Genomic DNA, 72,089 nt, shown 5'->3' on the forward strand with positions numbered 1-72,089 from the left:
ACAAAGCCCTTAATGGGCTAGGACCAAGTTACATTGCAAACTCCCTAGTCAAATACTTCAATTTGCCCTCAAGAACACTGCGATCATCGAATGCTGGTTTATTGGAGGTTCCCAGCAAAAGCCGTAAGAAAATCGGGGACGCAGCATTTGTCAATTACGCCCCAGTGCTATTGAACATACTGCCTATAGACATCAGGGAAGCCAGCTCGCTTAACATCTTTAAAAGAAAACTAAAAACGTACCTCTTCACATTAGCCTTTAACTAGCTACCACTTCGCACTATATATATATATATAAATACTTTTAATTTAATTTAAATCTCTACTGGTGATATTAAGGGGTTGGATTAAATATATCTCTATAATTTTAATTATAATTTTATTTTTTTTGCACTATATCTGAGTTATGTTTCTTTGATGTCTATTTTTATGTGCATGTAATTTCTTTGTGCATATTATGTATTTGCTGTAAAGCACTTTGAGCTGCATTCTTTTGCATGAAAGGTGCTATATAAATAAAGTTTTGTTATTATTATTATTATTATTATTCATTGTTTACCATCCTTGGGTAGGGGAGACCAAGAAAGGCCGGCCCTGACAGCGTTGGAGCCCCACATTAGATTTGCCTTGGCATTGTGACCCAACAGTGATTAGATTTGACTTTGCATTGTGACCCAACAGTGACTCCTGCTGCCACAACAGCAGATGCTCTCACCAAGCAAGACTGTTGTGTCATTCAAAATACAACAAACTAAAGAACACAAACAACTTGAAGCACTGAAAGGTGCATTAGGCTACATGTTGCCGTATTCTCTAGTTTTTTCCTAGAATTGCATCACAAAAAAAAATAGTATGACACCTCTTTATATTACATATTGTAATACCAAATAAATAAATACATCGTAAATGCTGAATTCTGCTTCTTGACAGCTCTTGCTCCAATTTCTGCGGTATAGTAGTACAACACAAAGTGTGCTTGTTCAGTTGTTCAGACATTCCCGTTTTGTTTCATAAGCCATCAGTAAATGCCTATGTCTCTCTTACAAACCACACCAGAAACTGGCCATCAACATGCATTTCATTTTAAAGTGAACCACTTTCAATTTCTGCTGATGGTAGTTGTTAACGCTCATATATATGAAATCACTGCGTCAACTGCATAGTTAAGGCCAATATTTATTCATTAACCAACAGTCCTGAATACCACGACTTGTGACAAGATGATTAAGACAGACCATTTCAAATCCATCCATACAAAGCATAATTTGTCACAATAGGTATTCAGAAGTTGAACGGGGAGATATGTGTGTGTTGTTATTCTGCTGTGTGTTGTTTTATTGCATGCTATGCCATGGAGGTGTAGAGCTATCTCAAGTCATCTCCACTTCAAGTGTTGCAATGTGACTTATATTGGCTGTTCAATTACAAACCAAAACGACAGTCACATACAAATGAAATTTCATTTCTGGCTTGTGCTGTAACTCTAAATATAATCAACTGACTAGCTTAGTTTAGCAGTTAGTTTGTTACCCTGTACCTCCTTTACGTTTATAGAGAGACGGCCATCTTCCACCAAGCTGTGGCACTCCAAGACCATTGAATTAACCAAAAAGAAAGTTGCTCAGCATACTAGTACAAACATACAGTATAACATCCCCCAATTCATTCTCAATGGGAAAATAAGGAATTACAAATGGCAATAAAAAAATAACGAGAGGTCCTATCGAAAAGCTCCGTACAAACCAAGTACACAACATAAGAGCAAACATGTAAATTCTAGAATGGTGTCGACATGGTGAAAACTGTGGGTTGAGATAAGTGAAGAAAAACTGGTGGAAGAATAGAAAATAATAAAACTAGAAAAAAATAACTGTTATAATTAAAAGGGACCCTCCCTTCAGCCGTATGTACTGAAAATCTGGAGAAATTTGTCCATGATAAATAAATACAACCATCTAAGCACATTATGTGACTACCGGTAGACATCTAAAAGGTCGTAATCGTTCAGGTAGGTTATCATTTTATGATTTATCAGGCTTTAACATATGACATATGCATATGACATCCAGCAGAAAGCCTTGTAGTGGCATTGTATGACATTATAAGTATTCCATTTACATAATTATAGATTCATTAATTTGTTGAATTTATGACTAAAAACATGAGGAACGTCATTGCCCAAACAAAGTACACTGCTTAACATCTTGTCATCATGCAACTCCATCTTAAAAATCCCCCTGCAGAATACTGACTTTGAGCTAAATGATATATACATGAACAACAAACACAATGAGAGTAACAGAACATTCTCCCATTAATTTCTCTTGCTCACTTTGGGGCCCTTTTCCATGTGTGTGAAAAGACTGTGGCAAGGCCAGGTCTGGTTCTAGACACATTTTGGAGAGAAGAAATGTAAATACTCAGGAGATGTAAATGTAGATGAGTTGCTTTCCCAACATTCTCACCACACACTAAGTGTAATCGGTCATGTGAAAACCCTACATTAACATTTACCTCCATGTTTAATTGATTTTCTGATGTCAAAGATTTAACATCTAACATTTTACATTTAACAATATCTATCTGCTTTTATCCAGGAGAGCATTAGGGACTGCCACTCCACCACACCAATGAAGAGCAGGGAGGACTGAGGCAGGCATCTACAGCTTCTCCAAGGCAACTGGAAATACACAAATTTACTTAGCTCAATTTGTATTTTCTCATCTACACATCTACAGTTTATCACATCTAAAGTATAGATGATTTAGCCATACTAAATGGACGCATACTAGATTCAGAAGGTTAGGTGGGTAGACTTTTTGGATGGAATTTCTGGATTTAGAATTTGAGATCTGTCAGGTAGGCAGAATTATAAGGGTCCACTTAGATGCCGTTTCTCTCCGTACACAAAACCCAATCTTCTAACAATAATAACGCTTGCATACAAACACTGCCAGGATTCTTCATTTTAAGTACAATTTAAGTAAACTCTGAGCATGCAAAAGGTATGGCACAAACTGAGCTAAACTAAGGTCAACATCCACTGAGCATATGCTGATTAATGCTGTAATTATAAGCATGCCACTTGACATAAAACTCTTTGATAAAAAAGATGGATGTAAATCCAATGCTTGTGGCCACTAGATAGAGCTCCATGCACATTTAGTTGGATTCTGTTGCCATGACAAATGGTTTACCACTTTTTTTTCATGTCATTTTTCTTGACCTGAGGAGGAAAACAAGCAGGAGGTCATAATTAGTTTTATGTGGTAGCACAATTTATTTGAAAAAATGGATGCCAATCACTTGTGAACAAAAAGAATGCACACCATCAATGACATGAAGATAATCATTTCATACAATAATCCCTCAATCTCTTTTTTATGTTTTAAAATACAAAATATGTAACCTGACAATGCACTCCTCCTTATAGTATAACAGGATTATTTCACTAACTATGTCAAAATATTTGGGCAGCTAGATGAGAAGGGTGGAAAACCTACGAGGTATGAAACACTCAGAACTGAGTTTTGTAAAATTTACTTTTGCTACTTCCAATCCAAGATGAAATGAATCTTGCACACTGAGACATTAAGAGATTAGCATCTAAACAGTCTCCATTGACCTTGTCAGCACACGAGGCACGGCATAGTTGGGTCATTTTGACACAACATTCTGACTTTGGTACATTCAGAACATCTTTTAGACGGTACATCCATTATGCATTTTTCTAGTGCCACACTGCAGTGATAATATCCTGCTTCTTTTGTTCTCATGAGAGGCTATAATACTGCTTGTGTTGTTTTGAGTCCACACAGTGAATGAATTAGGAATGCATTATAATATAGTCTATAATCTTTACTATGGGTCAGTTTCACTGCAGTATGCATTTTTGTCTTCAACCACTGAGACATCAATTGCAATTTTGAAGCCATGTGGGTGAATTAGAAGTTTAATGCTCGCTTGTTAAAACTGTGCCAGTGATTTAGTTCCAGTAAAGAACACGTCTGGTCACTACAGTCTTTCTCTTTCCTTAAACATGGTAGCTATTCCCTTAGTCGTCACTTAAAAAGTGAAGGAACTCTGTTGTGTGGGGACTGTACAGTAAAATTGTGGTAAATTTCCTCATTGTCACTCAATGTGACCACAACTGTTTATGTCTCTGAAATGAAGTCCTTGAAGTGGATCAAGACAGTAAGAACACTGTGAGCCATCATCTGCCACAGAGTACCAAATTCCTTTTACTTAATAAATATTTGCTATTGTCATAAATGTCCTACATGTATCAGCTGTACAAAAAGCAAACTACCAAAAAAGAATACAAAAAATGAATACTATGTGTACTACGAGTTCTAATCCTTAAAGTGTTACTTTAAATGTCAAACATCATACAGTTAAACCCAATGCCATGCAAACTCCATTTCTGGATATGTGTATGTGTAATATGAATACATTGTTTGAAGGATAAGGTTCAATGTATTTTATCATGGTGACGTTTCAGTGCCCAGAAAGGACTTTTGCACAGCCCTGTAACTTCACTTGTTTTATAACACAGGCTACCAGATAACACCCTTACACAATCCTGAAATAAGTAATGTTGTTAACATGCACATGTGAGGAGGCTCGTGCCCTGCACTAAACTCGTTTTTAAGCCGGTAACATCCACCAAATCTGCATAGACGACACACTATTTCTCAGTGCCTGTTATCATATGTTATATGACTCCTAACGTGGGCAGAAGTGAGTGCACATGGGGCGACATTTTCTACTTCAAGAGATTTCTGTCAAATTCAGCAAATATCTCCTAAGTCTGTAAGCTGTTTTGTTCTGTGTGTGGGCTGATCTGGTACTACTACACATGGAACACAACCAACCATTTATCTGATTTTATGAAGACTGTCTGACACTGTCTTGCAGTGTCTGGAAACACAGTCACTGTTGTGGAGCCACCAGGCCTGGGGTTAGGTGATGATACAGTGAGTATTACTCAGTAGTCTGGGTTAAGCACTTTTATGAAAAGGCGAGTCTGTGCGCTTTTCCATTTGCTGTGTAATGCGAATAAAAAATGGACACTCTCCTAGTAAAGGGAGGAGCTGTGGGGTCAAAATGTAAGGTTGAAACACTATTATTAAACGTAATGCCCTGTGAGTCACCAAAGCCAAATCAAATACACATGGAAGAGTAACATACATGAGCCTTTATTGTTCAGGAGGCTACATCAACAAGCAATAAATCAATGAACATAAAGGTCTCCTACCACTCTGCCATTGAATATGGCAGCATTGTCCCGGCCCACCTCCAGAGCCACTCTGGGACAGGCAATATTGTGGAGGACAGTGGAGGCAACGGTGATGTCACAGGCCCTTTCTGGTGTGACCCTCAGGTGGTGAAGCACTGGAAACAGGACTTTAAGAGGCCGAATGCCATTTTTATCCAGGAGCGTGTTTTTGCATGGGCAAGGTTGTGCGTGTGCTGTGCTGCTGTCTGGGGATCTGCAAAGGGAGTAAGTAGAAAATGGCTGACAGGCATAACCCATGTCTCCCAGCAACACACCAGCAAATTCCCCTCACAGGTATATAGCTATATAGTTAAAACTTACTTTAAACTATCATGATGTTCAAGGTACTCAAAGTTTGTGTGGCTTACCTTGTGATAGTCGCTGTTGAATTGCAGAGGCCCGAAAGATTTGACTCATGGACTGTGCCAGGCCACTTTGCCTCTACATTACTGAACACGTTGTCAGCATAAGAAATCATCTGAAAGGTGCGTCACGGCCATGCGCAGAGGTAAACTATGTAGTTGACTATAAGTCGTTCTTTGCCGACCTGAACATTAATACTGTGGAAGAATTTTCTGTTCACAAATTCATATGGGCTTGAAGCAGCTGCAACTTGTTGTGACTGTTCCCTCTTGGGGATTCCCCAGCCCGGCTGCGAGCAGCCTCTGAGTGGAGGGGGCAGGAGATGGGTGAGGCCCCAGGCCTCTGAGTGGAGGGGGCAGGAGATGGGTGAGGCCCCCGGCCTCTGAGTGGAGGGGGCAGGAGATGGGTGAGGCCCCCGGCCTCTGAGTGGAGGGGGCAGGAGATGGGTCAGGCCCCCGGCCTCTGAGTGGAGGGGGCAGATGGGTGAGGCCCCCGGTGATGCTCACGAGGCAGCATTGGGCTTCCCCCTGTTTAACTTGAGCCTCAAAAGCCACCTGCATGTCATCGTTGGACCAAAGAGTCCTGATCCAGAAAACGCATTCTGTCCCTCTCGTCCATGTCTGAAAGGTTGAGCCACATGTGCCTATGCGCAACCAAGCCAGGCCCACTGTCCAGCCCGATTATAGCAGACTGATTATAGCAGCGGGTGGTGCACATAATGCCGAGATAGTGCACATTTCAGCCCATATCTCCATCCTATCCAACTTGCCTGACATGTCCTCCTCCAGCTTGGTCACATGGACACCATATTTTGGGCTCTTGCTGACTGGGCGGCAGATCTATAGATTTTATCCAGTGTAGCAGGAATTAACCATCCATCTGATTCCCTTTTGGCTATAGGCCAATCAACCCCCAGCAAAGGAGAACCGCCCTAATCTAATGGCCTTTCCTTGCCTCTCACCTCCAACCTGCTTAGCTTACACACCAATGACTCTGTAACTGTGACGTCATTCAGCATGATACCAGTGGAGGTGAGGCCTGTCCACATGCAAACACACAGTTGCATGTATGTACGCCTACACACATCACAACACATCACTTTAATGTCCACTATCCAAAACCTCCCTTAACTTAGTGAAAGACTCCTGTTGTTAACTTTTGTTGTTAAGTTTTCAACATCTTTAATCTTTTACATGCACCTACATGCACTCATCCTTTCAAAGTGTGATTTAAGTAGGCCAATCTTGACATTCCTGGCACTCTCTAGTCTCTTATTTAACAAAACAGGGGACAAGGTTTAAACAAGGAAAACATCTGCAAAAATAGGATGCATGTATATCTGACCAGTTCAAGTTGTAAAGGGTGCTCAAAGGTCAGACCGGTCACATTACACTCCTTGAGGTCAAATTTTGAACAAACTAATTAGGCACTCAGTCACATGGTTCTGCGCATCCTCTTCAATCCAGTTTTAGAGGACAGTAATCTATTACAGAATTGAAATGTCATCATCTCCTAAGCATAAAATATCTCAGGCCAATCAGGGCATGTTCTGTCAGTAGTTTTCTGATCGTTGTGTATGTGTATGTCTGTATGTGAAACTTCAGATTTGTGTGTGTGTGTGTATTGAAATGAAATGAAACAGCACCTTGAATAGGCGTGGGAATACGCCTTGAATTCAGTTGTCGAAGACTGGTGTCCAGGTTCTCCAAAAGATTCTAATAAAAATCTATGGTGTCGAATAACAATCTGATTTGACTATACTGTTAAAAAGATAATAAACTGGATAATATGCAAATTAACCAGCAGGTTTAGTTTCATTGGATAGTAACCTCTGTTAATAACTTTCACATGTAACAAGCATAAAGTTTAAAAGATGCCAGTGTAGTGTGTACAGTGTGTAAATTGTCACCTATTTGTCATTATTCGGAAAGAGACAAGATAACTACATTTGGATGCAAGCCGTATGCTCATGCGCAGTCCTAGTAGCATGCACTTTTATATGCTCACGTGCAAACTGACTACCGGTTGTTGAGCGCCAGCAAATAAGCGCAATGAAGGCTTTGTGGCTATAAAAGACTATGATTTACAGAAAACCCTCATCCACCACTATACTGATTTGATCTTTTACGTTACCTCTTTAAACTGGCATGTTACAATTGTCCTCGGTCACTGTTACAATTGTCCCCTACACCAGTGGTTCTCAAACTAGGGGTCGGGACCCCAAGTGGGGTCGCCAAACGTTTTTTGGGGGTCGCGAAATGATCTTGCTGCCCTGTGCATCAACATATTAGGCTTTGACATGCTGTATAGTCTATCAGAAATGGTGTTTCTACATCAGGGTGGATAATGAAAACTGATATTGTCCCAGCAAGCAGTCTCATCATTCCCCCCCCCAGCAGCTTAGTTTGACGATGACCATGCTGAGTAGTCCTTTACGGTGCCAGTGCGGTTAGTACGTTTATTTTATTTTATTCATTTATCTCTTGAAAATCTGTGTGTTTTATACAAGTGTAACCCCCCCCCCTTTCTTTCCTACTGTGAGGCGCATTGTGTTACTTCCTTGTATGAAATGCGCCGTACAAATAAAGTTTGATTTGATTTGATTTGAAGATGAAACTGAATTTAGACCTATAATATCCTGTCAAAATGTGTGGGGGGTCGCGAGACTTGGAAAATGGATTTCATGGGGTCCCCGGACAAAAAGTTTGAGAACCACTGCCCTACACTATACAAATGTCCCCAAGGAACTCACTGCATTTAGATGAAAGTGAGAGAAAAAGTAAGGCACCTGTGCTTGAATAAGTAAAGTGAGTATAGAGGCAAGAGACAAGAGTGTCTGCACTTTACCTTGCATTCTGCAAATAAATCAATTCTTGCTGTAGAGATTTGACAGACATTTGCATTATGCAACTGTGAAAATGAATATAAATTATTAGTATTTTAGACTAAGCATCAAGCATCCGACTTTGTAAGCCATTGATCGACCCACTTCTTCTAAAATGTATTTTGTGCCCAGTCGTAGGCACATTGATATATCAGTACTCACATTAATCTGAGTAACCCAGAACCAATCATCAATCACTTTTAAAGGTTAATCTTCTGTCAAATAGCCTATGACTGTAGGCCACTTAGACTGATTCAGTAGGTCTGTAAAATACATTTTAGGGTTTACCATACTGCTAAGACTAAGATCATTAAGCCAAATTGTAAGGTAAATAAATAAGTAATGTCTTTGGTTGAGATGGACATTTTGAAATTGCAAGTAGGCTAGAGTTTTATAAACAGTTGGTGTGGTACAGGTGTGTAACATCTTCCTACATCCAACTAAAATAAGTGAACTCACTTGCAACAATAATTGATTTGTCCTTTGTTACAACAAGGTCATTAAGATATTGTGTTGATTGCATACCTTGTAAAGAGAGTATATAAAGGATTAGTAGATGGCCTTTATTAAAAGTTAAATATATTTGGAGCTGAGTAAGATGCTAACTGTTGTATGTTTCCTTGTATAGCCACAGTGCTATTTAGCCTGTGTAATCTTTGCTGTTCAGATATCCTCTAGGTCTGGAGCTGGTAACAGGTACACTGAACCAAATGCATTTGACACCAGCACCCACTCACTTAGAAAGAGCAGCTGTGGTGACAGCACCTCTCCATCTGATTCCCAGTGATGCCTGTATTTGGCAAACATGGCTGCCTCCAACCCTACACCTCTCAGTGCCATTTTATGGCAGGTGATTCGACTGTGGTCTTGGCAATTCAGTCAACTGCACTGTAGTTAGAAAAATGTGAGATGTATTATCAGTATTCCCTTCTGTTCATGACTGTTGCCTTCCAATATCCTGAGTCTCCATTCGTCTCTGATCCCAAAATAGGTTTCTTCTGTCAACATTTAAAAATTTGCCTGAATAGACCACTTTAACCAGTGTTATGAAACCTATTATAGTGCAGTTATTATCAGAATCAGATCAGAATCAGGTTTTATTGGCCAAGTAAGTTTGCACAAACAAGGAATTTGACTTGGTAAAGTGGCTCTCAGTGTGCTTACACAGAATATACATCACAACACAAAACAATACAAACAGTGCAACGGTCTAAGGCCATAAGTAAAGGGGAAACTGCATGTCCTAGCATTTTGGATTTGTCATTCTATCATTTATGGGTACTTAACTGATGAATAAGACAAACCCAGATCAATGCACTAAAATGTAGATATTGCATCAGTAAATTACTGAAAAAGGTACAAAAGCAAAAGTTCTTGAAGTATAGATGTGCTTACAAAAGCCATGAAGTCATGTGCATTGCAAAGGTAAATTACTAGATTTAAGATATTGACCAATCAAACATAATTTGTGGATATGCATTTCAGACTGAACCAATTTTCTCTAAAGGAGCCTATGCTTGTGGTAAAAGACAGAATGCATAAAAGGACACAAGGCTTTAGAGGACATTTTATTGCGGAGGAAAATATTTCACACTTTAACAAATTAAGTAAAAATGAAAAAAAATTATTATACATTATTACAAAATAAGTAGCTCAGGCACAATGCAGTTAAGCATCTAGTTGACTTCATACAAAATAAACAAATCTGATCCAACAACAGATTCTGTTGAATCCATTATGTTGATTGATTCAGTACCTCTCAGGTTATAATGTGATTATATGAGAACCACAAATATTTAAAAGACTTGCATATTTGTCGCAGCACAATTCCATTTTCTGCATTAAAAGAAAAAAATAAATATAGAGGCAGAGGCCATAAACCCTTTTGCTTGACCAACAATGGAGTCTCTCAATTCTCCTGTTACCTCACATCTCGAACGAAGGGCACAGTTTTATTATACTATGCTGGCACTGAATATGCCAAGCTATACCAGATAAAATATTGATAGCAATCCAATACCTTACAGGTAGACATGTTAAGATCTCATGCTGGTGCAAGAACGTAGAGATAAATATTTATACACTGTGCCTGAGGCCTCAACCTCACATACGCTGGAATACAAAACCAAAACATGAAATGATTTACCTTTAAATATTTACTATTTACAGACATATTTAAGACTATGATCTATCTTTATAGAGCACACTCTAGGAGTACCAAAACAAAGCTCTTTAACACACATATTTGAGCTAATGACATACAAACACGTCTCACACACACACACACACACACACACACACACACACACACACACACACACACACACTCAAACACTGAATGAAATGATGTGCTGACATTACTTCACAGTCAATAGTCCAAAGCTGCCACTCAAATGAAAACCAAAGCTGACGCCAAATGGAATACAAGCCACACGAGAGGCCTCAGAAATGTTTCTGGGAAGGGCTACTGTAGCACACTCTAGCTCAATGCCATGTGCTACGCAAATTAACTCCCAAATATGCATTGCCATCCATGCTAACAGGGAGCATCAAAGTCAAAGCAATGCAGTTCATCAGCCTCTTTGGCTTCTAGATTTGGAGAGCTAATTCACAGTTTCCTGTCTCCTCTGTTGTGTTAATCTTCATTAATTGTTCATCTGTTGTGCTGTGTTAATCTTCCCTAATTGTCTGCCTAAGAGAACTATTTCATTTGAGCAAATGCACAAACATGTAAGGCTTTTACTGTGGAGACATTTATAAACTGAGCCTAAAGAATACTTTTCTTAGCATTACTTGAACATGAATCTGTTGCTTACACATGCATTGACCTAAATTAGCTTATGTCCAAACAATGTAGCTGCACCTGAGGGCCATACTACGAAGGGAGTTTAATCGACTCAGAATTAACTCAGGGGAAGTAAGGGTTGACAAACCCTGATTGCCTAAATTAGTGTTAAACGGTACTACGATGGTAATTAAGATGTTGGTTAGTTGACTCTGTTAACTGACCTAACTGAAGTTTGTGCATGTTCGCCAACGGAGGCTGACTTTATGTCCAATTTTTTTGGTGGCTATAAAAAGTTTAAATAAACCCGTGGCACCAAAATCAGGGAGGCTTGTTGGCAGTGCATTGCCATCAGAGTACATTTGTAAGTTGATAAGGTTTTCTTGTCATAGGCTAGGATATGTTCTAGCCTATTTCGTCCATGTTTAATATTTTTGAGATGTAAGGACACGAACAGTAGTCTAGCTAAATACTTTAAAAACAATTAGGATAATTTCATTATAGCCTACACATGGGCTACAGTTCTGAAATTGACCTGTTACTCACTGTTAATGAATTAAGGGTTACTCGCTAAGCTGTTAGAAAATATTATTTATATCAAGTTGCCGGCTTTGCATTCTCTCATTAATGCTAAGAATAGATTAGGTGTGTAGCATACACCAGCCTATTTGTGTGTTCATACCAAGCTGAAAAAAGGCTGGGCTTGTGTAACAGGAGGGCCACCTCCTGCTACTTTTGCACAGGCAAAGGAATTAGCCATGGCAAACACCACAGGAAAGCCCATAATAAAGAGGGTCCAGTTCTGATCCTCATGGCAACTCAGTGTCCACCTAGATCACATGCCCGTCTTATGTACAGTTGATGGGGATACTATTGATCCAGCCAACAGCTTGCCCCTCATACCCTCTAAGTGTGAACTGGAGCTGGGCTGCGAGAAGATAAAAAATAAATATTTAAAAAATAAAAAAATAAAACTGGAACATGACAGGGGTATTGCTGTTCATTGTTGACCATTCCTATGCCTAGGTTTCTACAATCTAACCCTTTTTCTTTAAATGTTTTGAAAATGGAGAACATGAATGAATAAATCCATGGATCAAAAATTGACAAACAAATTGATTTGTGATTGCCTCTTCTGATGGCGTTCTAATAGGCATATATGTGTATCAGCCATCCTATGAAGATGTGTTCTGTATATTGGCCTAGCCTATGCATATTAAAATGAGTCTAAGTATTTCTATTTTGGTCCAAGTATTGTTAACTGGTCGATTGCCAATGAAGCTACACCTGTTACTTTGGAAGTTACCTGGATAAGCCAGTTACCTCGCTTCGTAGTACAGCCCTCTGAGCAAATACAATAATATATACACACTTCATACGAGATGCAGTATGACAATATTTCACAAATTAAAAGGGACCCTGCCTTCAACCTTTAATACATGAGTTAAACATATGGAGTGTTCTTGGGAGATAAATATAATCTAAGCACATACTAAACACTTTTGAGATATTGACACTGATAGCAACACAGGGGACTAATGTTTACAGCTTAAACAGCTTACAGTTCCGCTAATGTTTACTTCTGAAACATTACATTTTAAATGACACGGTAATGTATGCGATAACAAACCACTCATCAGTAGCCTACTCAGTGCCAACCAACAGCTAACGTTAGCTAACTTAGTCGATAACAAATTATAAGGCACTAACGTTAGTTTGTGTCTCCGTTACTGCTCATACGTTGCCTTTTACACGCTACAGCACAGGTCAGTTATGAATAATATGCCTGTCACTATTGTTTTGATTGGTAATTAACAGACAGCCCATAAATGGTCACATAGCAAGTGATATAGCTGGCATGCTCTTAGCTTAATGCTAACTGATGTTGGATGTTGCCTGAAATTTACTCTGTGTATTGGCCCAGAGTAAACTACCAGCGAAAACTACCCAACTATGGGTAGTGTTAGTGCTGCGTAATCCGTCATTTGCTGGGCAAGGGTTAATGATCATCTGCTGCTGTGTACACTTTACATTTTCATGCGGAAATGCATCTCTAGGTAACAGTATGATCTCAAAAAAGCCATTTACAGAATTAGTCATTCATATGTTGAATTTATACAACTAAAATACATGAGAAACGTCATAGCCAAAACAAAGTAAACTGCATAACAACATGCAACTCCATCTAAAACATCCCCATGTAGAACACTCACTTTGAGCTAAATGATACACAGGTACACCATTAAATATACAACAAACAATTGACAATGACAGAAACAGAACATTCTCTCTCCCCTTTATCTCTCCTGCTTGCTTTGGGGCCATTTTCTATGAGTGTGAAAAGACTGTTGCAAGGCACAAGGTCTGGTTTTTGAACACATTTTGGAATATGCAGGAAATACGTAGGAAATGTGAATTTAAATCATTCTCACCACATACTTAGTGTAATCTGTCATGTAAAACCCTTCATTAACATTTACCTCCATTCGAAGATTTAACTGTAACTCTGAGACACATCAATCTACATCCGTGAAGTACGGCATTTAGTGTTTTATCTGCCATTACAACAGATTGAAACGTTAATTTTTTGTCATTGTTCTCAGTGCAGATGATTACTAGATATAAACCAAACCCTCTGCCCTACCCTTTTACATTCAGAGTGAAAATGGCATAACTACCTTTCTCAACACCATCAGAAGTGGTGATAAAATATAGGGAATGTGCTTGTGTTCAACACACTGTCTAGCTGAAATAGGACCCTCTGTTTGCCTTTCTTTACATCTACCTCTCTTACTCTCCGATTTAGAAAGGGAATTGACAAGATGATCATGACACTCTAAACAGTGGCTAACACAACAAAGTGATCCTAATGACCAGCAGCAACCCATTGGATTGCAAAGTGTTACAATGGTGCAGATACCACACAATAAGTTAAGAGAAATAATGGAAGGCTGCATTTTGACAGATAAGGTGCATCTTAACAGATCTATCTGCTTTTATCCAGGAGAGCATTAGGGACTGCCACTCCACCACACCAATGAAGAGCAGGGAGGACTGAGGCAGGCATCTACAGCTTCTCCAAGGCAACTGGAAATACACAAATTTACTTAGCTCAATTTGTATTTTCTCACATCTACAGTATTGATGATTTAGCTAAATACTGTCTGTCAGGTAGGCAGACTTGTTAGGCAATGTGGTAGGAATACCTGTTACTGTTGCAGAGATCTGTGGGGGTCTTTGTTCAAACCACTGCACTGCAGCTTGGGCTGGATGCAACTCTGGGAACACTGCAGTTCAGCGGGACGTTCCCTCTTCCTGTGGGACAAAGCCGAGCAGATGGAGGATGCCATGGCATCTGCAAAACATAATGGTCCACTTAGATGCCGTCTCTCTCCGTACACACAACCCAATCTTCTAACAATAATAACGCTTGCATACAAACACTGCCAGGATTCTTCATTTTAAGTCCATTTAAGTCAACTCTGAGCATGCAAAAGGTACAAACTGAGCTAAACTAAGGTCAACGTCCACTGAGCAAATGCTGATTAATGCTGTAATTAAAAGCATGCCACTTGGCATACAACTTTGATAAGTGTAATGCTTGTGGCCACTAGATGGAGCTCCAAACACATTTAGCTGGATTCTGTTGCCATAAAAAACACTGTGCTGAGTAGTCGCTGCCCAAAAATGATCTAACCGGTAAATCTGGTTAGCTGCTGGCCCGAAGGCCAGTACAGCAGAAACACATAACTTCTTGTGTCTGAACAATGAACACACCATTAGAGCGGGTTTGGTTTCTAGAGACTGCAGGCACTGATGTGTCAGTCTCAGCTTCCTCTTGTATGACAGGGACTGTTGCCAGCAAACCTAAGGGAGATAGATAGATGGATAGATAGATAGATAGATAGATAGATAGATATATGGAGAGATAGATAGATAGATAGATAGATAGATAGAGAGAGAGAGAGAGAGAGATTAGCAAACACACAAAAGAGACTCCCTTTTAAATTGCTATGATGAGAGATGTGTGAGCATATGCATTCCAGACTGTAGCATGCTGTGCTAACTCAGCACAAACACGAAAACAAATATATGTTTATTCATATTATTTCCAGAGTAATTTAGTTCAAAGTCTGCCAGTGAAATCACATATGGAAAAATTACAACTGCAAACCGGAAAGCTCTTTGAATGTGCAGAAGTGCAGCAGTCCAGAAGACATAAGAAATCTGCAAAAGGCTTATCCCTTGCTAAGTCTTGGGCTCCTTGTTCAAAGATAGAGCCTGCAGCTGCTGTCTCTCCTATTTTTTGTTCACTCATTCTGGCCTCCATCCTGAGGGGAATGAGAACGGCTTGTCATGATGCACAGCAGCATCTAGAGAGGCTCAGGTGGGAACAGAAAGGGACTCTTAAAGGGGGGTAACCCTGGCATATGGGAGTATTAGATAAGGAGGGTTTCATAACCGCTCTGTGTGAAAGCACAGGTTGCTTAACTGGGACTGTAATAATGTGTCTGTGTACTCACTCAAACCCTTGTACTGGGAGAACTGCTGGTAGACCTGCTTCATCCTCTCTATGTTGAGCCGGCTGGTCTCAGCATGCCTGACCATGGGTTTGGGGTAGTCCACCCCCACCACGCAGTTACAGGCCCTCTGCACGCTCTCTGGGGCGTTCCACGGCTCATGGATGTAGCGGTTTGGATAGTCCTTCAGTTTGGGGAGGTACCTCCTTTTTTGCGTACACAAAAGAAAAATACAGTACAGTCAAATAGAGTTGAGTCCAAGAATTTTTTTACCATTTACAAGATGGTGCATTAAAAATGCAGACATTGAGTTACATTGAGTGATTGTGTGTTTGTACATATCTGAATGACATACAGAGCAAAATAAAGAAAGAAAGAAAATATTTCAAATAATTGTATAGCCTGTTATTTTCTTGTCTTGTTTTTTTTCCCCTTTGGGTTATAGGGAACACTATACTTACTGACTGCCTGACTGCTTGAAATGGGTTTATGGTTTTTCACTTTTTTTCTTTATTTTAGCTTGATCAAAAAATATGCAGGAGGTCAAAATATGTTTAATGTGGTAGCACAATAGATGAGCACAATATATGGATGCACATCACTTGTGAACAAAAAGAACGCACACCATCACTGACATGAAGATGGTAAGCCTCATAACTACTGTCATCATTCTGTTTTTGTGTTTTAAAGTTTTTGTCTGTGTGTGTGAGTTTGCAGGGCAATCTTTATCTACCTTATGTAATTTCCGGAGGGGTCTATTCTTCTGGCAAAGCCCACGGGGCAGTAGCAGTGAAAGAACTGCTGGAAGAAGGAACTGCAGGAGAGCCACATCCAGCTGCCTGCATTCACACTCCAGTCAGCATCCAGCAGCATCTCCTCAAACACCTGTGGTACAGAGGCAAGCAGAGGACAATAAGTAAATACACAAACAAATAAATATACGACAGAAGAAAATACAAGACCAAAAGACACTTAAGGGCAGCCAGATGACAAGGGTGGGGACTGACTTTACTTGTGCTACTTTATGGTAATCCAAGATGAAATTAATTCAGCAGGCTCACTGCTCTGGTGCCAATGTCTCAATGTCTTTGTCTCCATTGACCTTGTCCGCACACGAGGCACGGCAAATTTAGGTCATTTTGACTCTGGTACATTGAGAACATCTGCCTTTTTTAATGCCACACTGCAGTGATAATATCCTGCTTCCTTTGTTCTCATGAGAGGCTATAATACTGCTTGTGCTGTTTTGAGCCCGCACAGGGAATGCATTTGGAATGCATTATAAATCAAAACTCGGGTTTACTACAGGTCAGTTTCACTGCAGGAGGCATTTTTGTCTTCAACCACTGACCGTGGTTACATGGATTCGAATAACTGCCTTAGTCGGACTGAAATCGCATTATCCGTTTCATGTAAGCACCTTAGTCGGATCGTAGTCGGACCGCACATAGTCGGACTAACACCCCTGGATAACTCGATCCGATCCAGTTGATAGTTCGACTATTGCGGCATGTAACGGTGAATTGGATAATGAACTGGACTTTGCGTCTTTGCGCATGCTTGAGATCCCGCCGCCCTCCTCCCTCCCTCCCTCCCTCCCATGTCGTGACCCGGAAGTCGAAAGAGACGATAAATTGTCACTGCTGGGAGCCTGGCCGGCAGAAAACAAACAAACAACGCTATGGACAACACTAGAGCAACCACATATTTCTTGACCGAAGAACAGACCGAATTCATGCTAAACGTTTTAAAAGAGTTGAACATATTAAAGTTCATGGATGGGAGGAAGACCAGAAATGGTGAACTGTTCAAAAAGGTGGCACTGAAGATGGTGGAAGCCGGCTTTCCCAGGACTCCTGAACAGATCAGGATTCGCTGGAAGAACGTGAAGAAGGCGTTCTTCCAGGCCAAACGGGACAATGGTGTAAGTGGCCGTGGTCGCACTACGTGCCCCTTCTACGATGTCCTAGATGACCTTCTTGGGAGCAGGCCTCTGTCCCTAGTAGAGAACAACGGCGTAGATTCGGGTGTTCCGTTGCCAACTACCATGGGTAAGTTAATTTCAGTTGCATCACACTAAAACAAGTGCTAGATACCAGATGCTAGCTGATGCTGTTTGTGAGATGTGTTAGCAGTGCTAAATATGTGTTGAAACATGTGTACCTTCCCATAACTTGCGAGGAATTAAATTGACGATGAAAACAATGTACAATCATAAAACGTAAGGCTAACCTGGGTCCCACTTGATAACCGTAACTTTCGAAGCTAACATGGGTGCCACTTGCTAGCCCTTTGTCTTTGAGAAACGTGTAGACCTTCCCACTAACTTGCAAGGAATTCAATTTAGGATGAAAGCTAGTTACAAACGTAATAAAGTGTACATTACATAAAGTGTACTTTCTACATTTGTTTTTGCACTATAGTTGAGTTTTTATGTTTCTTTGATGTTGTTTTTATGTGCATGTCATTTCTTTGTGCACGTAATTGCGCACGTAATTACGCACGCAATTACGCACGTATTTGCTGTAAAGCACTTTGAGCTGCATTCTTTTGCATGAAAGGTGCTATATAAATAACGTTTTATTATTATTTGTGCTGTACCATCTTATAGATACAACAATGGACCCAGAAGAGCCGCTGCTCGGAGGCTCATCTGGATCCTCCTCACCTAGGTCAACTCCACCACCTTCAGCCACTACTCCACTGCGTGCTACCTCCTCGGTTAGGTCGACCCTAGCTTGCACTCCACCACCTTCAATTACTCCACTGCGTGCTACAACTACAGATGTACTACCTGGTAAGTTCTGCAATATTATAACTGCATCAACATATGGGCATCACAAAGAATCTTCATGCCATGCTTCCACTCATCCTGTTTAGTCTAACAAACAGCTGATGTCAAGATGGTTACTACCACATGCCTAATCGGTAGGGATACAACTGACTTTATACCTGCCATTTCTTAAAGGAACAAGGACCCAAGGCTCAAGGCGAATGAGAGACGTCGATGTGCTTAACCAGATGCAAATAATGACGCAAGAATGGAAGGTGGACATGGCAAGAAGTGAGGCCCGGGAGGAACGTTTGATCGCCAGCATCCTCCGCACTGACAGTATGTTTGAGAAGCTGATGCAGAGAATGGAAAACATTCAACCTCAACCAAACACATCCTCACCACCACCTCAACCTCACCACCACCACATCATCAACAACCACCGCAAGATGGGTATTATGATTATGGATTCCCATCCACCTCCCACTACCATCAGCTGAACTAGGCTCATTCAGCACGTCATTTTGCACCTTGGACTCAACCTGCACAGACCTTACTTACTTATTTGCACTACCGCCTGAAAAGCACCTTACCGTTCATACAGCACAATTCCTAGATTCTACCTCAGTATGTGTGTATATGTATATATATACATACACAATCTGAATTTATATATATATATATATATATATATAGTTTTTTTGTGACATTCAAGGTTTTACCTTTTATACTTGTGTGCTTTTATACCTTGTTTTTCTTGTGTGCGCTTATACCTTGTTTTTCTTGTGTGCTCTTATACCTTGTTTTACTTTTCTTAATATTTCTTATAAATAAAACACTTAACTAAAACTTCTGTGAGTTTCTTTATTTGTGGAATGAAACACACATGAACTGTACAAGAATTGTATTTACAAACCTATGAAAAACTGGCAATTATGTAATGAATACCAAGACGTCTAAAGGTATGGTCTGCGCAGGGGGAAGTTTGCACTCAGGTAATCTGTGAGGGCGGCTCTGATCCTCTGTCCATTTGTATTGTCTGCGTGATTGTTGGCACGGCCGCCTGGCTGTGGCTGGTTAGATGCGAGTGTAGCCGCTTCCGCTGACCAGTTGGGATTCACAACTTCCTTCTCATTCTCACAGAAATTGTGCAATGCGCAACAGGTAGCGATCACTTTAGGGGTGAATGAAAAGTGGAAGTCACTGCGCTTCATCAAAACTCTCCAGCGTGACTTCAGTCTCCCAAACGCAATCTCCACCGTGGTCCTTGCAGAGCTTAAGTAGACATTGAAGGACTCTTGCTCAGGGGTGATGTTTGGGGAATGGGTGTAGCCTTTCATGATCCAGTCCATGAGAGGATACGCTGGATCTCCCAACAGGAAGTGGCCGATTGAGACGCCATCGATTTCTCTTGGTTCCTGGGAGGAGAAACAAAAATGGTTATCAGTGTTGGACTTGTTTACTAAATGGCCCATTCACATTGCTTACTAAATGGCCCAGCATAAATAAAACATAATATACATAAAAACATAATAAAGCCTCATACTATAAAACATCATACTACTTTAAGCTTGTAACATACCTAGAAATCTCAATAGCTTGGTGGTAGCTCCACTAGTTTCTGCATGAATAACTTTCAGTAGCTTAACTCATTTATATGATCTTATTGATTTTATCCATACACTAATATGTCTTGAGAGTACAGTTGGACTTACTTTTGGTAACAGGTGTGCCTGGCTGAACAACGTCGATTGCCTCAGCACGTTAGCGTCATGAGCACACCCAGGCATCTTACAGCTGATGCTCCAGAAGCTTAAAGAGAACAATTTGTCAGGTTTTAATGGCACACACGACACACTGTAACACACACGTGAGTATATGTAGGCGACACAGGACACACACGCAGGGCTGAGGTCGCGGTGAATTGAACATATCAGTTAGTAAGCATTCACGTTGCACAGTGCAGACAACTAAATGTATTTGGCCCAAACTTACCGATACATGTCGTCCACTACGCCTTGGAGGACATACGAGGGCCATCCTTTGCGATTCACAAAGTCTTTGTAGCCATCACTTGGAGGTAGAACTGGAATGTGGGTTCCATCGATGCACCCGATGATTTGGGGGATGTTAAACTTCTGTTCGAATCTTGTGGCTATTCCGATGGCTTCTTCTGTCGTGGGCACCTTGATGAAGTGTCCCAAGGCCGACGTAACCATTCCATTACAGAACTGGTACACCATTTTCTTCACCGTCGATCTGTGGACGCCGAACTGGTTGGCAACAACTCTGTACTCGGCACAACTGGCCAGCTTGTAGAGAACAATGGCGACCCTCATTTCGAGCGGTATTGGTGCTCGAACAGTCACCTCCGCGGGCTTCATGACTCCTTCCATAATTCCACACAACTTGTGGAAAGATCCTCGAGTCATGCGAAAGTTCGCTTTCCAGTCCTCGTCATCAAATACGGTCAAAACGTCTCTCTCCCAGAAGACTTTGTTTCTGCTCTTCATCCAGAGTGCTCTTCGAGACCTTTGCGGTACAATGGCAGAGTTCAACAACATATTGTTGGTCAGAATTAAAATCTCCATGTACCTTCGGCGACGTTGTCTTCTCTCCGTTGTCAAATCAGCCAATAGCGCCATTCGCATTCGCTGTACTCCTATTAACATCATGCAAAAATAGTAGAGGGATGTAGCTTCACTATGCTCTCCGTTCGCCATCTTTCTCGTAATGTTGATGTTGTTGTTGTTAGTTGTTGTTGGTAGTGGTGAAGAGGTCAAGCGGAAATGGCTGTATCACAACTAGTTGTAATGAAAACAGCGCCACCTATCGTATCGGATATGACATGCTTTCGGCCAATGATTCGATTTATTCACTGCCATGTATATTGGGATAATAGCACCTACCCTCGAAAGAAAGCATAGTCCGACTAAGCAAAGATTCGAATTATACCATCATGTAAACACACTGACTGAGACATCAATTGTTTCCTTCAAAGCAAGTCTCACACAATCTCACAGCCATCTGAGTGAATTAGAAGTTCAATGCTTGCTTGTTAAAAATGTGCCAGTGATTTAGTTCCAGTAAAGTACACATCTGGTCACTGCAGTCTCCCTCTTTCCTTAAACATGGTAGTTATTCCCTTAGTCATCACTTAAAAAGTTAAGGAACTCTGTTGTGTGGGGACGGTACAGTAAAGATGTAGTAAGTTCCCTCATTGTCACTCAATGTGACCACAACTGTTTATGTCTCTGAAATGAAGTCCTTGAAGTGGATCAAGACAGTAAGAACATTGTGAGTCATCATCTGCCACAGAGTACCAAATTCCTTTTACTTAATAAATATTTACCATTGACTGCAGATTCATAAATGTCCTACATGTATCCGCTGTACAAAAAGCTTTTTTCTGTGTACTTTTTGGTGCCTAATCCTTAAAGCATTACTTCAAATGCCAAACGGCATATAGTTAAACTCAATGCGATGCAAACTCACATCTCACACTATTTCTGGATATGTGTATGTGTAATATGAATCCATTGTTTGAAGGTTAACCTTTTGACATTTCATCATGGGGAGGTATCTGAGTTTTGTACCAAAACCAAAGTTTGAAGGTACCATTGCTTTCATAAAAATGCATGAGTATTAATTACTGTTAAAGATTAAACTAGATTATTTTAACACAAGAACAATTACTGTGATACTGAAATGTGGTAGAGTGAAAATCTGAGTCTATTAATTATTTGATTAACTTAAACTTACATTTTAACATTAATCACACAAGACAAAGCCACATATCCCCAGACACACTCCCGGGTACTCACCTTCATGCCGCTCTCCCAGCTGATCCACAGGTCTCCTCTGGTCAGGAAGCAGGCCACGGCATGCCTGGCTAGGTGATGGATCCAGCCCTCCTGCCGTAGCTGGGTCATGACGGCATCAATCCATGGGAAACCTGTCCGACCCTCTGCCCACTTAGCCAGGGCCTCAGGGTTCTTATCCCAGGGGATCTGCAAGCAGACGGGATTGCCCGTCATCCGATCAAATGTGGGGTTGCGGGTAGCTGCTGTGTAGAAGAACTCCCTCCACAGGAGCTGAGTGAAGAGTGACAAGGGAGGTGTGATCTGCTTATTTGCCTGATGGGAAAAGGAATATAAACACAGGTTATTGCCTATTCTCATGGACCACAGACAGCTTAACATCCAAATGAACCATGGTCGGCTTCCACCTCAAGGTCTAAAGAGCTTTGTGGATGTCAAGGCATAAATGATCCACCCAGAAAAAAACATCCCATCCCAATCAATTTCTTTTAATAATCAATGATGTGCTGCGATGCAACGAATTCCTAAGTATTACTGAAAACATGTAGAAACGTTTTTATTTTCCCACGGCAGGCCTTCTCACCTTCATGTAGAGATCTCGGAGTTTGTAGTACAATGTTCGACAAGACAGACAGCCAAAGCGGAGGAAAGGACTCAAGCCTGAAGGACTTGCCATCAGGGAGCACGCATTTAAGCGGGGCCTCTCATAACGCGCCATCCATTCCTTCGAGGAACCCAGAAACATATCATTAGAACACTGAGATCATAAAACACTGAGAAAAGTCTAATAACAGTGAGGCTTTCTTTGAGGGAAAAACATCATGCCTCTTCATATACAGTATATTATCCAGAGTAGATAAATCAAAAGTAAAAGATCACAAGGTGTACGATGGTATATTAAGGCACTCAGAGGAAGTGGTTCAATTTTAGATTTAAACTAGAGATGCATTTTCTCCAGAAAATGCTTAGTGTGATTTTGTCACAGCATCAGAGGACCGTGGTTATTCTTACTCTATGCAAGCTACATGGACGTGAATGCTTTAACCTATGAAGGACTGGTTTGACACTACTACCCCTGGAGCAAGGCGCGGGGCAGACCGCCTCATGTATATTTTCTCAAAAAAAATGTTTGCATGAGCCTTGTGTTTGCAATTATGTCACATAGCACTGATACATAGCAACGATTGCAAAACGTTTTATAAGAGCACTGAACGGGATCAGGACAGATGTCCTGAGTTGGAGAAGTGCTGATATGTCAAACGCTAGGATGCTGGCGGAGCCACACTAATAATCTAGTGCTTTGTCTTTGAACAGGCTCCATACATTGGCCTCTTCCACTTATTTCAGTAAGCAGGTGCTTTCAGTGCTCTCAGATTCCTCAGGCCTTGTGTGCAGAGCAGGCTTATTCTGAGTACTGCTGACTCACTCTCAGACTGAAACCATGATGCCCAGCCCCACATGTCTGCTACTAGCCACTGTCCTTCATGGACTTTGCAGCATATGTAAAACATGAGGTCAGCATTCCCTTCCTGCCACACCCTTTGACCCCAAACACACCTTTTCCGTGTGTCGGTTCAGTCGGTGCAGAGCCTCGCTTTCTCCTCCTTTCCACACAGCTTGACCCTGGCCAGCAGTCTTAAAACCTGTTGGGAGAAGACATGGGGGAAATAGAAAATTACTCAAAGTACCCAAAGAGTAATCACAGTCACAATACAAAGATTAAAATGCACTTCCTAGATCTGCAGGAAGGCAAAACATCTTCAGCAGGTGAAAAACAAATGAAGGCCAATGAAGACCTTCTGTCTTAGATCTAAAAGGATTAAATACTGTTTAACTGCCAGCATGACTGATGCCAGCAGTTTGTGAGAGAAATAGATAGAGAGTGTCAATCTCCCAGGTTCTCACCCAGTTCCTCCAGAGAGGGTACGCTGTAAAGCTCATTATGATTATGTGCAATGGGAGTTGAACAGCCGTCCATCTGTTCTGCAGTAACAGTCGGCAGGGGTCTTTTGGGCAGTTCAAGCCTTTGGACAAGGGCCTGAAAGCGCTTGAAGGAGAGTGGGGGGCTACTGTTGTTCAGCTCGATGATCCTAGAGGCAGAGATAAAAAGATAAGCGCTAACTGAATGCAGCAGGCCTGTCAGGGGGACAGCCCAACACCTCCCCAAAACAGCCAAGGTTAAATTCCGAAGCATTTGTTCACTTTTGATATATTCAGTTATTTTGGCTCTGCCCAAGATTCCCACTCCCAAAACTCTCCAACATTTTAGGGGACACAATATACAGCTTTCATCTGGGAACACTTCAAATAATATGGAGCCAAGTAGCAGAAAACAGCGGACAATTTTTTCATACATATATCACCATACCCTTAAAAGACCATAACGTTGTATAACAATAGACAAATCTTTCCATTGATTTATATAATATATATATATATATATATATATATATATATATATATATATATATATAAACAAATAAAAAAAGAGTATACATTGTTATCTCTATTTACTGGCAATTGCTGAATATCCTCTTTATTAATTTATAAAATATGTATTTATTTGCATTGCACACAGTGTGGTCCCACAGCAACAGCAAATTGAAGACAGGGTCATAACTGGAACTACAAGCAAAAAAAAGCTCAAGGCACAATACATAGACTACAACTGAGGCAAATTGTGTCTATCCTTAGTACAACAAAAAAAACTGTATAAAATGTAAAAAATGTAATGTTACACCAGCAATCATTTACCAGCATCAGCCTACATCTGTAATAGACTTGTTATCATAGTCCTGAGATTGGAGAAAAAAAGGGTGTGTTTGTGTGTGCCTTTCTCTGTACGTGTGTGTTTATATAAATTCCAACAGGACATACAGCACATTCTCGCACACTCTGTGACTGACTCGATGCGTCCAGCACATGTCTACTACAGTGGCGGCACCCAGCACATGTTCAGTAGTGTGACTGAAAGACAGTTCACACAGCCAGTAGGGGGCAGTGTGTCATGTGACGTCGATTAAGCCCTAGAGTGGCTGGATAGGACAGGAAGTATCATGTGAGGAAAGGATGCAGAACGTGGTTATCCGAGAGAGAGAAAACGTCATCCTCCCCTATCATTCAGCTCACATGCTGAATGCTACTAGCCTCAATGCTATTTATATAACTGAAGCAAACTATACTATTTTCCTCTCTCTTCCTATAGGATTACCTATATGAAGCTTGGAGGTGATCAAAGGGCATTACAAACAACAATGGCTTCAGTATTGTCGTAACGTAAGCCTCCCTCCTTTAGAGACAGAATTACCTGCTGGGTACTTTTAGCTGGCAGCAGATAATCGGATGGGCAGGTTTTGTGCAAGCGTAATTGCAGAAGCTGATAACAAAAAACTACCTGGACAACAACCAGTCAACTGAGACAGACTGGGACGGGAAATGGATATGGCACTCTCCGTGAGGTCTAGGTTGGTCACAACCAAAGCTCTGAGACAGACACTTTCTAGAAGGGAAATCGTTCGATGTACCATGCTTTTAAGGCACATAACCCATAGACAACTCAAATGCCACATATTTATGCTAACCACCACGGTCGATGAAGAACAACAAAAATATACAAGTAGCCTCTGCTACTTGACTAGCCTCTGCAACTTGACTAGCCGTCATATGCTGACTATGACAGGTCTGGTATACACAGCTTTGTTGAAAGACACTATTGTTTTAATATATGAGGGCCACATATGAGGTTATTTTTCACTTGAAAACATGAGAACACAAACACAGGAAGCTTCACACACACACAGAGAACAGTGGAAGAATATAAAACCGCCCTAATCTAATGGCCTTTCCTTGCCTCTCACCTCCAACCTGCTTAGCTTACGCACCAATGACTCTGTAACTGTGACGTCATTCAGCATGATACCAGTGGAGCTGAGGCCTGTCCACATGCAAACACACAGTTGCATGTATGTACGCCTACACACATCACAACACATCACTTTAATGTCCACTATCCAAATCTTCCAGATATACTTAGCGAAAGACTCCTGATGTCCACTTAAAGTTTTTTTAAATATCTTTAATCTGTTACATGCACCTAACTCAGCAATAATTCAATATTTGTAGCATTGTCGAGGCTATACATATACTGACACGACAGAAACAATTCTGGAATGCACTCATCCTTTCAAAGTGTGATTCAAGTAGGCCAATCTTGACATTCCTGGCACTCTCTATTCTCTCATTTAACAAAATAGGGGGAAAGGTTTATAAAAGGACAAACATCTGCAAACATAGGATGCATGTATATCTGACCTGTCCAAGTTGTAAAGGGTGTGTGAGTTTTTCACTCTGGTCTCCACTCCAAAGTTCCGTGCCATCTTGATGATAGCAGCATCCCGTTCCTTCCCATAAGGCTCGGAGTCATACTCAAAGGTCATACGGGTCACATTCCACTCCTTGAGGTCAAATTTTGTACAAACTAATTAGGCACTTAGTCACATGGTTCTGCACATCCACTTCAATGCAGTTATATCAGACAGAGTAAAGGGCAAGGGGCAGTAGCCTGCTGATCCACATCCTCCTAAAACATCCCCCTTTTACCCAGTGGGGCATTCAAGAATTGAGGGACAACTTAGGCATCAACACTTTTGAAACATTTTTGTGACATATTTAAGAAAAAACTAGTAATAAACCGTCAAATAACTTGATTTGTCAAGCGCAGGCGCAAAATATACACTTTTTTATGAGATGTTTTAACTGTTGTGTGCTATGCTTGGCGCAACCCTTTTACGAATACTCAAGAACATGAAAAAAGAAAATTTGAATACATTTGATATAGGGTCATGGTAACAGGGTTGAAATTAGAGTAACTGGGTTGCAAAGGAACAGGGCTGACTTTTTGCCTTTTCTTCTTCCCTGTTTCTACGCCTATCCTCCACTATCTTCTTGTTCTAAGTGCTACAGTCTCCTCTGTTCATCAGCATCACACCTGGCACAGCAGCGCCTCTGCTTTTCACTAGAGCTGAATGCTGTGAGAGATCTCTGTAGAAATCCATTAAAATGAGAACACATGTCTATTAACCTATTCAAAATTCAAAAAAAGAGTTAATTTTGAGGTAATAATCCCATCAATGTAGGTGTTGCAACCTCAATATGGCTAGGTTACCTGGTGGTACCTGGTAATACATTTAAATAATGTAGATTATACTCAATTATACATACACATTTCATTTTACTATAGATAATATATTGTCAGAGTGAGAGTGAACTGAAGGATATTCAACCCTGTTACTGTAGTGCAACCCTGTCACTCTAATTATAGGAGCAGGGTTGCAAATAAATGCTAACGTTAGCTTTTATCAGCTAGCTGTGGAATGTAACGATACTGTCATGGTCAAGGACAAACTTTGCTATATAAACAAAGAAGGAAAACTGGGAAATGAATTAGTTTTATTTTGATAATATGAGGGACAGGGTTGTGTTGGTTAGAGTGACACTCAATCAAGGTTGAAAAGATTGGAAAAATATGAAAAATATTAGAAAGGATTAACCTGTGGTCTACCCAAGGTGTAAGCAAATGGCTTGAAGATGTAATTTCCTCTGTGTCATGTGTTCTCTTCCCATACCCGGCGCATGTTGTGGGGCTCAACTCCAATGCATAATTACTATTATTTAAAATATCTTGGTTATTCAACACATTATTTTAGGTCAACATTTGCAATAGACATATCAACAAAATCATATAAAAAAGAAGATTTTGAACTTTTAACTGCTATATTTGATATGCAAGTTGGTCATCAACAAAGTGACGGACAAGAGGAAAATGGCATTTGGGGGGGGGGGGGGGGTTTGGAGCTACCTTTTTCTACAACTATATTTACATTTGGTTTCAGGACAAGTGTCATTTACACAGGTGCATGTTTTAGTATTTTTTGCATAGGTCATTTGAAATTTCATGGGTAGTACAGAAAATGTCCTCCAATTCCAGAATGCCCCTAGTAATCTTTTACCCCTGGTAATCTTTGAATTCAGCAGCAGGTAAAATGAAAACTGGTTCAAAATAAGGTTGCATAAAAGGACCATCATCTCCTAAGCATAAAATCTCTCAAGCAAATCAGGGCATGTTCTGTCAGTAGTTTTCTGATTATTGTAAATGTGCATGTGTGTATGTGAAACTTCAGATTTGTGTGTGTATTGAAATGACGCAAAACAGCACCTTGAATAGGCGTGGGAATACGTCTGTTGGTTGTCCCCGGACCACAAAAAGCCTTGAATTCAGTTGTCGAAGACTGGTGTCCAGGTTCTCCAAAGATTCTAATAAAAACCTGTGGTGTAGAATAACAACCTGATTTGACTATTCTATTGACATGATAATAAGCTTGATAATATTCCAATTAACTAGCAGAATTCATTTTATCGGACAGTAACCTCTCAAGCAGTTTACCATATTGCCTTCACCAGTAAACAAGCATAGAATTTTCTGAAAGATGCTAGTGTTTCTGATAGTAACTATTCGGTTACAGTCACAGAAGATTGTCACATATTCATCGTTATTTGGAAGAACATGAACTCTACATTTAGCTGCAAACAGTATGCTCATGCAGTTACGAAATGCAAGTCATTAGCGTGCACTTTTGCCCTACGCTCACGTGCAAACTGCCAACCGGTTGTTGACCGTCAGCGATTAAGCGAAACGTAGGCTACACTCCCATGTCCAAGACTGTTAGAATAGCTTTTTCATAAGACACCCCCGATAATACCGCATACTGTCTTCACACTACAGATAGTTTACTATTCTCGCATTTAGACTACAAATAGCAACAGTTGGTGATGCTGCTTACCTATTCTCAAGCGTCACATAGGCTACTGGTCGTTAAATTAGCAAAACGCACAGGTCCTTGAAACACACCATACGATCTGATCGTCCCAAAATGGTTTAGTTATCTATTAATGTTCAATGAATATAAAGACAAACCTCCATCTGTTAAATCCCACGTTGGCAGATCCAGCAAACCAAGGATCCAACACATAAACGCAACGCACAGTGTCTGCACCCTCCAAAGCTTCTTGGAGAGCCGGATTATCGTGAAGCCTCAAGCCTTTACGAAACCAATGCACTGAATTTACAACCATGATTTTCAATAAATCTTCAAACTTCAAACCTACCGACTAAATGATTCTAAGTTCTGTCAAAAGTCTTGTCATGTCTCTTGTCCGGAGAGTAAACCACATCCCGATCCCGCCCTCATAGTTTTCAAGACACATTCGTCGCCACTGGACATGTTCTCGATCATTGGCTAAAGGGAAGGGATATAACACGCCTATCTTCTCGTCGATTGGTCAGTTTGCACGTGTAGACAACGCCCCGTCACGTTTCCGTGGTGTGCGCAAGAGCGATGTTGACTACAAGTGAGGAATAATTGAAATCATGCCACAAATCCATTAGGTCTACTACTTGTTTGATCTCCCTTTATAGCGATTTCCTTTGCTGGGTAGGCAAAGGTTATATCATTTACCGCCCTCCTGTTCCCACTCCGTTTTAAAACATTATTAATAGGCTAAACAAAGCGTCTCCAAAACTACAAACTGAGTTAAATGAAAACTCAGTATTTGACGAATTCTTGATTTTTAACCCACTTTCAATACACTGCTTAGTTATCTAAGTTTGATGTTGCAATCTGGAGTAGGGAGACTCGCGCACTGGAGAAAACAACTATCTCGTGCTGTGACACCGGATATTTTATATAAGAGCAGCTACATCATCGTTGTTTTATAAGCTTTTAAAGCAAGCCAAGACCGATGAGCTGAAATGAACAGTATCACAACACAAAGATAATTAAAACCTTCGTTTTTTTTGTCTAAAAGATATTTTAATTTGTGATGATATAGACTAGACTACAATTTGTTTTTGACGCATTTTATTTCCGTTCCAAGAAAAACGTTGCCTTTTAGCCTTTGTGATGTAGGTCTATGATCTAAACCATACTTCCATCTACAACATAATTCCGAGCAATTTTAAACCAGTTGTTACACCAATATCACTGCTAGCCCTAGCCAACATCTACGTTTGAAGGTCTCTGCACGGGAGGCCTTAAAGAGCCAAGATATACTAAGCAAAGCGTATATGCTCAAATATGCTTCTTACACAGAAATACCGTCTTGAAATCATTGACGAGTGTCCCACAGTGGTTAACAATCATTTGCACCATCTAGCGGTTTATGTTTGGGGGTAGCCTACAGTTGGACTGTGCGCTGACGTACTTTCGTTTGATTCAGTTCAGATAAATAAAAAACACATTACTGCAAGCTCTATTAATTCACAACTCGACAGACAATAGTGTGAACAAAGAGTAACTCAGTTTACTTTAAAATACAAGATGTTTTTATTTAATCCGTCAGTCCGTCGTGGACTGTCTGAAAATGCTTTGCAATAAAAATGAAATACACTTACAAAACATTTACAAAAACTCTACAAGTTATAACATTATTATTTTCATCATGTACATGCCACCTTTAAACTGAACCAAAAAAAAAAACATCACAAAAAAAACTTCATGTGACCAAACAAAGCTATTGTTCCACTTCGAGTTACAGCTCACATCTATTTTTGCAAGCCATTCTATTCTGCACCTACATGTGTATTCTATGATTATGTAGAGAATGTATTACTCACAAACATATCTTTGAGAAAATACAAAGCATATCTCAAATTTATATAATATACACTGTTACCTTACTTTATGTCCTTGTCCTTCAATTACCCAACTACATTCTTTGCTGTCAATGTTACTATGGCTGGAGTGTTTCAGTTGCTACCTCAGTGTCCAAATGTCATAAAAGCTAGAAGTGTGTATGTATAGTATAGATGTAAAGTTTCCATGGCTGTAGTGTATCCCATGGTGGTGTGTGTGTGTGGGGGGGGGGGGGGGGGCAGATTTGATGAGATAGATGGAGAGAAAGAGGCCACATGACAAAAAAAAATAGACAAGCAATCAAAGAAAATTAAACCAATCACTAATTAAATATATGAAACTTACTAAACTTAGTTTCACACAAGTAAAGCAACCGTACAGTTTACACCGTGGGATTTCACTATCATTTTATGGTTTCTCTGTAACATTTTGTGTATATATATATATAACCAAAAAAAATCAGTAGTTTCTTTTTCCTGATTGGTAAATCTAAACCACACTTATGGTTCAAATAAAAAAATAAGAATCACAGTCTTACTTAAAAAAACATTTAAGGACATTTATTGTACTATTTCTTGTCTGTGTAATCCAAAATGCTTTTTTTTCTTGCCTACAAATGATGAACTGCTGATGAAAAGCAGTACAAATGCATTTTGCATCACCAGATATTACTCAGAATATGGTCTTAATTACAAAATCAAAAATATATAACATAATTGGTCTTCATTGCATTGGTCCTCTGCTGGGCTGTTCTGGGCCTTCCCAAAGCCCTATACATCTGGATGATTTTTCTGTGTCATTTCTTTGGACACAGTTACTTGTGGTATCTGGGCCGGGGCCTTCTTCATTTCCATCCCTTTAACCCACGTATAGCCAGAGGAGCCCGCTAGTACCATCATATTACTGGTCCACCACAAGGGAGACTTGCTAGAGTGATTATACATCACTGCCAGGACCGTTTGTGCACAAGCCTTGGCAGTGCCAGATACGTTGTGCGTCAGAGGGCTGGTGAACTTAATCTGCAGGCCAGTGACATACCCGATGCCAAAGCCAAACAGTCCACCAAGGCTCATCATACCCCAGAACTGTGGGTCTCCCAAACGGTTAAAATTAAAGATACTTCCCAGTTCACCAAATATAACAATGAGTGGTAAAAAAAGAACACATGCATTCAGGTTGTTGTAGAAGGACAGTTTCCAGATGCTGCCATCTACCACTGGCATAACTTTCTTGGTAAAGATGGCATTGAGAGACACACAAGCACTGGCTAAGACTCCAAAGATGACTCCTGTCCAGGACAGTGAACCAGCAACACCCTCTTGATCCACACCAAGCCAGAACCCTCCTGAAAAAGGGAAATCATAACATTTATTGAACTCAGACTAAATATTTGTGGCAAGACGTGACACCAAGGTAAGAAACCCTGATAACATTAACTTATAGGCTACATGAAACTTCTTCTGAACAACACACATCTCATGTAGGTCAAAGTATGTAAAATGATCACTGGTTTTAGGTTACGGGTAAGAACATTTGTATGTGAACACACACCAGGACAATCTCTCATACCAGTTTGAAGCATGATACATGTCTCACTTAATCAACAAGTATCATAAACTTAGGCTAAGATAAACCTGCTAAATCCCTGAACACAGGTCATCACAAAAATCCACTCATAATGTGACATTAGTGATACTTACCCAAAATAACCCCACAACATAACAGTGCTTTAAGAGATGTTGTCTGCTTAATAATTGTATATGAAAAAATAACATTAAAAACTGTGCTGAGCGAGCGTCCAACGGTGTAGAAGGCGACTCCAACATGTTTTAAGCAAAGGTTGTTGAAAGTAATCATCCCAATGAACACAATTGAGAGAGGTAGCACTTCTCGGGACACTTTGAGGTCAAACTTCATTGAGGGAAAGTCAATGTTGCCGGGGAACAGAGTGGATAAGAAATACATTAACCGACAGAGTCCCACGCTGACTAGGCACTGGAAGAATGTGATAAAAATTGGTGCATCTAGGTCTTTGTTGTCGAGAAGATAGTTGTTAAGGAAAACCATCGTGATGGAGATAAACCAGTAAAGTGTCACCACGACAGCTATTTTGATGGATCTCAATATGAAACTCTCGCCCGTCCCATCCTGGTCCGTGGAATCCCTGGAACCAGCAAGCGCCATTCTTAAAATGTTGGAGCGCTTCAATTGAGATCTGTTCATATTTGCAAAACCACAACATAACAAGTATAAGTTACAACAGGCGAGGCAACATTACAATGTAACAGTGAGCTCCCCCGATACCCCAATCTATCTATCCGATACATGTACCGTGCATAGGAAACAACAAAGCAAACTCTCTTCCTTAAAACATGACAACTTCCTGGTTGCAGTATTCTTAAAGGGCCAGCACTTACTTTAAAACGGAACATGATCCTGTTTGCAATTTTCATTTGACATTTTCTATGGATACTAAATGTTACCTCGTTAAAAAAAGTGAAACAAAAATTCCGACCACACTAACTCCACTTCACATTTCATAAAATGGCACAGGATAACACCATAATTGCTCTGATCCTGACTTTGTTTAATCTCGGCTTGCTATGAAACATTTAGGTTGTTGATCAGCACATAGTTTAGTGATAGGCTTTAACAACATTTATCTTGGTGGCTGAATGACAAAAACTGTAACTTGTGCAATCTGCACCACTTTGCCTCACTTAACGAATACAGTAGACAGTCAATGATAAGAAAGAACAGTTAGTTGCTTCCTGACTTCTCTTCTCTATCCACTTTCATTTCTAATGTTGCTCCTTCTCAAGGAGACATTTCTCAGGAACATGCGTTTTCTGAACGTCTAAGTAGACGATAGGTGTAACTGTTTTATATAAATATATCTACGTATGTTGTACCTTGTTGTCCAGTCGCGATCTTCAACTCGTCGTGTAATGACAATTGCAAGCGCTTTTGTTAACGCCTTATTTGAAAACCTGTTGGTGAGGTGGATCTTGCTTTTCCTGACTGACCTATCCTTGAGCCTATACTTAACAAGCTATTGTTTTGGAGGTAAAACACTCACCTAATCTGAAACACCTGACATAAAAAATACGGGTTTATTACGTTTGTGTTACAGACGGAAAGTGGTGAAGCGGAATAAACCAAATGTTCCCTCTTGGCTGTAAGGTAGAGGGATAGGTTTGTTTACCTGACATACAGACAAGTATTTGCTTTTATGTAATGTCTGTAGTCATACTGTGAAGCTTTCGAATACAAAATCAAATGTACAATCACTGCGCGGGCTCTCTCTCTCTCCGGACAGCCAACTTCACATTAGATGTTGCAGGGGGTTAACAGGAGTTAAACCTGAAAAACAGTATGTCAGTTAGCCACATCCTTTATACTTTCAAAAGGCTTTGTGACTTACACAAAAAAGTCTCCCCATCTATCAAAGGTCAAGAAACTCACTGAACATAATCCACAGTGATTATGTTTGTATTCAGCGTCTGTATTCATATTGTAATGTACAAGGGGTAGCGAAGCTTTTGCATTATGTAGGTAAGATACTTGTAGGTGTAGGTATTCGATTAGTCGCTTATGTACTGCAATTGGCCAAAGTGCAGCACAATTTTTATTCGACGGGGACCGGGAAACTATAGTGCTGCGAAAGCCTTTGGAATACTTCAGCGGAATACAGATACCGACGTGCGCCTTGGTGTGTCCCAAGTATACTCGCTCCTGTGCAGTTGCGGACAAGTTGAGCGCATTTGTGCTACAACCTTGTTGAAATACCCCGCCTGACCTACTGGCGGCGGGAAAGGGCGTGTTCTCAAAGCAGGGCTATCCCCCGAAGAAGAAGATACAATTGAAAACTCAAACGTTGTGCCCGGTAGTTTGCGACATGACAATCTGTAGAGAGGAAGACCTAATGTATTAAATGCTGTTATTGGAGGAAGGTGGCGTGTGTGACCACTTAATGACATGAGAGTCACAAAAACACACACAGTACTCCTGTTTGTTTAACCGAGAAAGAGAATCTACGGGTGACTTTGTAATACTTGGCTGCTGGATGAAAGTATAGCTGCAAAATACAGGCTGGGGTCCCACACAGTATTGGAGATAATTCCAAAGGTGTGCCAGACCATTTGGAAAAGTCATCAGCCAAAGTTTGTAGCTTTCCCATCCCAAGCACATTGGGAGGACATTGCGCAAGACTTCTGGGGATTATGGAACTGTCCTCTGTGTGTGGGTGCAATAGATGACAAGCATGTCCAATCAGAGCCCTATGAAATGCAGGTAGTGACCTTTGCTATTACAAAGGGACCCACTCAGTCATTCAAATTTGATGTGATGGTAAGTGCAATGCACAGAGTATTTTGACTTACTAGGATCTAACCTCAGTGCAGACCAGAGGATATACAACCACCGCCATTGTCAGGCACGCAGGATTATCGAAAATGCCTTTGGCATCATGACTTCACACAGGAGGATCTTCAGCCGGCCGACAGTGCACATCGTAAAGGCGTGATGTTGCAGACTCTGGGACCAACAAGTACATTCAGACCAGCTATGCAGACCATAGGAGGCCAGATGGAGACGTCCGTGCGAGAGAGTGGCAACACCTGCCTCCTCAATCCAAGGCTCTTCACCTTAAGGGGGCAACTCGGGCAGCACTGTTGGCAAAAAACAATCTAAAGACTCTTTTCCAGACTCTCCAAGGTGCATCACCATAGCAAGAGGCAGTCATTAGGATTCATTTCATGTTATTGCCCATTTCAGTGTAATGCTGCAAATTAAAAAGTATCAATACACTTGAAAGTCATCAAGCAACCGTATGTGCTGTTAATATTAAAGTATTAAAGTGAAGGTACTTATTAGGTCCTTCACATGAATATGACATTACATTATCAACACTGAAGGATCAGTCTGTAAAAGCATGCAGCTGCTGGAGGTGGAACTAGTTTGAACTACTTTATATACAGGGACACTAGATAAATCTGAGTGGTTGTGAGGTTAACCCTTTAAGGCCCACAGTTGCAAAATTACATCACCTTTCGTAAGTGCGCAGGAGAGATGCAGGTATACTCCCACCTATTGGATCGGCAAACTACTGCACGCTCAGTTGCGCACATGCACAGTCAATTCGGAGACCGTACGCAGACCGTGTTCACAGAAGTATACCACAGGCTTAAGTGCACCACTGTCACGTGATCATTCAACATGGGCGGCGTGAACGGATTGATGAGTCAAACCTCTCTCTCCCCCTATCCCCCCTCTCCCCCTATCTCTCTATGTTCTATGGAGATCTATGTTCATGATCACATGATCATGTCACACACCACCTCGACTGGCCGAGTTAAGTGGAGCATTTTTGGTTTATTGTGCTGGTAGGCGAGGCCTAAAGGTACAGCATTATGGAGGTCCAGTCGAAATAGGCCTATTATTGTGTCAACGCTAGACCTGCCTCCTGTTTCTCTCAGTGTGTATCAGCATTTCCTGCCTGTATGCTTTCAAAATAAAAGGCTTGCAGCCAAAGGACACGCCACTTGCAATTGGTCCTCTTCGAAGAACCCTCTGACGCCACATTGGCTTGGGTGGGAGCAGGCCAATGACCATGGCTGATGGAGATAATTTCGAAACACTGTTCAGAATATGACTTGACTTCAGAATATATTAATCAAGTGCCTTGTATTAATATATACCTTGTATGAATCATGTGCTTATGTAAGCAGGAACATGGCTTTTCTGTGTTTCTGTTTTTGTGTAACTTAGATTATTAGGTGCCACTTAGTCTGCATATGTGCAAGAGCATGTTTGGACCAGAGGTGATAAGAAGGGTCGAACTGCGCTTCTTTTGACCTTGTGCAAAACGGACATCCTTGCAAGACAGGGAGCCTCAGACGTCAGAGACCCACCACGTGGTTATCCCTGCTGACAAATTGTTTTGGCGCGAGAGAACGCTAAACTTTTATCTATATAAACCTTGTGCGATGTGTTTAATATTGCTTCTCTCTCGTCTGCTGCAGTCTGGGAGTAAGCCCGGGCTCCCTCTCTCTCTGAGAGGGAGCCCGGGCTCTGAGAGAGGGCCTGTGCCTATCTCCGACCTGCTGGGACGTGGGTGAGCCCAACAAGCTTGTTGTTGTTGTTTAATACATATACTTATATGCAACTCCGGAGTCCTGAGGTAACTTGAGTGAATTTTCACCTAACAATGGCCCTCTACTAACGGTGGCCCTGCCTCACCAGCCAGGGCGGGCTCCTGCATCGATGCTGCCAGACTCCAGGGGACCGTCAAGACGTCCTTCACATCCTGGTGCCTTGGTGACTGCACTCCAGAGTCCTCAAGCTGGTCCACGGCGCGGTGGGGGTGGGCCATTTTGGAGTCACTAAGCCTCTTAACTGGCTCCAGTTTTGCTTCTACTGGCTGGCAGGTCACCAGGACATGGAACTCTATGTCCACCAGTGTGACTCTGACTCTGTGACTTTCACTCAGCGCTCTCACGATCTGCTGTAGCAATACCGGGGGGGGGGGCTTTCCCACCACCCACCAGGGTTATCGCTACATCCTCATGGCCATAGACTACTTCAGTAAGTGGCCAAAGGTGTATGCGGCCCCTGACAAGAGTGCTGCCACCACAAACTTCGAAGCTAGCATGTTCAGTGCGGCCTGCCGGTGACTGGGCCTACATTGTTGTCCCCAGAGTGACAGACTAGTGTAATGGTTTTAAGCGTACTCTGGTCACCCAGCTTGCTATCTTGACCAGCTGTCAGTGGCGGGACTGGGACTTGCATCTGACCCTGGTTCTGTGGGCGTACCGGATGGCAGTTCAAGAGTTCATGAAGTGCACCCCGGCAGCCCTCATGTTCGGGCACAAGCGCCGGACTCCTGCGGATTGAGAGTTAATTGTAAACGTATTTATTGTCCTGAACTTCACATACATATAACAAAAGTTAGCCCCAATTTCACTAGATTTTTCAGTGAATTTGTAGAATATATCGTAGCATGCAGAGCTGCGCTCCTGTTTGTTTTCGGGGTATGGTGAGTTCACCCATAATTTTGTGCTTGTAGTAGCTGTGGGTTTCAATGTGCAGCCCAATTTTATCTGTAATTAAGACTGTCAAACTGTACGTGAAGTCTTTATTTATTTAAATTATTATTCTTGTTTCTTTGTATATCATTAGTTGAACAAATTTCTGCACTGTTTGTATATTTGACTGTTTTCTCAATAAAGATCGAAAAAAACAATCAAGACGGGATGGCCAAACCTGCCCCGCCTGATCTGCACACGCAAGCCGACTCGATAGTGAAGGGCAGCAGGATAGGATGTCTCTCTTGGCCAGGCTTTTGAATTATTTGGCCCGCCAAAGTTACCCTTGCTATTCGAAACTTGTGATGAGATGTAATTGCTGCAGATGTTCAGTGAGTAGGGCACTGCAGTTGCCACAACTCCAGGTTTAACATTGTTTTCATGCAACAGTTATCCTATAATAGTTATTAAGGAAATCACTGTAGCATTACATGAAGAAAGGGTGTTGCAGCTCGCCTCAGCCACCTTATTTCTTGAAACTATCGTCACTATGTCGCCAAGCAACAATAAATAAAACCAGCTGCCTGCTAACGATACAATGTATGCTATAAAACTGATTGTAGGCAAACATGTGTTAATCTTAAATTACTTGAGGGAGAGTAGGGTTAGTGTATCAAAGCTGGGGGAGTTGAGTGAGTGACTGGAGTGGAAACGTATAAAGAAGAAGCTAGTAGTAAGCTGTGTAGTTGGACTGGAGATTCCGGGAGGCGAGAGCTTGGAGACCTACGTCAACTGAGATAGGCTTGCAACCAATAACATATATAGACGTATCTATATGTCAATGCTTGCAACGCCTGGGCATGTGACAATGACCTATCAGACAGGTAAACTGGTTTAAATCTTCAGGAATGCAGAAGTGGAGTGAGTGAGAGCTGTCAATCATCCCTATTGGCTCCTACCGAACTTTGTTTAGAAAAATATATATTTTTTGTGCTAAATACGTGATGATACGACCATTCAAAATGTTTTGAATGATCTCACTATGAAACAGAAATGTAGGCTACTCGGTGCCAGTACATTTATTTGGATGTTATATATATGTTGTCCACTAGAGTATGCTCTGACACCATAGCTTAGGTGTCCGGCCGTTGTTTCTCCAATGTGTTGTCCCTCATCAGTGATGCTGTAACCTAATGCTGGATCAAGCATCCAGTTATTGTACTTTTATGAACACAACACCAGAATAGAACAAATAGAATCGTCAAATTAAACATGTCATGCTTTAACAGACCACGTGCATTTCTATGAATAGATCCTAGTCATTTGGACAGATGTTTTAAGTTTGAGCACATGCATGCATTCATATCGGGCGTGTTCTGCATAGTTAATGTTCATTTAATAGCTTGGCTCAGCTATTTAATTCTTCAGGGATAGGCCATTCATGTTTTATAACTTCAGGTTTATGGGTAGTGTGTGATGTTCAAGGGAAAGGGAACTTGGCAGAGGAGACCATGTGTTTTTAGTTGTTTGGTGCTGGCCAAAGGATTGTGTTTTCAATTAAAAGCCTTTTATAATACATGTTGGCTCTGAGGGGTGGCTGGGCTACCACAGATTGATTTCAAGAAATGCATTATGACCGCCATCATAGTTCAAACGTAGGAGAGGCAAAGTCTCTGTAGTGTTGATCTCAGGCTGGTTGTTGCCCTCTTCATCACTACTCTGCCCTGAGCCCTAGTAGAATCTGAGCTTCATTATGCATCTTTCTTCTCATTAGAGGGCACAGAGATGTCTCATCTGCTGTGAAAAGTATTGCATGGTGTTTGCCCTTGTTAATGCGTATTCATGCAGCACTGATGTGTTTTACATGCATTCATAGGCTGGGATGGCATCATGGGGTAGTTTAGGTAATTTGATTAATATGAAAATCATGACAGAAGACCATAAAATCATACAAACTAAAGGAAATTGCAGTCTGTGCTTTGAGTTAGCTATTGTTGTAGGCCTATGTGTCATTATGCACCATTACATTTATACCATTCTTTGGAAATGCTAGCAATTGGGAATCTGAGCTTCCCTCTCTAGCCTTCACATTCACAGTTTTTAAATTAAAAGAATACCAAAGCAGAATAATTTATAAGAATTATCCAAAGTGAGTTACATTACAATGAGGGTGTATATTTTCAGTAGTTCTGCTCCCTGTGAAGCCATCGCATGGTCCTGATGTTGGTAGCTCTTTGGTCTATCAGTCAAATGATAAGAGCACTGGTCTTCTAGGATGTAGTCGTTAATGTAATGTTACTGATTTATTTTCAAGTGCTTTACTGACTATTTTTGTCGGTAAGTTAAATCGGTATTCAATTGTTACATTTTTCTTAGGTTTTACATAAGTGCACTGTATTTCATGTTTGCACTGGTTTTACTTTATTTACCGTTCTCTGTTCAACAACTCTCTTCCTTACTATATGCAGACTCAAAAAAGACAGGCATGGTCCATGAAATGAGGCAAGAGAAGCCTATGGCAACCTGCACCTTATACAGGTACAGTATGTTTTAAACTACCTTATCTGATCTGAATCATACTGAGCCATCGGCTATCATGGGAGAAAAATGTGCATAACTAAAGGCTAAATGGTATGAATGATTTCATTTACATGGCAAAACAAAATTATCTGTTGTCTTTGCTCTTTTCCAATTGAAGGCCTATATTGTGACTGGTATTAATTACAGATTGAATTGAAATGAGGATTCAAGCTGTGGATTCCCATCTCATAATAATAGGGAAATCACCGCTCACAATTAGCACTCCCAGATCAGAGGCAATTAAAGACATTGACATAAAGCACTTTTGATTAAGGTAACATTAGTGACTTAAGAGACAAGAATACTATACACTGCAGAGCCCTGAAAATTTAAATCAACAAATTAGATTCATCCAATATAAATATGAATTAAGGTTAAAATGTCTTTATGATACTGACATGTCCTGGCTGGACTGTTATATAAATGCCCATGCTTAGCGGCTAGTGCCTTCTTCAGGGCATAGTTATCTTTCGGGTAAATAACTTTCAGGGAGTAATGATGTCATTGAGCCAGATGGGAAGATGCCTACTTTGGACCTCTTAAAACAGACTGAAGTGAGAAATTGGAATAAATCGGTGATGCACAAAAGCATGAAATAGCAGTATCTTGAGAAGAAAACAGAAAATTGTAGCTTTAAATCGCACATAATCAAAATGTTCCATTCTGCCCACCATAAATGTGCAGATACAGACACACAAAACCAGGAAAAACTGATCTGACATCAGCACGTCACGCAGGGTGTGTTTTAACTGATAATTACACCATAGTGAGTCTGAATTGTCTGTCTTTCTTTCTCTCCCACACACATACACACACACACACACACACACACACACACACACACACACACACACACACACACACACACACATACATATACACACAAAGACCAGTGGCACACAAACTGTATATATACAACAACAACGACAATGATAACAGCAATAAACTGAAAGTGACATGGCTTGTTCATTCTGTATTAAAATAACCTTCATCCTCCCTTCCATATTCCCTAGATTTTCCAACAGAAGAGAGCACCAGAGGTGACAGATGACTCATGTGTCCATCTGTCTGCCGGACGGCACAAAGATATATAAAAAATAAAACCCCAGTGAAAAGGACCTGGAGGTCCCATGTGGCTTTTGTGCCTACTGCTGGCACATTGTGAAATACTAATTCCACCCTAATTATTTCAGCTGAATTAATAAGGACATCTCTAATTAGCTCTCGTTTTTCTGTGGATGAGGAGTTTTTGATCTTTGCCGTATGCCTTTTCGTTGGATGCATTCCGACTCGGAAGTTCTTGCATACAAACTTCTTAGACCACCGCCTCTTCTCTCTTCTTCATCCAGTGTTTTCGCTTGATGCATCTCCCTGTCCTTGCTAACCAGAAATAATAACAGAAGGCAAACTAGGGTAGAATTTCTTACTGTAGGCATCGGGTATTTGCATATTTATCATCTCTATCTCATAGCTGGACAAGAAAGTGGCAGGGAGTAGATGAGGCTCTTTTAAAGTAATTGACTAAACACATATAAATATTACTTAATATGAAATGTCCAAATGAAGGCAAATTGTTAATATTACTCCTGCTGAATGGCCAAGCGGCACAGCAATGCCTGTTGCATGTAAGAAGTTCCGTGAACCTGCCATATTTTCCTGACAATTAATGTTTCCCGTCAGTGAGTTTGTGTCTTGGCTGTAAATAACCCTCATGTTGAGTATGAGTGTGACTGCAGCAGTAGAGGATTGCATATGTTCTTTATGGGTTGATAATAAACCTCTTCGGGAGCCCCAATCATGATTGATGCCCTCATCAAACAACAATCTGTCCTGCTGTCACTGTCTCGTCAAACCTGAGGCGAGGCCAGCCCAGCAGAGCATCTGACAGGCAGGACATTAGTGGTGAAATTTATGTTTTCATCTTTAATTGAATGAGACCTGGATCTTTAGAGACTGCAAAATCACGGCCCAAGGCTGTAAATACAGTACACACCCGCATTAATTTGCGCTTCTATGGCCAGTCAGCCCACTCAACAGAACAGCCTTGCCCACTGCATTTGTAGCCGCACTTCTCGTGGTGTTTCTCAGCCTGTTTACTTCTCAAGTGGCTGGCTATGATGTGACACTACTTGATGCGGTGTGACATTAACTGCGCTGAAACACCCTGGGCACCCTGGGCTCGTGAAGAGGGGAGGAGTAGCCGCGGCATGCCTGGGCAAGGACACCCCAGAGGTCAGTGCTCACATGTGGGGGCTAGTGACTTGGGCTGCGGTGGGTGCAGTTAAGTTTGGGTGACCCAGGGCTTGTTGCCACGTAAGAGGTCGATAGGAACTGGAGGTCAGGTCACTGAGGAATAGAACAGTAATGGGCAAGCTAGTTTGGCTGGAGTGTGTAGATAGTAACTTGGCAAAGCTCTAGAGACTATACCTGCAAGGGAGTGGAAGTGGAGTGATTGTGTTTGGGAGAAGAGGAAGTTGAGAATGCAGTATGGAGACTGATCAGCTTCAGGGATGCTTTGCTAGTTTAGGAGCACTTCTGTAGTAGTCTCTAAATTAATACTCCAAATTTCAGCTTTCCATGAGGACACAGATATGAGATCTGTGGAGAGGGGGTAGGTAGGGTAGTAACACTGTTGTCCTGATCATTAATAAGCACAATTCCCTGTGTGAAATCCTCTAGCTAGAGGATCAGGCCCATGCAGTCAATAATCCAATTCCTCTCAACAACATTTCTCTCTCTACAATTCTGACATTAATAGTGTGGGTTTGTGTGGGCTATTGTTTAAATATAGTATTGTAGCAAAGATTCAGTCAGGCTTTTCTTTGACTTTATGTCCTTTATTGACTCACAGGAACACAAGCTTCAGACTGATGCCGAACAAAGGAAAAACTCAGGAATCTTATACGCAGACACAGGTTACAAGGAGAGGTAGGCACAGACGTTAACACACAAGGAAACTACAGCAGGGCATTTGACATAACACACTGACATGAAAATTGGTAGAATTAGAACACTCTAAATGGAACAAGCACAGGATAGAACATGGACATAAACACACACATAGAACTCTAGGAGTGCAAACCCCGCTACAGTAAACTGAGACTGTCATTTTATCATTGTCATGCTAGATATCTGTTAGTTATGACTAATAATGAAACTCATGAGACATCTGAAGGCTTGGCACGCTGTTATTATGATGAAACATATTTTTCAGCTCACTGGAATATCATGATTAACGTGGGGAGTTTACCTCACACTTCCCTGGAGTCTCTCCTCAGTCGCTAGTGTCTGTATCGCTTATTTTATTACAAGGCAATATATACAGAAACAACACAGTTCAAATCACACCAATAGAGTCCAAAGGAAAAATAATACAGTACTATGTTGGTGTCAGTAATATAAAGAAAGACGTTTTCTTCTGACATCTTTCCTCCAGGCAGTGACACCAATATTGCGCACCGGGTGCCATTTTCTGCCAGTGACATGTGTTTGAAATTCACAATTCATTGAACCATCTGACAGAAAATGTTTTTGTGCTGTCAGATTGTATGATATGGAATATGTAAGATAAGGATCGTAAGTGACATGCCGTAATTCTGCTGTCTGTTTCCATGATCCCCAGTATCTCTGTCTAACCTCCCCAGCCTGCCACCTACTCAACACTCTCACACACACACAGACACCACCACATGGGCAGAACGAACCTTATAATTCTAATCGAACAGGCTAACGTCAGCTCAGCTCAGGAATTCCACTCCCTTATTTACTGAGCCCAGATGAATTGCATTATCTCCTTATTTATTTGTGCGCATTAGCATATTGCTTACCAGCAGGGGTGTATGAAATGGAACGTGATTCTCATTTCCTCCAGCAGTTGCATTGATTAGCCTTCAGAGCAGCGCTGTTAAAAACGAGTACACACAGAGCACCAGTGTCTGGTGAGAGGGAGCAACCCACCTCTGTCCCCTCCTCTGACAGCCCTGCTGTTTAAATGACCTCCCTCCTCAGGAGGCAGTGCATCTCACACAATTCACTGTTCAATGGCTCGACAGAGAAGAGACTCGCAATACACTGGAAACACTGCAACGGGTAATAAAAGAGCGTTCGACTGTTCAGCTGAGGTACACGATATGATCAGTAATCCTTATGTATGTTCATTAGGTACCCTTAATCACAAATGCCCTTATTTCATGGAGCATGCCTTCTTGTGATTACATTTCACTTATTCATTTAGCAGACGCTCTTATCCCAAGCCACTTGCAGTGCAGGGAAAGTATATGTTATATCAGTATGGACGCTCACTGGAAATGAAATGCATGACCTTGCCTGCATGGCTAGGGCCTTGATTCAGTAGTTGAACTACAGGAACATTATCATTCGGTCACATCTAATGCTACAAATGTGTGCCGGTTGTATTGTACATGTTGTTTGTATTGTCGGTTGTATTGTACATGTTGTTTGTATTGTCGGTTGTATCGTAAATGTAAAAAATACAAAGTAACATATATCAGTAGTGTGAATCAAAAAGTCAAACAACATTTAAAGCAAACAAATTACATCAGAGTATTAGTAATAATCAAAGTATTCAGCAAATGACACTTTAATCTACCAAGGGAGCACAGTGTAGCTCTAAGGTCCATATCAAAACTCACAAGGCAGTTATACAGCCATCACTGCTATTCCATCATGAGAATGTGAACATCTGTAGAGTATGAATTAAACACCAACCTGCTGGCGAGCGAATGCTGACTGAGGTGAATAATCCCCCTTTCTGTCACTAATGGATGAGGCCAACCTGATTCTGAGCATGGGGAAAAAAAAGTCTTGCCGGTGAAATTAATTACCATGTAAGCAATCATTTAAAAGAGGATTTCACCATGGGAGGTGTACTTGAGAGGTTATCACTATGTAAAGTAATCCCTGTGAGCTGCAGTCACAGAAGGTACTTCTTTGCTTCCCCTTGCAAAGTGTAAGGAGTTACTTCAGATCTTCTGCTCTTACAGGGGGCCATTTTAAAAAGTAAAGGCTGTGGGAGAGACTGACACAAGATAGAAATAGTGAGATAGGACGGGGAGGATGAGAGGGAAAGAAGGTGGTTGGACACAGATGGTGTTTTGAAAATGTACCAGCTGCCAGAGACTCTGATGTGCCATTACAGACTAAGTGCAGTTATCAGTTTCAACCGAGCTGAGCAAAACACTTGATGATCTACACCTAAAAATAACTAAATCCGGCCTCAAAGACAGAAGTATATAATTTTAATAAAATGTCTGTATTTAGTTAATATACCACGAAAACTCACCTTTGTGGTGAATATGTGAGTGTGTGTGTGTGTGAGTGCGCGTGCATACTTGTTTCTTTGTTGCACACAGGCACGCAAACAACCATACAGCGTGCTGAGTTTCACTCTCCCCAGAACTGGCTCACAGGGACCACACAGGTAGGACGATGTGATACAGAATCTCCTTTTTCACCTACTTCACCTGACCCTCTTACCCTGCAGGGTTTGGAACTCTGGCTAAATAGTTTCAAATTGAAACGAATGTGCTGATTTATTTTCTAAATGTCCTTATTGATTGGACAACTCGTCAAGGAGTGGAGTACTCTCTCCACCTCGTCCTGTAATATTTGGGCAGCCTGGTCTCTTTGAGCCACTAGGTCTGTCTGGCTTTGCCCTTCTTGCTAGGCTATGATTACTGACTGTACCTTGTCATTGTTTTCTAAACTTCCTGTTTTCTTTTTTTTTTCTTTTAACCAAAGCCTTGTATCCTATGATTAGTGAAGTATTCTCTGTCTGGAGCCTACTAATACTGAAGTTTACTCTGTACTGTTTCAGTTCAGAAGGTAATATTCTTATTTTTGTCTACTGACAATCTGGTCTCTGTCTGTAAAACGCATGGCTTCCTTCAATGCGGTCTAATAGAAAGCATTACCCTAATTCTGCCCTACATGTATTGTTGGCTGTTCCTCTTTATCCTGATGATACCCCTTCATCCATGGCTTCAGTTATTTCTCTCTCTGACTAGACTGTGTGTTGTAAGCTTGTGGAAGCCTTGCCATGGATAATGATGTGGACTTTGTGACATTCTCCGCCCGCATGCCTGGTATTAGCCAGGACACTGTAGACATTTTTAGTCACATCCGCATTTGCTTCTAGTCCCTTTATGCCCTTTAGAGATGCAGAAGGTATTACAGCTTATGCTAATGGAATTTGCATTGCAGCTCTACAAAATCCTCTTCTGAGGTTAATTCTTAACCCCCCATCATTTCACCTCTGAGCACAGTAAATAATCACAATTAAAACATGCTTTTCATTCAACATCAGTCAGAACCGAGAATGATAAATACAAACAAAGTATGTAGGTTTCTAAAATGATGGTTGCAGACTTTTACTGACAGTTGTCTACTGAGCACTGACCATTGGAAGTTACATTATACAATGTGTGTTGCTATAATTCATCTCTTAAAAAAAATTGTGAAATATTAGGTATTACAACAACCCATTTACCTTTTTACATAATTACCACACTGCCTGTGTGCAGTACAGAGGTTTATCCTTGCTTTCATGTGTTTGGGAAGATCCAGGGAAAATTCCACAAGATTTACATAATAAAGAAACACCATAATCGGTGGGCTTAACCAAAGCTTCACTCTGACACTCAAAGGCCTTTCCTCATATGGTAAAGACTGCACTGCATTGCACTGTGCAGTTTATACAAAGGGATTGAACAGAGATAAGCAGCTGAATCATCATGTCTCTTGATGCCCCCCCCCCCTCAAATAAATACATTAAAACTGTGAAGGATTACTGTATAATTAGCTCAATTTAGCGGATGTTAAAACATCTTGTGTGTAGACATTAATGACCCACAAAAAGGATATGCATAAAGCAAACATTCAGCTAATTGCCTGTGAGTTTAGAGAGTCCATCCATGATAAAAACATAACTTGGTCTGACAGTGAAGAACACTATGGGTACATCTTTCATCGTGTTTTTCCCCAGGGCCCCTGTCTGCTGTATTTGTCGTGAGATGGACAGGTTAGCTAAGGACAGGATGAAGCGTTAAAGTGCATACTAGCATTCACAAATCAAAAACTACAGCAGTTTATTCAAGAATTATGAAGTATAAACAGCACAGCGCTTGATAGGTGCACTAGCAAACGAGTATGTGTCTGTGCACAGGGATATGAATGAATATGTCAAAGTGTCAGACTTCTGGCATTAGGCTTAAATGTTTGATGACATGGTCCTCATTTGGGCAGCCCACCCTCCCAGCTACAGAGGTATACATTTTTTATGAAGAGAAAATAAAACTTTCATGAATGCCCCTGAAAAAGGTATTTTTTTTCTTGCTTTAAGTGAAGATCTGAGAATTCACAGGCTTTGAATATTCACACAACTATAGCTCTCATTAAATATTCAGAAAATTGGAATAATCTCTTGTCACCTCTGGGCAAAATAACTTAAAAGGCCTCAACTTACAGTTCACCTTTATAATAACAGCGCTCCTAATATCAAATAAGAAATGATTCAATAAGTTATGATAAGCTGTGATTTGTGCTAGCCTTCAGCTGCACACAGGGTTGCTTAAAGAATGCCCTGTTACTGTTGATGTCATGGCATGGTGACGAGGCAGAGGAGGAGTTAAAACTGGAAACCCACAGTAAGGTGTGGCGATAGCTGTGGCCTTTCACTTTTGGGGGCTAATGGGACCAATTGGGAATTATCATTTCCACGGTAAAGCTCCACAGACCCTGACAGTCAAGCTATGTCACCATGTCTCAGAGAAGAGGATTCCTCCCGACCATTCATTTCCCACAGTTCTTCTAAGGTAAAAAGGGGAGAGCGCAAGAGCATGAAGGCTGCTTGTTTAAATCACTGATCGTTTAATTGTTACTCTCATGACAATTCTTGAGGGAATGTTTGAAAAACAAGTTACACAATTTTCTTGAATCTTCACAACAGTGCACAGTCTGCGGTAAGTGTAATAAAGATGATGCACACAAACATCGCTAATTCTGGAATAAGTCACACAGAGAATTGGCATGCATATATACAGACTAAACATACTGAACAGGATAGATCACTTGAAGAGAATAGGAGCACTCAGACACACACAAGCACCCAGACCGCACGCACGCACGCAGACACACACACACACACACATACCTGTTCAAAGATGCACTGTTGACATTGTATGCTGTATGCTTATCAATGCACAACACAGTGAAAGCACAGGCATGTATTGTGTGAGGGATAATCTATAGTCCACCGGTCATTATTGAAAAATAAATCCCGACAGGATGAACAGGACCCTGATGTGCAGCAGAGCCGTATAGTAAACACAAGTCATGCATGCTGACCATGACCATTCCAACCATTAGTTCTGTAAACAATTCATTATGACTATGTTGCCTTCTTAGAAGATCCATGGCATTTTGCAGACGTAAAGCCTCTAATTTGTCTATGGGCCTCATTGATTTTAGCATGTCTGTACAGTTTTGTGCTTAATTTGACAGTTGACAACATCTTACATATAGGCAGATACAAACACACACACACAATTAAAATGGACTTGCTCTATTTAAAAAATGTTGCCCTAATGGAACTACCCATGTTGACAGGTTTATTAAGGCTCCCATTGCCTGCCTGTCAGCAACTACTGTCAGGGGATGAATGAGAGTGATTCAAGGAGCTGTAAACCCGATGGTGTGTGTATGTCTCTGCTCAGGGGTGTGTGTTTACCTTCACATAAGATTAAACATGGCTGCACACGTCATAAAAATCTAAGATACGGTACGTGTATTTACGTCATTCTCCTTTAGACGATGGCAAAGAATCCATACACTCACAGACACAAAAGCAGTATCTTTCTCATAGCGACAAATAAAATTAGCTCAATTTATAGCTTGTGGGCTGGATTTGTGATTTAAGTATAATAAAGATGCTTTGGAGAGTGGCAGCCACTGTTTTGCCTCGCCATTCCACACACACACACACCCTCTAGGGAGAAGTGGAAAGGATGCTGCATCCAGATGAGCTCAAACAGCTGTGGACTGGACACCGGCTGACAAATACAATAAATAAAATGTACCCATGATCACACTAAAGAGAATGCCTAACTAATGCACCACTAGTCATAGGGACAAGAATCATCTTATTGGGCTACCTTAGCTTTCAAAGCCATTTCTAAAAGACTACATGCATGGCCTAGCCTATAATCTTGGATATTTGTATCTCCACATGCAATATCCATATATTTGACATATTTCTAAGTAGCTTGACACAAACCAGCACCATGAAAATATGGAGTAATCTGTTGGGTTAAGACAATCAGTATGGAGTACTAGCATACACAACTTGTAAACCAGCCTTCTACATTTTGTGAATGTGGCCATTCATCTGTCACAAGGTGACTGGAGTAGTCTGAGGGTGATTCCCTTCTGTCCAGCTCTGGTCTGGATAAACAGCCTCCATCAGTTATTTTACATGAGTGTCCATGCTGTAGTTCTATTTATACTCTGCACATATTAGTTTGGAGCTGGACTAAGCCTTATTGCTAGTTTAGCTTACTAAGCTGATATTTTAAAATGTGAATCTGGAGATGGTTTCATGAGTACGAAAACTTCAGCACTCCATGACAACTTAATGTGCTGGAAAGGGGTAGATTGCGTATGTTAGAGAGCGCAGTGTAAACAGTGAACCGGACTGTCTGCATGAAGTGCACGCTGTGCCTTTTCATTTTAGGTTGAATGTACGGTTAGGTTGAAGCTGCGGCTGATCGCGTGATCAACGCATGCCATCGCCCTCTAACCATAATTAATGGCACCCGTCACTGAATGGTATCATTCAATCAAGGGCGAAATTGAATGGAATCATGGACCCAGCGACTGACATTAAAAGGACACCAAAAGTTTAGCGATCAGGATATAGATATACATGCTAATAAGGTGTCATCAAACCCAGAGATAATACCGGGCGGTTATTCTACACTCCTCAAAGAAATACTCGGACTATTTCTGCAGCTTTAACAAACAAATTCAATAGTGTAGCAGGCGTGTACACATAGGGAAGTGAAAAAGCGATAAAAAGGCAAACAAATGTATATGTTGCTTTTCACACGGTGCAAATTAGCAAAACTGGTGCTCAGAATATTGATTCCATTGTTTCTGGAAGTTTCTCCTATTCAGACATCTAACACGCAATCTAGAATACACCTGCTTTAAAAAAGGCAGAACATTTTCACTGCAAAATAGACATGCGCTGTCCCCCTCAGCTTTCATAAATTCATTACAGAATGCGATATCAGTCACTCCTTGCACTTCTACTCCCATCATTTTGCCCTAAACTCTTCCCACTTTTCCCATGACCCTCCCACGAATGCATTTGCAAAAGTCAGTAAAGCGCATGTAATCATTCTGCTCTCCTGCAGCAGGCAGAATGCAGTTTTAGCCATGTGCGGTCTGTTCATACAAGCCATGCCATGTTTTTAGGTGCATGCTGCGACGCAGTTACGCCTCAACTGGGTGCCAATATGTTAGCACACCTGCTCCTAAGGGTTTTCTGACTTTAGTCTGTTGCACATTGCCGAGAATAGTGAGGAGGCTGTTTTTCCCCTGACTGAGTTCTAGTTGCAGGTTCTTTAAATCATTAGGAATTCCACCCACTGAGTAAGAGAGCGAAAAGATGCAACAGTGAGGGCCACAATCAACTAATTGGGCAGGAGTGGATCTCCACCCACACACAATTTCTCTGCCTGAATACGTAAACAGGTCTCAGGCAGGGGGAATTCTGACAGGAAGACAGTTGTTCCGGGGAAGAGACTGCTAAGTAGATACAATTCCAGATTGTTTCCCTTTTAGCGACACATAGTTTCAACATGGGCAGAATCACCTTCCCCCTTTTCCTGAATAGATTCTAAATATTTATTTTACATTTACAACAGGAAGCCTACCCCACCTCTTCAGAATAATGAACAATTTGAGAAAGTGTGTGGAAATGAAGACCTGAAAAAGCCATTTCAAAGCCACAAGATGTTTTGAATGTTGCTACATATGTATGAGAATGTATACCACACCATTGACTCCTAATGCATTCCATTATTTCAAATCAAGCCCATTACGACATAGAATTCCTTTTCTGATTGATACCTGCATTGAATTCCTGCACAGCCACAATATCCTTATGTGATAAGTGAGCTTCCTGACCTTTTCCATCATTTACATATGCTGTTAGTTATTAGTATATGACCTGCTTTATTCCAATGGGGAAACTCATTCAGTCGATTAATTTCACTGAAAGTCAAGGTTTGATCGATCTGCACTACTGGGTCCTACAATGATTCACAGTCAGATAGACTCAGCATGTGCTGTGGGCTGCTGTTGTCCTATGGTTGTCATCACTAGAGGAAATGCCACAGTGCAGGGAATGCCAACGATGACGTTCTTCACACTTTGAGACTTTGCAGATATGATCTGTTACACACATTCAACCACACATCCTTCACACCATCTACTCTACAGTATGTATAATGGTGGTAGAGCAGTAACAGTGAGTGAACCTCACTCCCTGACATCTCGTAAGATGTGCTCAAATCTGTTGATTTTGGATTTGTTGCAAGCAAGCCTCATCTCAGGGTGCAGGTTCAAGTCCAGTGCAGGACTGTGTTTAGATATGGCCAGTGTTTTTACAGGATATCCTGCCGGAGAACGTGAGATTCATGGTAAAGGAGCTGCTGTGACCACCATAAATGTGGTCACTATAATCTCCCCAATGGCAATCCTATCATGGTAAGGAAAGGTCCACACCCTGGCATTGCTCTGGCACCTGGGGTCAGGAAATCAACTGAGGTACATTTACACGGAGCCTGGATTGCCTGAATCTGAATTTTTTTGGATCCGGTACCTTTTTTTATGGCGTTTACACGGAGCCGTGTCAAGAAAAATCTGCGTTTACACGGAAATGCTGGAGTGGATGAATCTGCTGTAAAGACGTCATGGAGCATGCGCATAAAGTGACAGAAGACAGAAGTCGAGATCCAGCTAGCAATCTTCCAATTGCTGAACGACTTCTCTACCACCTGGAATCACTGTTACCACAGCACTCAAACAGGACTAGTAACCCTTGTTTGTGTTAAGTTTACGTTTTGAAACTTCCATCTATAATAAAAAATCTTTTCGGATTCAAAAGGTTGCGGATTCAGTGACCCAATCTGCCAAGTTTGTGTTAATGAGAGGCCGATCCGGGAACATTTCTTTCCGGATTCAGGAAATCCAGGCCCCTTAGGCAAAGGGTCAGAGAAACAGAATTATCATACAGAACAACAAAAGGTTGCCAGAACTGATTGCATTGGAAGCCTAGCTCATTTACATTAAGAGCCCAACAGATAACTTAACCCGTATATATGGTTAGAGTTTGAGATGCTTGTCTCTTCAAAAGAGGTACAATGTTGCCAATAATCAATCTAAGACAACTGCTATCAAAACCATTTATTCTTCACTGTGTGGGGAATGTTTCATGTAGAATTCATTAGCACCACAAAGTTTGATCAATGAGACAAATGTTGCTTTTTTTGTTTGTTGACTTCAGTCCACAGTTGTTGAACTGGTAAGAATTTAACATTTTTGTCTCCCTGTATTTGGCTCCCTGTACATGTATGTTTAGTTACTGGACAGCCTTTGTGTAACAGACAAATAGAATGTGCTTAATAATTATATTCCATTGCCAAATCTTGATGACCTAACTTGTAACTTGTGCTTCCAATGAAGGCAACAGTGTGCAGACTGGTTTTGGACTGCAGCTGGAAGAGTTTGTTGTATTACAATAGCATTCTCTTGAATGGTATTTGTAGATTTCAGCATTACATTAAACCCTCCTCTTGAGTCCATTAACCTGAAGTTGACTCCAGAGCCACAGCTAAAAGCTTATCTATCTTCAGAGTACAACTCTGACGGAGTTAATTAAATGAAAATGACTTTCCCCTGAACCATTACCTTTGTTATCTAACATGAGGTGAATGTCTAATTGAATATATCTTTTTTTTTTTTTTTTTTACTTTACTTGTGTGGTGACTTGATTCTAGACGGTACATCTGATTGAGCAGTAGTGTTATCAGTGTGAAAGTTTTTAATCCCAATTCAAATGCTCTTTCAATATTAAACTCAACTTTGGATGAGTTGGTTGCCAGTCTGTACCAAAAGAAAATACTTTACGTTAATCCACCTTGACTGCGCTGTGGAAATGTTCAGCAGACATGTATCAGCAGGAAATGCTTTTTCTGACAAAATCAGTGCTATATTTGTGGGTGTGCAAGTTGTATCTCAAGGCAAGTCTGTCCAAACCCTGCTGTTCTTGATGGAGCAGGTGGTTCAGAATTGGCATGCTATGCACTAGGTGCTAAAGTGTGCTGGCACATACTGTGGACACATTAGCTCAAAAACAAAGGATTGCTTCCGGCATTGCATTTAAATCTGTGACAATCAGGTTTGAGTTTGGAGTCAAATAGTACTGGTAAGAGAAATGAAGAATGAAAGGGAGTCAGTGTGTAGCCTCCAGAGGTAAGATTAAAGCATTTACTGTATTAAATCGTAAAATGTACATGATATGTCATCAGAGATTAAGGAAACATGCTAAACTGAAACACTGGCTTCTCCAACAACAATGCTATAGCCAGTTTATTCTCCTTTTTGAATTTCCGTTTCCGGAGTGGAACATCTGTCTGTGTTTTGGCCTGTGTGATTCTGCCCTTTTTCTCCAGTACCATTTTTACACCCTGGGTTGCTAGATAAGAACGCGAACACAGCGTGTGACCGCCATGGAAGAAAGCAAAATAACTGGACTAACAAAGATAATGTTTGATTCTACCCAAGCAAAAAATCCTTGCCATTCTTCGGAAAAGCTGCATGTCAAGAGATGTAGTAATAAAATGCATTGAGCTTCAACTAAGGTTAGCTAACCTTAACTAATGTATCACAGCTAACACCGACAGAGTATAAAAAATTCATATGAGCTGGTTTATAATTAGCAAACCATAGAAACACTGCAAATATATGCATTAGCTGATCTACTTATTGTGTAGGACTCGCCGTTGCTTTCCATTTGAAAAGTTTAATATTTAGCTTGTCTTGCTCTCATTTGTGTAGGTTCAGTGTCCTCAACCAGGCAACTCACGTGAGCTTTTAGTCTGGGGAGGAGGGGGAGGCAATGGTCTCCAATATTTTGAGTTGGAATGCAGTACTGATTGCAAACGCTTGGTGTCCGGGCTGCAGATAAGAGTCTGTAGATGGCTCATGCAATAATACCAATACTTTACAGAAAGTACAATTTCAATTGTTGTTACAATTGCTGTATATTGTATTGCTATTGCACCCTTCAAATGGAGGACAGTGTTTACACAGATATCTTCAGGCTCCTGTCACTACCAAATTTGTGTTATTCAAGAATTAATGACCACCACTCTCTCCCCCATCTCTACCCAAATTGCAGGACAAAATTAGCTGTGCTGATCTCAGCAGAAGCAATTATTCACTCCCTCTGGAAACACAAACCAGAATACGGAGCTAATCACAATCAACAGGGGTCATTTGTATTCCTCTGGCTCAGGAGGAAAAAAGGAATGTGATTTCTCCCCGTAATGTCCAACTTCCCTATAATGTGAGTGTCCTTGGTTTCAATAACACCGAAATTAAGAGTGATAATTGAAGTTCTACATGATGAAGTAATTCATGGGAACTAAAAACCAAACTAATGCAGTGAACTGATGTTATAGTCATTCCCAGGGAATGAACCAATGAACATGATTACAATTTGAGACCCAATTTGATACTTGGAGAGAGAGTGTTGTGTTTCTCTTCAAGGTACTGCATGTGTGCCACAAGGAGGTATTGGACTGAAGGACCAGAATTCATTACATCAAGATTTTACATTCAGTAAATTAAATGGGAAAAAAGTTGAGATGGGTTTAAGTCACTGCATTTTTTTAAGGTATCCATCAGCAAGAATCTGCCTTTTTTGTCCACAAGAGTTGAGTAGACTTCTCAGTTATATCAGACATTATTGCCATAGCTAATAGAATCAAAAGATGACCCAACCAAAGTGAGAGAGTTGTCTTAGGCATGGACTCTCAGCCTAGTTCAATCTCCACAGGCTTTACATGTGACTGAAAGTATTGTTCACTTCACTTCAATATTTTTCTCCATAACCTGTAACCACATTTCTTTGCTGTAGTACAAAGAATCTCAGGAGGACTCCCTTCTCCCACACTGTCAGCTACCAGTACAACTTAATGAATGAATGAGGTGTACTCTTTTAAACCCGATAGGGGACCCATATGGGTCCAGCTGCAGATGCAGCCTTTGCACAACCCAACACACAGCCCTCTACAACTCTTTCTGCTTAAGACGACTGTTATCTATCTCCTATTCTTTTTCCAACTGAGTGGTTATGTGCTGGCAGCTCAAACTCCCAACCTCCCTTAGCTCTCACCATGTGCACATCTCATAGACAACCCTCCAGCTCCTATCTCAACAGAGAACCTCACAGACCTCTCATCCTTCAATGATACCTTGACAAATGTCAAATGGTCTCTACAGATTGTTGCCCTTACTCATTCTTTCAGGAAAATGTCAAGTGTCAAGAACCACCACCATTGACTTCCACGATAAGGAAACAGATCTACACATTATAATCATTTTTGAATTTCTTTTTGCATTCCACAGTCCACTAATACAGGGAGCTACTGGCGGGTGAACCACTCTTTTAATGTGGTCTTTAAAGAAAGACCATTATGCCATCTGTAGCACCAGCAAAGGTGTAACAGGCAGGAGTAGCCAACAGGTAGGGGAATGTCTCTACCTGTACGCCCAACCATTGTTTTGTAGTCCATAGGTATACTATTTCACATTTTAGATAATCTTTTTAACCAAAGTGAATTATTGAGTTTGTGCAATCTGTACACTGAAACACTGAAGAAATGCAGGGAGAAGGAACCCTATGCAAATTGAGGAAGGAAGGCAATTAATCAGTCAACCAACCAAGAAACCAACCAACTAACCAATCAGTCTATTAGTCAGTCAATCAATTAATAAATCAATCAATCAGTCAGTCAGGCAGTTCATAAACCAGTTAGTGTTGGAAGGACCCATCTAGGCCTGCAACTCTTCGGCATTAAATCTAATGGTTTGTAAGCAGACTGTTTCCTAAACTGGAATAGTGACCTGAAATCACATTCTACATGTCATGTTGGCATCCATCTTTTACAAGGAAATGTCTGTTCCGTTTGGAATTAACAAATTGGCTTTATTGCAACAGGAACACACGATTGTTTGAGAGTGGGAATTACAAAACAATACAATAATCGAAAAATCCTACAGAAACCAGAACATTTTGTGCACATTTAGACTATTCTTTTTTAACCTAAGATGAGATCACATTTGAGTCCTATGCTCAGTTGTAAGCTCTCCTGCTTGGCTCCCCTAGACATGCATAATGTAAGAGACAGAAAGGGGAAGGCTGCTGCTTCCCAATTTGGCAATGACCAAAATATGGCATTTAAGATGCAGCATGCACCTCTGAGATGGGAAAGTACATTCTGGAAAATGCCATTGGCAGGACTGATCTTTGCATTAGGTTGCATATTTTGCAGCACTGCCTCTTTCCAGTGACCGAGATCCTCAGCATTTAAGAACCCATTGATAATTCAAATTCAATTAGGACTGCTGCAATAAATCTAGTCAGCCCTGTGGGCAATGTGTTCAGGGCCAGGCTCACCTGCTGACTGGAGTGAAATGACTTTTTCAGCGCTTAAAAAAAGTGAGGGTGAACTCGAATGAGATTTTACTTGGGGGTGGGGTGGGGGTGGAAATAGCCACAGGGTCATAGGAAGTGATTTACAGTCTTGCTTGAGCTAATATCATGAAACCTGGATTAAATGTGGGTGTGACAGAAAAAGCCAGTCATGGCGTTATTCCACATTTTTCACTGTGGCAGTTCACTTCTCAGTGTGATTAAATCTAGGACAATATTCTGGTAACTGAAGTGTCTCAGGTCTTAACATATCCAACAGGTGGAGGGAATTACTTTCCATACGGATATATGTTAACTCAAAACTGACGACAAAATCTGGCTATATTTTTAATAATCTGAGTGGCTTTTGAAGATTGCTACACCTGTTTATTGTGTTAATGTAAGTGAGTCACAAATGGAACCAACATGAGATTGGTTGAAAATTGAGAATTTCTCTGAAGTAATCTACGCTATTTTCAGTTAATTATGTTTAAGATTTTTTCTTTCATTATGTCTTTGAAATTCATAATGACAGTTGCCACCAGTCAGTCATGTGTGTGGGTTTTGTGTTAATAGGAGGTGCCAGGCAGCACAGCAGTGTTTGGGAAGAGTTCCATCTTATGCTACTGTTAAGAGTCCACAGGATGTTAAAGCACAATAAAAGCCCTGAAGGAAACCTTGTCACTTTGCTTGTGAGACATTGAAGTCACCAGCATGCTTGCGATTATAGCCCCTATCCTGCTCTTGGCATTATTTTCCTCTCTAGCAATCAGCCACAATCAGTCTCAGTCAGTCACTTATAATGTAATTAGTTAGGGAACTGTAATGACACCGTGTGTCTGAAGGAGCCCTAAAGGGTATTGATTGTGAAGCAAGTTTAAATCCCTAGGGCCATGTGACAAGCTGGCAAGCCAACTTGTCAACGCCAGACCAGAAATAATTACAACAACAGATGCATAATTTCAAGGACCTATTCAGATGAATCGCCTCCAAGTCTCTCAGCATCCAGTTAGGTCCTACCGCAAGCATGGTTTGCCATCCTCCAATTCCTTCTTGTTTCCGGGTCTCCACAGTAGAGACAGCAGTATGCGCGGATCACAAATCACAAATCTTTACACATTCTGGGACCTTTTGATACATAATTCCTTAAAATGTGTATTATTTAAACTCACAATGCAAACAATTTGGGGGAGACAGTTTATTTTTTTCTTCTTGCCAGCAGGTAAATGGATATCTTAGGTTCTCTCTACATTCCCAATGATAACAGACAGAGGAGTGTGGAAGCTGAGCTCATTTCTGGAATTCTTATGCGTTACTACATTTTTTGCATTTATTGATATGGTCATGAAATAAAGGATGTATGATTTTATACTAGTTCTAGATGTATGAATATGAAATTAAATTAACAATGAACTTCATGTGAATGCACATTAATCATTTCATATCTGTCAGTAGGGAATATTTTCAGAACTATTTTCAGCACGCTGTTAAAGGCCAGCAACCATTGAAACCATTGGAATGGGGTTGTGAAATCATTAGATCTGTCAGTAGGGAATATTTTCAGAACTTTCTAAGTGCTGTTTGAGCAGCATGCTGTTAAAGGCCAGCAACCATTGGAATGCTGTTGTGAAATCATCAGTTTAGGATGATTATTTGGAATGTTCACTTTCTATTACTTTTTAAATGATCTTCTGAAGTGATGTCAATTTGGGTAGAAGTGAGTAGACTCTGGAGGGTTTTGTATTTTGTGACTCCCTTCACAAGTTTGCATGTTCTCCCCGTGTTCACAAGGGGTTTCCTCCACTAAAAACCCCAACAGAAAAAACATGCAAAAGAACAGAACACTCTTCGTCGGTCCCTGACCAAGACAGACGGTTCGCCTCACCTGGTCCCCGGGCGCTTAAAAAAATAAAAAAGCTGCCCACTGCTCCTGGGGTCCTGGAGGAAGGACAGTCCGGGATGGGATAAATGCAGAAGCTAAATTCACAAACGACCTCAGGCCTGCGTGTGCGTGTGCGTGTGTGTGTCCTGTGTCGCCTCCATGTATTCACGTGTGTTGCAGTGTGCAGTGTGTCGCTTTTGCGATTAAAGTCTGACAATTATTACAATTATGTGCGCAACTGGTTGGATAACAAACTTTGTGATTTAGCCTTAAAGAGATCCTGCCTCACCTGTTATTTATGGATCATTTCCACAACAGGGCGTTACGATTTTGTTGGCTACTAAAAAATAAGTCATTCACTTACAGTAAAATGCTATGATGGATCTTGTATGCACCAGCATTGGCATCATATCAGGACATAAACATTAAATTTGCCTGCCAGTGTACAAAAAGTGTACCATATTGTCAATATTGGCACAAACAGACCAATGATTGAGAGAAGGTAGATAACGTCACAATGCATCTCCATTTCCTGGAGCTTTCTGATGAAAACCACCCTATTCAGTACGATCCTTATTTCATTCTACAGAGCATAATAGTAAGGTGATGATAAGGAAACAATGACTGAAACCTTCAGTGTAGGAGGAATCGAGCTTTTAGTAGGGTGAATGCTCATATGCATTTCTTGAGGGATATAATAAAACAATGACTGAAGGCTGGAAGTGTAATTGATGTAGGAATTCACTTACACTCTTGGGGCTCTCATTTAATTGATGAGCAACGCAGCTGGCAACACGCAACAAGTCCACTGCACATGACCTAAAGCTAATTTAATAACTTGGCAAAATCATTTAGCTAATTTCAGAATTTGAGCAAGATTGAGCAAACGTGGGTGGATCAGCACAATGTAGGGGTGTGTCAGCGCACCCCTACAAGTCAAGGCAAGTTTATTTATGTAGCACATTTCATACAGAGACAATTCAATGTGCTTTACATAAATACAAGCAAAAGGAACATCTAAAGAAAAAAATAAAACTAAGTGAAAATATATAATTAAAGATTATAAATTAAAAGATAAAAATGAAAAAGAAAGTACATAAAGGATATATGTAATATTTAAAAGAGACTAATGTAATTAAAAGAATATAGCTGCAAGCAGCGATGAGAGTTGCCTGCAGGCTAGAGTTGCCATGGAAACCCAATGTCTTTATGTCATGAGCATTGGCTGTTATCTCACTTTCTGTTTGACGGCTTTGCCGCCACTTTTGATTGACTGTAACAGACAAACGCTTTCAAAAATGCTTCCCTCTGATACATTTTTTGTGAGGCTTGGTCTGAAGTTCATCTGTAGAAAATCCATCTGTCCTATTCGATTTTTAGAGCCCTACTCAATCAATATTCTTTAAACATATAGATATGTTTAGAGCCTAAAACCATTCAGTGATTTATAGACTAATAGCAGCACTTTGAAGTCCATTCTATAACTAACTGGAAGCCACTGTAAACATTTTAGAACTGGAGTAATGTGCTTTTTTCTCTTGGTCCTGGATACAGCTCTAGCAGCAGCATTTTAAATGAGCTGCAGCTGTTTAATGGTCTTTCTGGGCAGACCCATTAAGAGACCATTACAGTAGTCCACTCTTCTGGAAATAAAATCATGAACGAGCTTCGAGTTCCATGCATGAAAGAGTTGGGGTTGGTGGGTGCTAAGATTGTGTTTGTGGCGCTCCAAAACCCATTTTCCCTTTGAGCTGAAATCTGTCGATGGAACAGAGTTTGCAGAATGTATGATTTTCACCATTGCTACTTATAGCCATTGGTCGCTGTTGCGTGCAGATGTCGGCTGTTGCCTGCAGTAAATGCCGGATGTCACCCTTGCTGGTAAATATTACACAAAGTTTCTTTACAGATAGTGACAAGCAGGGGCGTTGTCTGGACAGTTAACCATCAGGCACTGCGCCCTAAGTCTTCTCCATCAAGAGTCTTTGAAAAGAGTGCTTCTAAATAGACTACACATAAGGACTACACACTGCAAAACAAATATGGGAAAATTGGAGAAGGAAGGAAGGGAGGGTTTGGATTTGATTTATGATGGTTACTTCCAAATACCGTTTCCATGTACCTTTTCCTCTTGAGTCTAAACAGTTTCTTATACACACTTCAAATGCGTTTAAATGCCCAAATCTCTTATTTGATTCAGATGGGCAGCTGAAGGAATTTAATGACCAACAAACTATTAAATATTGATATGGACATACTGATACCACTATCACTGACATAAACTATTATATATCATTGTTGTTGTTGTTGTTGTTGTTGTTGTTACCAGAAAGGTACCGGATCTGTGCAAATTGGTACCGGAACATAGACAGTCAAAAAAAGGAGAGGTCCCGTATCCTTTTCTGGCAGGATATGTATATGTATGCTAGAAGGATGCATCCGTCTATCTATCCATCCATCCAGTGTATGTATATGATAACAGATAATGTAGTCTGTCAGCAGAGACAAGGACTATGCATGGATTTACTTTTCATGCATACCTGAAATGCGACAACCTGAACTCATAACCCAGGCAGAAACAGGCCAATGGCGCCAGCTGCTTGACACTGACCTACTTTCCTGCATGTTGACTTTTGCCCTATCTCCACTTTGGACATGAAGGTAGACCAGCTGGTAAACACATTTACACCTGCTGATGCATCTCACAGAGTTGCCAAAAAAAGAAACAGATTAAAATGACACCAAACCCCAGGCACCTGGAAGACAAGCTAGAAAGGATCTTTTCCAGGAGAAAAACTCTTGAATTAGGTGTTGAAATATACAGCCCCCCCAAGCGACACCATTACATTTCCACTATTTCTCAAAAATATATTTATGCTATACTTAGAAAATCTTCATCAATATTGAAGCCTTTTGGAGGAGAATGAAACTTTATGAAGCATTTTTGCAGTACTCTATTGTACAATTGTAATTATTGATTGACAATTACATATTAACTATATATAAATATATATGCAACTATACTTCCCAGGTTTCATAATGAACAGGGATGTAAAATGTATCGGGGCACATAGTGTCAGACACAGCCCTGAATCAGTGCCTTACTACATATTCATAGCCTTCCAAGAAATGACTGGCTGGAGTTTCCCACTTTAATTTATCTTGTGGAATGTTTTCAAAATGTGCTTCTTCTATCATTTTTTATGAAGATATGCTACGAGGATGAACTGTCTCTGTAAATTATATCCCCATTTCTAAAGGTCAGCAATGTCCCAGCTTTGAATAAAGGACATTATTTGAGCCTCAGATGCAGCATCTAACCAATTCCCTAGAGGTCAGCTTAGTGCATCATCCATCCACTGGTGAAACCAAGTGACTGATGAAACTATCACTGAGTTCTTGAATGCAGACTCAGTAGGACTCTCTGGGGTGTTTATTTATGTTCTGTCAGACATAACTCTATTCAGAATGTGAATATTTAGAGTCAGTGGTAGTTATGAACCAATTTTGATTCAAAAAAAGGATGTGCAGGCTAGAGTGTTCCCTAATGTCTTATTTATTTTCGTTTCCTGACTCTTTAATCGCAACATCGGTGAACTGCAACATACTTTTAACTGTAATACCCACAGTAATATACTTCAACTATAATACACACTGTAATATACTTTAACTGTAATACACACTGTAATATACTTAAATTGATATGTGTGAAAAATGTCCAGATACCAAGACACTTTACCTTGCCCAAACAATCTCACCCCTCACGCCAAGCAAAAATGGCTGGGAGGAATAGCATAATATACAGAGATGCAATGGCTTTAACTGTAGACACATACCCCAAATGTGTATTTTACTTTGCATTTCAACTGAATAGGAAAAAAAAAAATTATTTTGGAGTTACAGGATATTAATCATCACATTTACATTTTCTATAAGATACATTTTACTTACCACCACAGGACCTGCTTGTAGAGAGAGCAATCACTCCACCCAGTCTCGTTGCTATGGCAATCAGAATGCATACTCAACCGTAGTGATGAAGCTTAAGGGTAGCACTCCATCATGGTATTGCCACTCTGTCAGGAACAGGTGAAGGTGTGTCAAAATTACATCTGTGAGAGTTTTGCTTTCCAAAACAACCACAATTAGTTCATGATTACAAATGCCCAGTGTGGTTTTGTGTTATTAGGCTATTAGCTCAGCTACCAGGACCATTACATGAGGAAAAAAGCAAAAAGGAAACAGAGATGGAGATAGCAACCAGAGAAAACAGCAGGTTTGTGTTTCTAAAGGGAGGAAATAATTGCCTCTTCCAGCACCAGCAGAGCTCATTTGTGGAGTAATCTCTGCTCTAAGTGGATAAATCAGGACCTGATACCTCCGTAATGACTTTAACCTTGTGCTGATTGCCTCTGGTGTTTGGACATCATCTCTACACAACTGTTGTCAGATATCCATAGCACCTCAGTGTGCCTAGACTCCACACTGAATCAGCAAAGTAGAAAATTCAGACACTGAAAAGTACAAAAGAGTTTAAATATAGACATGTCATAGCATTTTACTGTTTGTGTTCTATTTCAGTTAAGTCACAAAAATGTCTCAGTAACTTTGATCATAATAATGGGTTGCAGTATAACACCAGACAAGTCCATACATCAACAACAGTCAAACTCGCCTTTGATGAGGCAACTCCAAGAAAAATTAATTCTTTTTTGTGAAGAATTTTTTTTTATTTTGCAGATACAAAAGTCACTGAAACCAAATACAATAACAAAAACAATCCTGTGTCCCCACCCTACATCCACCCGTCCACCCACAAACAAATGCTGTGGTAAACATCTGATTGATAGTAATATATACATACAAGCATATGTGACCATAAATACATATGCTGCATACACAGACATACTTACACAAATACATCCCAAAATGAAATTATAGACCTTGAAAAAAATTATAAAATGAAAAATGTATTCTGACATACTATGAAAGCAAATCCTAAAAACATTCCCACTGCCAACCATAATACCTAATAGTCAGTGTAAACAATGAATTTCAAATATCAAAGCCTGGCTGGTGCAACATGCAAATGATGTGGTTCAGGAAGAGTGTCAAGGGGACTGAGTTTGCAATGATGTTCAAATGCCAGCAGCATCCATCTCATAATGCATATTCACATGTGGACCGCAGGGCAGCAGGCTACCTGCTTCTCTTTCGTGGGCAGATCCCATGGTAACGAGATCATAGAGCGTGAAGTTAATTCATCATTTCACATTTCAAAATAATGGCTTACAGACAACAGCAAAACTCAAGGGATTTGTACAGTTATTTACCAAACTCATGCATGTATAATGTTGTTGTTAAGGAAACAATCAATGTCATGCACCAAGTTCCATTTCTATTCATATGTATGCAGATGCTTTATAACATTTTTCATTCCTATGTTGGTACACCAGATTCACATAGTCGCATTCTTATTCATAGTTCATATTGCTGAAAAATATTACATATGTAACGCTTTCTATGAAGGCCATGCATATAATGATCCATGCATGCATTCATAACACGATATAATGCAAAAATGAGGTACTATAGTAATAGTTATACTCAATTAGAAACAAACTTTAGACTCTATAGCAATGTTCATAATGCATTATGAGCTGTTGATTTACTGTATTATAACAAATGGTAATATCAGATTATATCACTCCAGGCCAAGAATCTCAGACCATGTTGCACAGTGCATTATATCCACGACCATATACCATGTCATAAATACACACGTCGCTGTTCTGATGCATTTTAACCAAAGCTCATTGGGATGATTGACATCCATCACTCACTCTACTTCTGCTTTCTAGGAGATTTGAACCCTCCTTACCTGTGGACCACATCATGTATGAATACATTTCCATAACCTGAGTTAGAACTCACTTTCATACGTATAACCCAGCCCAGCTCAGTGCCAAGGACCTGTGGTTTCTCACTGCATTACTCCAGCGTCTAATCTAAACGTTTCCTGTGTGCAGTAGCCCACAGCTAACCTTTCCGTAATTCAGTCGGCTCTGGTAGCAACCATGGCGCTATTCCCTTTCCCCCCCTTCTTCCCTTTCCTCCTCCACTCCCCTTGGCCGGGTCATCATCCCAGGCCTACCCCCCCTCCGGCCAGTCTCCATGCCGACCGCTCTCTCCAAACATGCTCATTATCAGTGCGATGGGCAGACTAGTGAAATTATGTTTTCTAAACAACGTTTAGGAGGAGCTCATATGGATGATTAACAGCTGTCACTCACCCCACTTCTGCATTCTAGGGGATTCAAATCTTGCTTACCTGTCCACCACATCTTGTGCTCCAGCATAGCAAAGTATCCCAGCTCCTCCTTTTCACTAATAGGTTTAAGCTCACATTACCCCTTATCCATCTCCGCTATAGACATCCCAGGACCACGGCCAGCCACCAACCAAACATGCTTAGTAATAGTGGTCTAAATCAAGCATTCTGATGGGCGATCTAATGAACTTATGATTAGTGATTGCACAAGCTGGAATAATACCTTTTAGTGATTTTTAATGTGACATAGCATGTCTTTGCTAGCTTTAAGAATAACAATGTCAGTAACACTTTACTTAAATGCAGTATCCATAAAGCATGATAAACACATTTATAAATGGTAAGTCTCTTATTGATGCCAGGGTTCATTACATACTTGTGGCACTGTCTGCTTGCTCATTACCAGAGATGCCAACATGGCCTGGGACCCCAAAAAAATAATGCTCAATTTCTATCTTTGTAAGAATTCCAGTTTGTCTTAAATGCTGACAATCGATTTCAAAATTCAAGCGCCTGAAGCTATGATCTTGAATCTGTCAAAAGAGTTCTGTTGTTTTGTACTTTCTATACATCGCAGTGGTAAAAGCTTGTCCTCAGCTGTAAAAACAAAAAAATGTGTCCTGGAATGCACTGTCCATGGTGATTGTTACCAGTCGCTATTGCCGCAGATACATAATTATCCATTTTAGACCAATCAGTGTATATGGGTGTTTAAAAAGCAAAAATGTGTTAATTAATGTCTCAAAGTTGCTCCTGGTACACATTAGGGTGTCTTACTACCTTCTTGTTATGGCTCAAATCCATGATCATATTAAGTCTTCCAATGGGGATTGGGTTGTTCAAATTAATTTTCAGTTTCTCCAGGTGATGTTTTATGCAAACTCCCAAAGGACTGATCTACTTAAGTCTGGCCTCATACAAATTCAGACGATGGGGCTGGAAAACCACAGCGTAGGCTGGATTGTCTTGATTTGCCTTGAGTTTGACAGCATACCTTAAGGCTCAAGCACCTGCTCTAAAGTGAGGGTTTATTTGCTTCTGAATAGAGACTGTACAGAAGAAATCCTGAATGCTCTGAAAACCAGTCTTAATTCTTGATGATGAACAGTATCCAACATATGTACTGTATGTATGACTTTCTTGCAGACCTGTAAACTATGCTCCCGTAGTTCAATCGAGATCTGACCAGCACTCTGTAAAGGCGTAGAAGGACAGTGACCTCTGCACTCCATTTAGTTTTTTGCCAAGACCTTTATAATATCCAGCACTTTGAATCCTCTATTTCTTAAAGATTTCATGTGCGGAATAAAAGAGAGACTGTTACAAAAAGGAAGTTCAAGGATTTTAATGTCCTCTACCACTTTGAAAGCTTCTCCATCCATGAACAGCTCAGGGCCATGATGAAGGGGCCGCAGGAGGCAAAAGTGTGTACAGACAGTTTTTGTTTTGGAAAATTTAAATTCATTTTTAACTGACCACATACTGATCTTATTTATACATAAGAGCAGCTGTCTTTCAATTGTGCTCATGTTTTCTCCCCTGTTGCAGATGCAGAGGTCAACAACAACAACAAAACATTTGGTATAATAACACTCACTATGCTATTGATTTTAATTCTAAAGAGACACTAACGGAGAGAATGCTTCCCTGAGGGACACCTAGTTCTTGTGAATGTGAATTTGAAAGAGTAGTTCCTACTCGAATGGGGAACTGTCTATAGGACAAAAAGTTAGAAATGAAAATGGACAATGTCCTTTAAAACCCATTTGATGTACGTTCTTTAAAACGCCATATCTCCATGTTATATCAAATGCTTTTTTCTAGATAGAAAAACACAGCAATCACATGCTCTTTTCTAATAAAACCATCACATACAAAGGACTCTAATCTAATGAGAGGGTCTAAAGTGTTCTTTCCTCGTCTGAAACCACATTGGTAATTGCGCAGATTATCCTAAGATTCAGTCATCCAAACAAGATGATTATTCACTATTCTCTCCATGTTTTTACAGAGACAACTTGTCAAAACTAGTGGGTCGTAATCGCAGGAATCTATATGGTCCTTTCCTGGTTTAGGAATGGATATAATTGTTGCTTCCTGCCGGGACCTAGGTACGTTTCCTGATTTCCAAACAATGTTCAAACATTCCAGGAGGACAGATAAAGCACTAGGAGGTGAGTGTTGTGAATTGAATAATGCATTTGATCTGGCCCCACGGCAGTGTCATGAGAGTTCCTTACGGAGAACAAGAGCTCCTCCATTGTGAAAGGCTGACTGTATGGCTCTGTGTTAAAAGTTGGTTTTGCTCTTCCTGCACCCGTATAACTTGGAAATCAGGACGACAATTCTTAGTAGATGAATTATTTTCAAATCTCTCTGCTATTTGGTTCGCTATTTCTTGTTTTGTGGTTGACATTTAATCTGTTGTGTTTGTGAAACACTTCCCTTGCCCTTCATCTTTTTAATCAAGTCCCAAACCTTCTTTGTAGGTGTGCTTGATGTGAGACTTGATCAAAATCTCCTCCAGCTTTGTCTCTTTGTTTCCTTGATGATTCTGTGCTTGAGCTCGATACGTTTTCAGCCTGGTGAGGTTTTCTGTCCTTGGATGTTTATAAAACAATCTCTCTGGTTTTTTCCCGGCCTCAATAGCCTTTCAGAGTCATCATCAAACTATGGATTAAGCCTACGGTGTGGCCTAAACAATTACAAGATGTTGTACAGACCAGTTCATGTCCTTTCCCTCTACAGTTACCGCAAACTGGCGTATTTTTACACCCTGCGGAGCCATGGCCAAATTTCAGAGGCTATTTCAGCCTCTTCCATGTGATGTAGATCTCTGGTACGGATTACTTCTTTGCAACTGTTCAGAGAAGGATGAGGAAAAGCCCTCACTGAAACACCTGCAAACATATTACAACGCAACAAGTTTTCAGCATGGGATTTTACATTTTTTTGGGAGCATTCAGCACTTCGTTTTTTAACATCTTTTACTGTCCCTGCTATTCATGAAATTCCTTTCTGTATGGTAAAAGTGGACAGCTTAGAAAGAGGCATATCTGATGACAAAGAAGGAAATTATGAACCTCCCCCGCTTTTTGGGGGAGACATCCAGACAGTTTCTGAAGCACCATCCAAATCTTGTTGCAACATTCATTTTTTTGGGTGTTTGTTTGGTAGTTTTGTTTGTGAACTTTGATTCATCATCCATGCTCCTCACCCACCTTGGAGCCCAGACGAGATGCACAGAGCTGTGGTTTTCCTCCAGATGTGCACCCAGGATACTGGGACGGTATGCTCGAGCAAATAAACAAAAGTGATCATAGTACTCGCTTCACCCTCAGTCAAAGACCTTAGGGATGAGTAAAAGTACGGTAAGTATATCTGCCGAAAGACAGCCATGACAAGACAATGGATTGGATCAGGCCCCTCTAACCTCCTGTCTATGTGAAGTAGGAGCTAAGAACTGTATTTGTATTTGGTAGCCACAGCAAAACCCATTCCTCAAGTACCAGGACCATTGTACCAAGTAGTGGGTTCTTGGTTTACTCGAAGTTAGGCCAGAGTCAAGGGTTCATTAATAAAATGTGCTTTTTTCTGAGCAAAATGTGTCTCACTTTCCTTGGATCTAACAAATACATCTTACCCTGTTGACGCCACATGATAGCTTTAGTTCATGCACGGCAGACTTTGTCCGTTGCTTTGCTCGAAGCCCGTCAATTGAATTAGGGCCTGTTATGTCATATTTAAAATTACTATTAACTACTTACTAACCGAAAGTGAGGTCATGCCGGGAAATATCAGACTGAGGCTGTAACGTATCGACCGAGCGATAGCGAGGTGGATACGGCAAAGCCGAAAACATGTCGTTTTGTTCAGCTCTCAAGTCTTCTCACGACGCAGTTTGTTTCAGGCGTTGCCTAGCAACCAATTACTTGCTAACTTCAAGTTACAACGATAAATAGAAAACGGTTCAGGTAAATGGCTTTTTAAGAAGAAGAGTCTAGAGGAAGAATGTTGCGCATAACCCCTATTTACAGCAAAGTAACAACACAAGTGATTCAAACTATAGTAGTCTAGTCTTCATCATCACTTTCAATAACACATTTTCGCTGCTTCTGAATTTCCTCATGGCTTTTGATGGCTTTTTTTTTTTTGATGTCTATCAATATCGCTAATTTTTAAGATGACGTCAGAGGAGGGCAATAAGAATACTTATCAGACCGGCAGACCGGCGAGGAGGTCCATACGCGGCTGGCATGACTACCCATTGGCCAATCAGAATGCTCGTACTGTCGTTGCCATATAATAAAAGGTGTTATTCCATCTTGTGCAATCACTAATCATAATTTGTTAAAATGCATCAGCACAGCAACCGGTGTGTATTTATGACTAGGCAGAGTCAGTGGTTATAATGCACTATGTGGTCTAAGATTCTTGACACGTAGTGATATAATCTGGTACTGACATCAGTCATAATGAATTAAATCAACATCTCAAAATGCACTATGAACATTACTATACAGTCTAATGCTTGTTCATAAGTGAGTATAATCTTGATTATTATACCGTATGATTGCTATATATCATGTTATGAATGTGTGCATATAACATTATAGACATGGCTTTAATAGAAAATGTAACCACAATATTTAATTCAATATATACAGTATATTATGCTTTCACATGTTATGCATATGACTGTTTCTGATTGCCATTCCTTGATGTAATTTCTGATACTAAATGTCTTCATCATTTACATTCTTAAATCAGTACATAAGAGCATTTTAAGCATTCACCCATGTCAATGGTATGTTAAGTAACATTATTTTCTTCATTAGTTAACATGTAGCAGCCCTTAAGTTCACCATATAGTACACCTGTACACCATATATCCTGACTTCAATGCTCAATTCATGTTAGTTCCTGCATTTAACTGATGCCACTTAAGGTGACCTGAAAAGAACCAATGAAGTGCAAGCCATGAAATAGAGTGCCTATTCCTTCAGTGTGTACTTGAATGCACTGCAATTGAATGGCCTCTGAGGAGAAGCTCCCCTTGAGTCTGTGGTTTCTGTGGTAAAGTAGCGCCATGCTGTCTCTCTGATGGCAAGCCGATCACTGTACCTAGCCTGATTGCTGAAAGGTGTAATAGTGTAATGTGGGTGTAATAGTGCTTGATACATTTTCAAAAACGTGAGCACATTCAACAGAAATGTGGTTTAAGGCAAAACAAAATGCCAGTTTTTGTAAGTGTTCAAAAACACAGGGCTTATTAAGCATAAAGCACAATGAGTTGGACATTTTATCGTGTTTTACTCTCAGCAACAATAACTTATTTATTCAATTACTTAGTGTCACCTGTGTATTGGGTCCAAATAAGGTAGTTTTGGTCACAAAATAAAGACTATTTCTGGTCTTCCTTACATTTGGGTTGTTGTTGGACCACATCATTTTCTCTGTGCCTGTTCCCTCACAGTGGTAGAAGATCAAACCAAACCCAGTCTATCAACAGTCTATTTTCATCTCTGCATGTTTATCTGTTCCATTGGCCTGCCCATTGAGATGCCACCAATCCTGGGTTTCCTCACAGTGCAACACCATCATTTCCATTCAGATTATATTTGTCCCCACTTGTGAAGGTAATAGGTGTGGAAGATGAACTCAATGCCGTGCCTTTCCTCGAGCCTTAAATGGAGTCCTATCCTATTCAAGGAAATAGTACTCACAGAGGAATCACACTTGAACCCAATAGCCACATTTGAACCCACATTCAGTACAACCACTGATGAGGTGGAAGATGTAGTGGAGTCAGGATGGTTACTGGCACTTCCATAAGCCAGTCAGGGGGATTGTAGAAAGTTGCGATTGGACTGCATGGTCAGGTACTTAGTTCCCATGAGGGAGTATGTCTCGCCCCATCTTACTGAGCTGGTGTTTTAATATTACCCAGATATAAAAAGAAGGATTCATGCTTAAATTCTTTTAGCCAGAGATTTTAGTGACCAATTTTGATGCATAGTAGTATGTATCAGATCCATGTACATGAAGATATGTTTTTACATCCATTTTTACATCCATCTCTTTTTGGCATTTTTGGTCTCGGTCTCCTGCCTTTCTTTTTCTGCTCTCAGTAGACTGTAAAACAGGACAACACGCATGATGAGTGTCAAGAGGAATGCACTGCAGTACACAATAAACTGCTGCTTGTCTGTCAAATGGACAACCCATCCTTAGCCTGTCACTCAAAGCTCTCTTGGGACTGTTAGCAATTTGACAGAAAAGGTCAACCGACCTAGCTCTCACCATCCCACCATGGAAATAAGCTCTTTTTAGTTTTTAAGAGAATCAAATAAAATGATAGCAAATACTCCCATA

At 40.6% G+C, this 72,089-nt stretch overlaps 3 protein-coding genes across 4 annotated transcripts; all 3 read right to left on the bottom strand.

Moving 5' to 3' along the window:
- Positions 1–12,707: 12,707 nt before the first annotated feature.
- On the bottom strand, positions 12,708–29,694 carry LOC105902997 (cryptochrome-2-like). The gene is made up of 12 exons (XM_012830687.3): positions 29,397–29,694; positions 28,638–28,746; positions 26,735–26,877; positions 24,329–24,513; positions 23,981–24,066; positions 23,007–23,147; positions 22,427–22,738; positions 16,563–16,714; positions 15,833–16,035; positions 15,087–15,176; positions 14,516–14,664; positions 12,708–14,396 (listed from the first exon to the last, which is right to left on the bottom strand). Exons 1-11 carry the CDS (start codon positions 29,552–29,554, stop codon positions 14,519–14,521), a joined length of 1,725 nt encoding a protein of 574 aa, XP_012686141.1. The 5' UTR covers positions 29,555–29,694; the 3' UTR covers positions 12,708–14,396; positions 14,516–14,518.
- On the bottom strand, positions 19,453–21,410 carry LOC116220816 (protein ALP1-like). The gene is made up of 3 exons (XM_031569441.2): positions 20,598–21,410; positions 20,318–20,414; positions 19,453–20,020 (listed from the first exon to the last, which is right to left on the bottom strand). Exons 1-3 carry the CDS (start codon positions 21,323–21,325, stop codon positions 19,559–19,561), a joined length of 1,287 nt encoding a protein of 428 aa, XP_031425301.1. The 5' UTR covers positions 21,326–21,410; the 3' UTR covers positions 19,453–19,558.
- A 1,091-nt stretch (positions 29,695–30,785) lies between the features above and the next one.
- slc35c1 (solute carrier family 35 member C1) lies at positions 30,786–34,284 on the bottom strand. 2 transcript variants are annotated; one of them, XM_012830674.3, is made up of 3 exons: positions 34,026–34,284; positions 32,814–33,328; positions 30,786–32,458 (listed from the first exon to the last, which is right to left on the bottom strand). In XM_012830674.3, the coding sequence occupies exons 2-3, from the start codon at positions 33,295–33,297 to the stop codon at positions 31,884–31,886; spliced, it is 1,059 nt and encodes a 352-aa protein (XP_012686128.1). In that variant the 5' UTR covers positions 33,298–33,328; positions 34,026–34,284; the 3' UTR covers positions 30,786–31,883. The 2 variants fall into 2 exon arrangements, with proteins under 2 accessions (XP_012686128.1, XP_012686127.1); XM_012830673.3 differs by lacking the exon at positions 34,026–34,284 and having other exon boundaries at positions 32,814–33,858.
- Between the last annotated feature and the right edge of the window lie 37,805 nt (positions 34,285–72,089).

Source organism: Clupea harengus, chromosome 6 (assembly GCF_900700415.2).
Source record: "Clupea harengus chromosome 6, Ch_v2.0.2, whole genome shotgun sequence".
Classification (NCBI taxonomy): Eukaryota; Metazoa; Chordata; class Actinopteri; order Clupeiformes; family Clupeidae; genus Clupea; species Clupea harengus.

Excerpts from the sequence above, each read along its gene's own strand:
- LOC116220816 (XM_031569441.2), bottom strand. The coding sequence starts at position 21,325 with ATGGCGAACGGAGAGCATAGTGAAGCTACATCCCTCTACTATTTTTGC. Across the intron at positions 20,415-20,597 it reads GTAGTGGACGACATGTATCG|CTTCTGGAGCATCAGCTGTA; the intron begins GTAAGTTTGGGC and ends GTTCTCTTTAAG. Across the intron at positions 20,021-20,317 it reads AGGCACACCTGTTACCAAAA|GAACCAAGAGAAATCGATGG; the intron begins GTAAGTCCAACT and ends TTCTCCTCCCAG.
- LOC105902997 (XM_012830687.3), bottom strand. The coding sequence starts at position 29,554 with ATGGTTGTAAATTCAGTGCATTGGTTTCGTAAAGGCTTGAGGCTTCAC. Across the intron at positions 26,878-28,637 it reads TATTCCCACGCCTATTCAAG|GAGTGGAATGTGACCCGTAT; the intron begins GTGCTGTTTTGC and ends TTTGACCTCAAG. Across the intron at positions 22,739-23,006 it reads TCCGAGATCTCTACATGAAG|GCAAATAAGCAGATCACACC; the intron begins GTGAGAAGGCCT and ends TTTTCCCATCAG.
- slc35c1 (XM_012830673.3), bottom strand. The coding sequence starts at position 33,336 with ATGAACAGATCTCAATTGAAGCGCTCCAACATTTTAAGAATGGCGCTT. Across the intron at positions 32,459-32,813 it reads ATGTTGTGGGGTTATTTTGG|GAGGGTTCTGGCTTGGTGTG; the intron begins GTAAGTATCACT and ends TCCCTTTTTCAG.